Source organism: Eptatretus burgeri, chromosome 16 (genome assembly GCF_056783735.1).
Source record: "Eptatretus burgeri isolate ZD-2024b chromosome 16, Ebu_testis_v1, whole genome shotgun sequence".
In the NCBI taxonomy this organism is placed as follows: Eukaryota; Metazoa; Chordata; class Myxini; order Myxiniformes; family Myxinidae; genus Eptatretus; species Eptatretus burgeri.
The window spans coordinates 198,888-270,976 of record NC_140976.1 but is presented as its reverse complement, the minus strand read 5'-3'; the positions used below and the strand labels follow the sequence as shown (position 1 = coordinate 270,976).

At 45.4% G+C, this 72,089-nt stretch overlaps 3 protein-coding genes across 11 annotated transcripts in view; 1 reads left to right on the top strand and 2 right to left on the bottom strand.

Annotated features, from left to right (window-relative positions):
* LOC147010286 (inosine-uridine preferring nucleoside hydrolase-like) overlaps positions 1-8,056 on the top strand; it is a 21,701-nt gene extending 13,645 nt beyond the window's left edge. For all 4 annotated transcript variants that reach the window (XM_085859973.1, XM_085859974.1, XM_085859975.1 and 1 more), the window contains 4 exons: positions 3,229-3,420; positions 5,083-5,194; positions 7,129-7,265; positions 7,518-8,056. In XM_085859973.1, coding sequence (XP_085716099.1) covers positions 3,229-3,420; positions 5,083-5,194; positions 7,129-7,265; positions 7,518-7,844 — 768 coding nt within the window. In that variant the 3' untranslated portion in view covers positions 7,845-8,056. The remainder of the gene's footprint in view (positions 1-3,228; positions 3,421-5,082; positions 5,195-7,128; positions 7,266-7,517) is intronic.
* A 14,805-nt stretch (positions 8,057-22,861) lies between these two features.
* LOC147010285 (uncharacterized) lies at positions 22,862-30,809 on the bottom strand. Its single transcript, XM_085860634.1, has 2 exons — positions 24,814-30,809; positions 22,862-24,278 (listed from the first exon to the last, which is right to left on the bottom strand). Exon 1 carries the CDS (start codon positions 26,992-26,994, stop codon positions 25,417-25,419), a length of 1,578 nt encoding a protein of 525 aa, XP_085716760.1. The 5' UTR covers positions 26,995-30,809; the 3' UTR covers positions 22,862-24,278; positions 24,814-25,416.
* A 118-nt stretch (positions 30,810-30,927) lies between these two features.
* On the bottom strand, positions 30,928-36,444 carry PDZD11 (PDZ domain containing 11). 6 transcript variants are annotated; one of them, XM_085860637.1, is made up of 7 exons: positions 36,274-36,444; positions 33,565-33,700; positions 32,947-33,030; positions 32,779-32,835; positions 31,516-31,665; positions 31,386-31,446; positions 30,928-31,280 (listed from the first exon to the last, which is right to left on the bottom strand). In XM_085860637.1, exons 2-7 carry the CDS (start codon positions 33,673-33,675, stop codon positions 31,249-31,251), a joined length of 495 nt encoding a protein of 164 aa, XP_085716763.1. In that variant the 5' UTR covers positions 33,676-33,700; positions 36,274-36,444; the 3' UTR covers positions 30,928-31,248. The 6 variants fall into 6 exon arrangements, with proteins under 6 accessions (XP_085716763.1, XP_085716764.1, XP_085716761.1 ...); XM_085860638.1 differs by having other exon boundaries at positions 31,567-31,665; XM_085860635.1 differs by having other exon boundaries at positions 31,386-31,665.
* Between the last annotated feature and the right edge of the window lie 35,645 nt (positions 36,445-72,089).

Genomic DNA, 72,089 nt, shown 5'->3' with positions numbered 1-72,089 from the left:
ATCAATTTGAACCAGGCAATTTGCCGGTTCCATTACCCGCTGTCCCACATCAAAAACACGCACCAGTGTCGGGCGCAACATTGCCCCAACCACCGACCCTCCAGGTCGCAGCAAAACCACTCTAGACTGTAATGCACGTCCATACAGACGGATGGCAGGGTCATCGGTGGCTGAATGTCTCACATTTCCACACAGTAACGAAAACACATTAAGCACCATCTGTGCAGATGTAAACTCCCCTTTACACAAAGCACGTTTCCACATTTTAACAAACAATTCTGCCTGCTCGTCAGTGGCAGGATGGCACAACATTTCAACAAGCAATTCTGCCTGCTTGTCAGTGGCAGGATGGCACAACATTTCAACAAACGATTCTGCCTGCTCGTCAGTGGCAGGATGGCACAACATTTCAACAAACGATTCTGCCTGCTCGTCAGTGGCAGGATGGCACAACATTTCAACAAACGATTCTGGTGCGTCAGGATCACACAACATTTTAACAAACCGTTTAAGGTGTCGAGCACCGCTGCGATGCACCAGAGCATGAAACACATCTGCGAGGAACTGCGGACCATTACCAGAACCCAGCATATCGGGTATGCCTTTATTACCAACACTCATCCGCAGCCTCGTTACAGTAATGCCCGTCGATGCACTCTGCAAAACCACACACTCCGGCCACCCAGAGAACGCATCCATCACAATCAAACCCATTCCGCTCACGCGCGGCTTGTCGGCATTTGCCTGCCCAGCAGCGCAATGCTTAACCACTCGTTCAATGTCTCTCTCCAACCCCGGCCACCACAGCAACGTTGCGAACAACCATAGCTCGGTTGCAGGATGGACGGCTGAAGACGTAGAGATGAACCCTTCTCGTCTCCTCCTCTGCACTGCCTCCTCGTCCCTATAGACCGCGCCCGAGGCGATCACGTGTTGAACGATCGCCTGCATGACATGAGCGCGTGCCGGATAACGAGCCGATCCCACAGTCGAAGGCAGATCGCTCCAATCCCCCGTTGAAATCGCCTGAACGACACGGGCGAGTACTCTGCTCCAATCCCCCGTTGGAATCGCCTGAACGACACGGGCGAGTACTCTGCTCCAATCCCCCGTTGGAATCGCCTGAACAACACGGGCAAGTACTGTATCATGAGCCGACTCCACCGGGACCTGCTTGGCGGTGACCGGCCCACCCTGGACCTGGCTCAGTGCAAACACATCAACCTGGTCGGCTGATTCAGACGAAGTTGGACCCTCCGCGCAAGGCAAGCACGAGGGACCGTCGCAATTGCCATGCTTCCCGTGGCCCTCCGCGCAAGGCAAGTGCAAGGGACCGTCGCAGTCGCATGCTTCCCGTGGCCCTCCACACAAGGCAAGCGCGAGGGACCGTCGCAGTCGGCATGCTTCCCATGGACCTCCGCGCAAGGCAAGCGCGAGGGACCGTCACGGTCGGCATGCTCCCCGTTGCTTCGGAACTGTATATCGTAGTTGTAGGAAGCAAGGAACAGACACCAACTCTGCATCTACGTGGCCCCTGCCCCCTCCTCCCTCAAAAGCTTTGCCTGCACGTCCTCGAGTTGTCCAAGCTCATTGCAAAACAAATCTTGATGCTTTTGAAAAACCTCCTTTGACTGATGCTCTAATCGGCTCGGCACGGGTCGCCCAAGGTGAATGGCCGGCGTCGTCTAGTCTAACCTGATGCGAGTCAGCCAGTCTCGGCCCAGGAGTGCCGGCCCCTCCCCTCATACCACAAACAGCGAGAGCACGGTGCTTTGACCTTGGTAGGTTACAAATACGTCTGCCATTTCAACTGTCGTAATCGCTTCGCTGGTGTACGTGTACAGCGTGAGGTTAGACCTGATAAGGTTGAGACCGTTTAGTCTACGAGCGGTCTGCTCGCCCATGATCGATACAGCCGCCCCAGTATCAATCTGAAAAACGATCGGCATCTTGTTCACCTCGATCTCCACTGTCATTGGTCTTGTCACCGTCGGACCAATTGAAAACAGGCTCATCATCGGCTGCAGGTCCTGCTCTGGCCGTCCGGGTTGCCACGTGCAGGTTGCAGGTTTTCCTCCGGGATGTAAAAGCGTATGTCATGTACAAAACCTCGTTTCGGTTGCAGGTCTTGCTCTGGGTCATCGGGGTGGCCTCGCACAGGTTGCAGGTCTTGTCCCGGGTCATCAGGGTTGTCCCACGCCACGTGGACCTCCGGACCACCTGTGAGGCTCTGGCCGGCAATGGCTTGGACATCTCTCAGCGCCTGTTCGACTGCCGATGCCGTTTCGAATGATGAATTGAACGTAATGTCCTCGTACTCCAGCCGTAGTATCGCCGAAACCATTTCTGAGTCTTGCAATCCAGAAATAAAACGATCTTTGAGCCTGGCCTGCCGTTCACTCGACGTGAATTTGCAGACGACGACCCGATGTTTCACCCACGTGGCGAAACTCGCGATGCGCTCCTCTGGGCTCCTTGCCAGGTGATCGAACTCGTACCGTGCCAGCTGCGATGATTTTTTTCCGGCGCCGTGTGCGCCTGGCAATCCAATTGCTCCGGCAACAACTCAAAGTCATTGCCGATGAAAACATGCACTCTTCCATGAGCAGTGATTCGAAACATCCTCGTCGCTCACTGTAATGTCTGGGGTGCAGTGAGACACGGAGAGAGTGTGAGCGTAGTCGTAACTGTTTATTGCGTGCCCGGATGTACACTACTCCGAGCCTCCAGCAGGTGCGTAAGGATATATGAACCCGCTACTCACGTGACTATCATCATAAGTACGCCACGCCCCTCAGCACTCTATGCACATACACCACAGACACAAGCAAGGGAATGGCTGAATCGGAAAAGACGACAGGGAAGAGGAGGAGATCCTGCAAGTAAGGGTGTGCGAGAATAGAGTCGAGGTGGGTAGTCCAGGTGGATTTTGGAAGTGTAACGAGGAAGGGGCTGGAGCAACGCATACATCCTGAACTTGGTGAGGAGGTTCCATGGACTGAGAAAGCAGAGGGAACTCAACTGGAGTAAAAGCACTAAAAACAAGAGGAACCACCCCTCACCTGGTGTGCAATGTGAAAGATAAACATCTTGTGCTTCAGCTTCATTTGTAGGAGATGAAGTTTTGCATATTTAAACAGAGGTGTGTGTGTGTGTGTGTGTGTGTGTGTGTGTGTGTGTGTGTGTGTGTGTGTGCGTGCGTGTACCACGCATGTACTGTGTGCTCAGGTCCCAGTTTATGGTGGTGCTGAAGCCTCACTGCTGGGTAATGTCATCTCGGCGACACATTTTTTTGGCCTGGATGGACTTGGTGATGTGGCTGTCGTGCCGGGTCAAGAGCCACCGCCATCACAAGATCAGCTGCAACAGGAGCCGGCAGCACTGGCTCTCATTAGGTTGGCGAAGCAGTGGCCTGGAAAGGTGAGATTATGTGTTCACGTCGTTTGGAAGTTGGTTAATAATTATTTTTGATAATAGTAATTATGTTCTTCATTATTAGTTATTTACGAGTGTGTACGGTCATTTCCAGAATCACAAGCAATACATGTAAGGAACCTTGCAAGCAGGTAACTAATTTCACATGGATAGCCGGGTGAAGTGAACCTTGGATGATCTCTGTTCTCATCACTCCTGACTTGGTAAAGGGACTTCCTTGGTTGATGTTTTTTCCCTTCAGCAGTTTTCAATGAACCCAATCGGTCAACGTGGGAGAGACGTCGGAAACACCAACCGCACGTCTCTTGAGGAATAATTTAATAATGCACAGGAGAGAGTGCACAAAATCACAGAGTGTGTCTACAGGACAAGGAGGTGACAATGAAGACAGGATGAATGAACACAATACTTAACAAACAAACTAACCCAGGCTAAGGGCCCACACGCATCATCATGCACACTCAACTGAGCAACATTATTAAAGGGTGGCACTTCGTCCTCAGAGTGACACAACCTGGTTCTCTTCCATGCTGGAGGTCGAAAGGTTCATGACTGGAGCGCCTTTGGAGTGAGGCACACCTCTGTGGATGCTGGAGAGAGGGAGGGAGAGGGAGAAGGAGGTCGAGAGGTCACAGAACCCATGCATAATTTAATTTGCCTCCTCTTCCTCACCCTCCCCAACCCCTATCCCAAACATCCTCTCTTCACCCTCACTAACCTCCCTTCCTCACCCTCCACTCTGCACCCTACTCCATCTGCATCCTCTCCTGACCCCTTCCCTGCCCTCCCCAACCTCCTTCTCTCGACCCATTCCCCATCCTCATGACATTGCTGTCAGCGCTCAGCGCACGCCAGCCATCAGCATGCCATGTCGATGCGTATAAACAGTCTCGGTCAATTGACACCACTGATCCTGACCCAATCAGTGCTGTGACTGCCACGCCAAGCATTACGGGCCAATGACGTGCTGACACTCAGGGACTGGGATGTTAGAAGATCTCTCCATAAACCAATAAACATCAGAGGGCTTGAACTTGTTCCTCTCCCCCCTTCCCCGAATGAGAAGACAGGAACCCTAACCTTAACATGCTGTGCGGGCTTGCGGTAGTACAAACCATGAGTCACAGGATGGCCGCGTCTACGTCAGGGATGCTTGGACTGCTTCCTGCCTCCTTGCCCGCCCGGTCAGTCTCAAAAGACACCGGGAAAGACGATCATTCCCGGGACTGGGCGAAAATCCAGGTTTTCAGTTTTTTTTTAAAATCCTCACAACTTCACAAACACAAACGGTGCTGATGTCTGAAATAATTAGTGTACCCCCACTCACTCCACCCCACTCCCCCCACCCCACCCTACTCCACCCCACCCCACTCCACCTCAACCCACTCCCCCCCCCACACAACTCGTGATCTCATCTTACCCTAACCCTAACTCACCAAGAAATCTCATCCACAAATCCTTGGGGTGTACGCCCCACGTAGGACGATGAACAAGTGATGGAATTTCAAAAGTAGTTTAAAATGTGAATTCATTTCTCCAAGAGGTAACTGCAAAGTTGAAAAATGCCCACAAAACTACATCAGCTGCTGCAACGGGTTGAGTTATAAAAAAATATCTCAACACAACACATTGGTGTGTTCCTTGCAGATCAACCTGGTGGCAGTGGGTCCACTAACCAACCTGGCATTGGCCGTTTCACTCGATTCTTCATTTCCATCCCTCCTGCGGTCTGTTTACATCATGGGTGGCAACATGGAAGGTAATTCACGTAGAATAACAAACACCCGTCATGACGTGACCCTCGTCCTCACCCATCGTGTGGTGCCCTTCGTTCCCATACTCGGTTTCATTCTTCTGACCCATTCACACCACTAACTTTCACTTTCATAATGTTAAACTCATTCGCCAATATTTTGCCCAATCTATAAAGGTATGGAGAATTTGCTGAATGTCATCACCTCCCTCTCTGCTATCTCACTCCCCTCATCTGCAAATTTGATAAACCTACTCTTAACCCCACTGTGCCAATCATTGATGTAAATTATGAATGATGATTAATCTTGTACTGATCCCGAAGGGACCTCAATACTTACATCCTCACACTCACAGCTGGACATCCTCCCACTCACAACCCCTCTTCACTTCGTATCACCAACCCCGTTTCCAATCCAGTCAGTTACTCTACGAGTCACAAACCACTCCACAAGGCTTCACCTCTGGGCCGGATTTTCCAATAGGCAACATAGGCCATTGGCCAAGGGCCCACGAGTAACTGGGGGCCCACCGGGGACTTGTGGGTTCTCTGATCGGTTTCATTGTATGCTTTTTATTATGCATTGTATGCATTGTATTTCATTGTAATTTATTATGCTTCAGTTTCATTGTATTTTCCATTATTCCTACGTGGAAGATGTACATGATATGGAACTTGATTTACTTTGATGTACTTGATATGGAACTAATTTGATTAAAAATTATTGATGTGTTGCATTATGTTGTAATTCTTTTTTTTACATTACAATATTACGATATATATATACTGTATATACATAAATATATATATATATATATATAATATTTGGGGGGGGGGGCACTGATAAGGTTTGGCCTAGGCCCACAAGCAAGTAAATCCGGTCCTGCTTCACCTTATCCATTCGAGCCTCCTTGGTGGGACCTTATTAAATGTCTTGTAATCATATAAATGAACGACATCAACTGTTCTTTCCTCATCCACCCAATGCTTCATCAAACTCCAATAAATTTATTAAAGAGAAACCCAAACACTCGGCACGAGATTCTGCACCGGACTCTCTGCCAGACCCGGCATGAGATTCCTTGAAGTCATTCAATCTGGGATGACGGGCAGCTGCGGGTTGTCACCTGTGCTTTGATCCAAAAGGGAGCGATGTTGTCCGGATGGCGAGCCTTTGTGCAGTCAGGCCTCAGCGATCCACCTGGAGCCCGTCGTGTGTGAGGAAACACTACCCTGCACATCGGAGCCAGAACTAGCTGACACCGCCAAGAGAAAGTGAAGGCCTCACCAGTCCACTTTGCCCATGTCGTTGCTCATGTTTCCTTTGTATTTGTGTGGAGCTAATGAGTGATAAGATCTAATCATAAGGTGTACGACAAAAGTCCGAGCGAAAGGAATTGGACAAAGTCTGTTGTCCTTGGTGTTTATTTTTTTTTCGTTATTTCATCTTCACCCTTTCTTTTTGCCGTGAATAAATGTTTTTATTTGGTTTTATTCTCGCTCTGTAGTGTGACCGACTCATTCCCATTGGTCAATGAGTGGGTAAATTGGGTTTAATCTTGTAACTATGAACGTGAGTTTTTGCTTTCACGCACTTGGAGTGTCAAATTCCCCGGGTCTGTTCGTTTGATCGTCACGTTAACCATCGTGGTAAACAAACCGACACGTCAACATAAATATTGTTGAGTGTAATTACTATCAGTAACATGGTCCCCGATGTGGTCCTTTACATGGTCACCGATGTGGGCCCCGTTAATTTGGTTTTTCCTGATATTCTATATACCCGTGGCTGATCCGCGCCACATGCCGCACACCCGTCCGTACATGACAATATCATTTTTTCTCTTTATATTTTGTACTTGCGCACAAACATTAGGGTGTTGTGTGTGTGTGTGTGTGTGTGTGTGTGTGTGTGTGTGTGTGTTTGTGTGTGCACACAGGAAGAGGAAACGACAGCGTGAGTGCTGAATTTAACTTCTTTGCGGATCCTGAAGCTGCCTTCGCTGTGCTCAACCAGTACAGCTGTCCACTGCATATCGCAAGCTTGGAGTTCTGTTCAAGTCAAGTTCTTCCCTGGGTAACATTTTCACTCATTTTCTTTAAAAACAAACGGCCAATTGAAGAACATGGACTCGTGTATTTTCCTTTACTTAAATGAATCGGTGATATTTAAGCATGCAGAGTCTCATCGCTCGATTGCTCATTTCTATGCAAACTCAAAAAGGGAAATTGATATCCTCATCATTTGACGTAGCGTGGGAAGAGAATGTCTGAGGATAGTCCCGGTGCAAGATCGCCAAACACTGCTGCCTTTTTCCCTGTCTTGCAGGACTTCTTTGAGACGTGCTTTGCATGTGGGAGTGAGAAGGCAACCTTTGTGCAGCGAATCATGGAGTTTTGCTCAACTGTTTCAAAGAGTGAGTTGAACATGGGCTGGGCACCCTGCGACTGTTTCGCGGTGGCTGCCGCCACCGAGCCGGGCTTCATCGAGGCAAGCGAGGAGGTAGCGGCGAGCGTGGAGTTGGCTGGTCACCTGACCCGTGCTCAGATGGTGGTGGACTGGAAGGGTCGTTGGCCCAATAAGCGGAAGATCCGGCTGTTCACGCGCTGTGACGTCACACTTTTAAAAAAACTTCTCACAAACATGATGCGGTGAATAAGGAGAAGTTATTCCACACTTTGTGCATTTCCTCATGAGAAAGCAAATTAATAACGAGATTCACGTGTTTTCTGCCATCCAACTTCAAAATCTTCCTCTGTCGTTTATCCTGTACACTGTAAAGAGAAGAATGCGAATTACAAGCTATATTTTACCATATTGTACAAGCAAATAATTTGTCATTACAGAGACGTTCATTCCCAAACTTTTATGATGTGTGTGGCGTATTTTACTCCGACTTGTATTCCAGGGAACTACGCGGTGCTAAACAATACACATTGACATAAACAATTGTGCTTGCCCCCAGCCCAGGGGCAATAAGATTTAATTTACTCCCGGAACACTCCTGTACACACCACAAGTACATTCAGCGGTTTTCAGCTCATTCCGTCCAGCGGTTTTCGACTCATTCCATCCAGCGGTTTTCAACTCATTCCGTCCAGTGGTTATCAACTCATTCCGTCCAGCAGTTTTAAACTCATTCCGTCCAACGGTTATCAACTCATTCCGTCCAGCGGTTTTAAACTCATTCTGTCCAGTGGTTATCAACTCATTCTGTCCAGTGGTTATCAACTCATTCCGTCCAGCGGTTATCAACTCATTCCATCCAGCGGTAATCAACTCATTCCGTCCAGTGGTTTTCAACTCATTCCATCCAGCGGTGTTCAACTCATTCCATCCAGCAGTTTTCAATTCATTCCCTCCAGCACTTTTCAGCTCTATCCGTCCAGTGGTTTTGAGCTCATTCCGTCCAGCGGTTTTTCAACTCATTCCGTCCAGCGGTTTTCAACTCATTCCATCCAGCAGTGAACTTTTTGACATATCGTGATATATTGTTGCGGAAATGGGCCCTTAGTGGGTTACTAAATATAGGATTAGCCCAGATCCCCCCTTAAATGCATGTTCAGCCAGGTTGTTTGGTAATCGGACGTTACATTTGTGTCGGGAGGTGTAGCAGGCTGTCCAGTATTCATACAGTGGTGGTGTACCGAGAGGCGCCTACTTTTTTCCTTCCCCCCTTCTAACGAGCCCCCACCCAGCGCCCTCAGTCAGTCAGCAAGACGTGCCAGCAACCCATTGGCGGAGAGCTGCTACAATCTCGAACAATGGACCAATCACGGGTCCCCAGGGGTGGTCCGAAGAGCCTGCCCCAAAAGGCAAGGAAGGAACTGTTTGGTCTGTCAGCGATCTGGTTATGAGGATTGGCTTGGCCAGCTGTTCCTCCTCGATCATGTATCCAGCCTGCAGGTCATCCACAGGTTCATCTGAGTCCAGCCACAGGGCCTCTGACTGTCCTTACTCCCTGCGCGGCTGGACTACGTCGTCTTTCATCCCGTCAATACGCCTGCGGAGCCCAACACCCAGATTTGGCCTGGTCTGGTGTACAGGACAGGCCTGGATTCGCATACTGGACTTTGTGACAAACCAGCTGGAACACACCGGATCCTTAGCTCTTGTGCCGTCAACATTACAGGGGCTGGACGCGCCGAGGCTGGTGTGTGAGCGGTGCCGACAGAAGGACGTCGTCGTCGCCATCTTGCCACACGGCATGCGCGAGCGGTGCCGATAGGAGTACGAGCGCCATCTTGCCACGCTGCTTGCTCGAGCTGGGTGCTCGAATCCGACGCCATCGGTTTGTCACGAGCTGCATTCGTGCCTTCGACACTTTTCCTCTCATCCATGAGGCACCACCAAGTACTCCGTGTCTTGTCTGCATGTTGTCCAAACCTAAGGTTTATTTTGGTAGGGTTCCCCTGCGAAACCCTTACCTGTAACTCCCTAGATAAGGATGGGTTATAGATGAATGATAACGTTATCGTGAATGCTTTGCTTGTGTCATGCTCCCGAACGTGTCCCCAATAAATATGGCTGATTTATACGAAATTTGCCGCCCTGAATTTATTCGTGCCGTGCTGAGGAACAATCGCTCGATTTATATTTAAAACCAAACTGGTTATGGACTGTGGCAGACTTCGCTTGGTCCCTGACAAACACAGTCTGTAGCCGGGTCTATATCCCCAACTGGCAAGGCACAGGGGTACTTTAGTATCTTGATCTGAGGAGCGTGACCCGAGACCTGTGCTGAACTAGCCGGCATTATAACCCCTGAGACGGCGGTGCTGTTAAGCGCCGTCGAATCATCAACATCTGGTGTTCAGGAGTCGGATGCGAATCCCTCAACCTCCATCAATTTGCAGGACACCAATTCAACAACATCTGGCGTCATTCGCACTCCTAACATTGGTTATGAGAGGCGCGGGAAAAACAAAACAAAAAAAACCACCCTCGCAATTTCCAAATTCCGTTTGATTTTATTTTGAGCGGATTGGGTGTAAAACTTCGAAATTATAAAGAAAAATGGAGTTGCAAAATGGCGGCGCGGCTCTACCTCAGCGTGACATGAAGTGGGAGAGGATTAGTATGAACAGCGTAACGAGCCGCACAGCACGAAGAAAATGCTGCCACCCACCGGTTCAAACCACGTGGTCACAGCATGCATCATGGCAAACGAAGCAGGACGATGACGCGTACATTCACGAGCTTCATGCACGCTTGGTGATTACTTTGGAGCAGAGGAGGTGTGATGAGAATTATATTGAGGAGTTACAAATTAAATTGGACGAGGCACTACGGCAGGCAGATGAGGTTCGGGAAAATTATGTGCACAGGGAATCACAACAATTGGCCGATGCACGGGAACAAATTAGGTGGCTGGAAAATGACTTAGCCCACACAGTCGAGGAACTACATGGAGAAATGAGGAAAGTAGAGTGGTATACCCGTAGGTTGGAACATGAGAAGAGCGAACTGAACAAAAGAATAGAGGAAGGGCAAATTAGTAATTCCCGGGATAGGAAGAACTTGGAAAAAGAATGGAAAATAAAGCTGGAAAAGGAAAAATGTGAACACGATTTGGAATTGAAACAACTGAAGGAAGAGGTAAGATCAGGCATTCGGAGAAGAGAAAGCCTAGAATAGAAGATAAAAAGAGGAGAGAAATATCTGGAGCAAAGGAAGGAAGAATTGTTGGAAAAGTCAAGACAGTTCGAGGAACTACGGGGAGAAATGAGGAAAGTAGAGTGGAGTACCCATAAGTTTGAACAAGCGAAGAGCGAACTGAACGAAAGAATAGAGGAATATCTGGAACAACTAAAGGAATACGGTAAGAGAATGGACGAAATGAGGAAGGAAGCATGTGAAAGAGGTGCGGAGATGAGAAAGGAATTAGGGGAAAAAACTTCTGAGTTACAGAAACACCAAAACAAAGAGAGGGAATTACAAAACAAGCTGAGGATGTTAAGTGAGGAAAGAGAGAGAACGGAGAATGAAACGTTAAGGAACTACAATGTGCAGATTGAACAGTTAGAAGCCAAAGCAAGATTAAAGAATGAAATGGAAGAAAGAGTCGTGAAAGAACAACGGATGAAGCAGGAAAGGGAAATCAATCAATTGAGAGAAACGACGAGATTGGAGAATGAAGAACAAGAGAGACAGTGGGATAGGAAACAAAAAGAACATTAATTTGAAATTGACCAACTAAAGAAGAGAGCAAGGTTGGAGTACGCGGAGATGGAAAAACTCTGGAAAGATAACGAACAACTAAAAGGGCTCAGAGAGGAAGAACGACTCAAATGGAAAGGAAAATGGAGCCAGGAAGTAGGACAACACAATAACAGGGAGGAATGTTATGGTGCGGGACTTGATCGACATCACTCGTCGGATGAAATAACAATTAGAGCAAACCCTGGTGATGGAGACATTGAGGGGGCATATGGGGTTGTTGACGAATGAAACACATTTTGAGCAGGTCCAGCATGTGGAGCTGACAGCCCCAGAGGAGTGTGGTGAACTGATGATGAGGAACCTGCTGGAGAGACGCGACCGGACCGAGGTGACTCTGGAACAAAGCAGGTATGTGGGCACATGCATACATGGTGCAGACGATGAGCTTAAGGTAGAAATTGGATTTTATGTTAATGAGGAGACTGTCCGATGGGGTGCACGTATGCGTGATCCCTGAATATGTGTGTGGAGTGCCTGGGAATGAATGCTGTGAGCCCACAGTCCAAAGTACAGCACCGGTGTGTGCTGCCAAGGCCGAAACGCGTGTGTGTACTCACGTGGCGGTCGAGAATGTAAACCTGGAATGCGAGGCAGTTAGTCAGTACGCAGGCAAGGTTGAATGTGTGGAATGTGAACACATAACCTTGGAATGTGTGAAGCCTGTTTTGTGTGGGAGTCCTGAGCATGGAATGAGTGGTGACTTAGGAAATAGGTTAGAGGTGCAAGGGAAAATAGAAATGCCACCAGGACAGAACTTGACACGGTGGACGGAAACCATAATGGACAGCTCCGCATGGGTTCTTACAGAGTTAGTGGTGCTGCATCCGGGAGCAGACTTTAGAAATTGGATTTTAATTTCTCTCTCAGCCTCACAGGAACTTTTGGGTAGAGCGTAGATGAGTAGCAAGCGGCACTGGCATGTGTCACATACTCCCCGTTCCCATTTTAGAACAGGAAGCAGCGACACCGTGATGTGTCACTTGGTCTTCAAACCTCTCTGAGTTCACGAGGGGTTCGGCTAGCTGAGTGGGGTTTATCTGTCTTCAGGGAGTTAGAGAGAAGAGGGGGAGGCCGCTCCCCCGATTGGGGTTTACCTGACTTCTGCGAACCCTGGAGAAAAGGAGGGGGTGGAGCACAACCCAAATTGAGACGTGACCCCTTTGATCCGTGGCGGAAAGGCGGCGGGGTCATGTAATAGGTAATGTGGGATTTGTTCCCACACTCCCCTTCCAATGAGCCAAAGAAGCAGGCCATATTGGGATGTAAAAATTTTGATTGAAAATTATATCGAGAATGATTGCAAGTTGAGAGACGGACAGAAGGGATAAGAGTGGCACGAGTGGATTTGGGTTATTATTAATAAAATAAAAATAGTGCATACATCACAGGCAGAGCGTTAAACACACCTGAAACAAGTGGATGAGAAAGAGTGGCTTGTTTGAGGAAAGACTGAAAAGCCTGGTTTAATAGAAACATGCAGAGGTTCATGAGGCTGGTGAAGATATTTTGATGTTTCGTTTAAATGGTTGGAAATAAGCGATTAGGGCAGTATGGAGGAGGCCAGCGGACGACGGACGTAGTGACAAATTAATTGGGGTTTGATGAAAGTGTACCAGTTAAATTTGATGACCAAGTGGTATCTGAGGGACTGGTGTGTTTTTGTTTTCACATGAAAGTGAAAGGTGTTGGATGGTGTTGTGGACTGGGTGTGCGGCACTGTGGAATGAATGACTAAAGTGTTTGGGTGAATGGCGTGATTGTGCAGATGAGGAGAGTGAGTGTGAACAACGTACCCTGTCGGTAGGAGTCTCCCAACCAGGTTTGTGTAGGTTCGGGGGACTTGACATGGATTCTGGCTGCTGTTCCATTGTGCAGGCAGACTGCGAGGGGTAGGTGCAGGCTAAGGTATGGGGATACTGGCTGGTAGTGTGACACAGTATGGGAAGTTGGTGAGTCGGGAAATAGGGCAGCAGGGCTTTGGGGGTTCCTGGCAGGTGAAGGCTGTCAGAGGTGCCAGGGGAGCACAGTGTAGGTGCTATGAGAGCACAGTATGGGTGCTATGAGAGTACAGTGTAGGTGCTATGAAAGCACAGTATGGGTGCTATGGGAGCACAGTGTAGGTGCTATGAGAGTACAGTGTAGGTGCTATGAAAGCACAGTATGGGTGCTATGAGAGCACAGTGTAGGTGCTATGAGAGCACAGTATGGGTGCTATGAGAGCACAGTATAGGTACTATGAGGGCATAGTATGGGGGCTAGAGAGAGCCACCCCTTCGTTAGGAGCTCCAGAAGTACGCTCAGGTGAACCTCGAGGTCGCTGAGTGTCCTCCACCCCCGATTGGAAGCAGGCAAAGAGGCCTGGTAGTAGTCACACTCCCCAGCCAGCGAGTTATGCCTGGCATAACCAAATGGAAAAAGACAAAGAAGGGCCTTGCCCAGGTTTAATAGAATGGAACAGTGTGCCAGGTTGGAAAAAAATGGGTCATTAGGATCATTCTAGCCATAGCAGGGTTTGTCGCATTGTCTAGCGCTAAAAGTAAATGGTTAGGTTCGATGGACTCTCCTCCGCACCATTCATGTGTGACACCTGGTACGAGTAGTGTTGATGGGAGAAATTGTTGGCAAGGGCCAGGCTAGGTCACCCTCTCCAAGTTCCAGAGAGGCCACCAGTGTGTCATGAACACACATTCACGAAGAGAACAGTTGAGTAAGAAACACACCATCCTGTCTGTAAAAGGAAAAAAAAAAGGAAGGAAGAAAAAAAAAAGAGAACTTAACCAAAACAAGTCAGGCAAGGAAGGTTAAGGGTACACTCCATCTCACCTGGTCTGAGGTCATCACACCCATGTGCGTCCTCAAGAACGCCTCCGAACTGCATTTGTTTACCATCGATATCACCGTGCCACCATTGCTGTGTCACCTGCTGTCCAATGCAGGGCTTGGTGCCTGCTGCTGCTTGTGAGTAGGCCATATGGGCCGAAGCATTTTTGTGGGCCCAGTGAGCCGAAGAACTCTTCGTGAGATTAGGCCACTGGGCTGACTGAACTCACCTGGTGAGAGGCCAATAAGGCCGCGAAGAGAGGAAACCCTCAGGGGTGAATGGACAATACTGCTGGGAGGGGGCATGAAGGAGCGAACACGTGAAAGAACTTTGAATGTCCTGCTCCTACGCCAATATTAGTGTTAAATGTAAAATTGAATGCCCTCCCATTCAAATCCATAATTAGAATGTAAAGTAGTGTGCATAGAGTGTGAATTTGTTGTGAGATTGGTGACCCGACACTCTGGGATAGGGACATGCCAATCTTACTGTGACACTTTCATTTTTGGAGTTAAGTGCTTCCCATGTTTTGGGTTAGAGTAAATGGGAGATCTGTGCTGTACGTTAGACAGGGCCATTGCCATAGTCTGCCCCAGATGGAGGCTCGTGAGAGCCTCGGGAGAAAGGTGGGGGTAGTGTTACGGAAATGGCCCTATTGGACTACTAAATATAGGATTAGCTCAGATCCCCCATTAAATGCTTATATAGATCGGTTGTTTGGTAACATGGATGTTATATATGTGTCGGGAGGCGTAAAAGGCTGTTTTGTGTTCGTACAGTGGTGGTGAAACAAGAACTCCCTCGTATTCCTACCCCATCCCAGGATAGGCCCCTCCCAGTCAGCTGAGGGGGGTGTGACCTGCCATGAGAGGAGGTGGAGCAAAGGGGGGGGAAGTGACACGAAGGGGCGGAGCCTTTGGTCGGCAATTGCCGAGAGAGACGTGCTCGTGGAACAAAGAGAAAAACGAGAGGAAAATGATTTCAGTTTGGACGAACGTCGGGTTCTAGAGGCGTGCTCAGAGTCGCTTTGAAGCGAGACACGAAGGCTTCGTGAAAAGGGCTGTGTGTGGAAACAGTCGCTCTCGAGGCGCGACGTGTTTTGGAGGCGAGCGAACGAAGGAAGGACAGTGTGGAATCTGCTGGTCCAAAAACTGCAGTCAGCTTTGAGAAGCTGACGATCGACGATCGACTCATATGGGGAGGTGATCGACAGGTTCGGCCTGCGTCTGGCCGTGGAGCCTCTGTCCTTGTTCACCTCACGGCTGGACACGTTGTCTATCCGCCTGGAGAGCTCGGCACCTCGATTTGGGCCTTGTCTGGTGCACAGGCCAGGCCTGGATTTGTGTGCTGGACCGAGAGAGAGATTGGCTGAGGCCCATCGTTGATCTGGCGGACTGTGCCGTCGACATTGCGTGGGGCCGGAACGCGCTGAGGAGAGCGTGCACATGCGGTGCCTTGAGGGAGCAAGAGTACGACGCCTCCATTTCACCACATGGCACGTTCGAGCGGGAGTTCGAATACGTGGACATTCAGCTGTTGCGAGCGACATTTGTGCTTTTGACACTGTCCTCTCGTCCATGAGACATCACCAAGTACTCTGTCTTGTCTTGCATGCATGCTGTTTGTCTGTCTGTCTTTGTCTGTATGTTGTCTAAGGCATATTTCGGTAGCGATCCCCTCGAAACCTTTAGTCCGTGGTTCCCTAGTTAAGAACAGGTTGAGGATGGTTAAGAAAACCATTGTCAGGAATTTTGCTTGTGTTGTGATCCCCGATGTTCCCCAATAAATCTGGTTAATTCGTATGAAGTTGCCGTAATGGATTAATTTGTGTCGCGTCGATTGGCATATAAAATTAAAATGCTTACAGACTCGCAGAAAACACTCGGCATCTGACACAACCAGTCTGTAACCAGGGGTTCTATTTCCCCAACTGGCAAGGTACAAGGATTACGTTCGTATCGCGATTGAAGGTGCGTGACCCGAGGCCTGTGCTGAGCCGGCCGGCGTTATAAACCCCGGAGACGGCGGTGGTGCGGGTGGCGCCAAGGACCGGGTGAGAATCCCACCACCCTGAAGTCAGGTCAGGTTCGATCTGTGACCTGCTACAGGTACCATGTAAACCTGTACTAACCTGTTCCATGGTCGGGTTGTCGGCGACTAAACCGTCTCCCCCACCAGGTTTTCTGGTGAGGAGGGTGTTTGGATATGGACACCCAGCAGGATTAAAAACAAAACCTGTCAAAGGGCGGAGGAGCTCCTTGTGAGCCAACGGCCATCCATATCTAGTGCCCAACTGTGTCTGCGGACGTCCTCCTGCAGTTGGGTTACTTCTTATTAGGAGGTTGGTGGCAGGATTTGCACTCCGGCCACCGTAAAACCCTTCATTCCGCAAAACGCAAAAACGCAAAAAAATCTGAAAACCCACTCCGTGGGAGTACCTCCTGTGCAGCTTCCCTTCGCAGGGCAGCTCACCGGATGACAGGATTGGGGCAAAGCCTTCGGGACCCCCAATCTTTGATAGGAGGGAAACCACGGGGTAACATCCCTGGGTCAGATTGCGGGAGAGTGTGTCGGAGTGGTGCTGAGGTGTCGTCCACCAGACGGCGGTCTCCTTGGGTTAACCTGAGGCGGTCCCTTCGGGTGGGTGCCTGGAATGTCCTATCCCTAAGAGAGGATGATCACCTGTCTCTGTTATCATCTGAGCTCAAGCGTTTGGACATCGGGATTGCAGCTCTCTCTGAGGTTCGGAGACCGGATTGCGGCGAGATAATGGTGGGTGGTTACACCTACTATTGGTCTGGTCGCTCTGATGGTTACCATACCCAAGGAGTTGCTGTAGCTGTGTCCAATAAGCTGACCCCAATGATAATTGAGGTAACACCGGTCAACGAGCGTATTATGAGATTAAGGATTCGCCACTCCTTAGGTGTCATTTCCCAGGTCTCTATTTATGCTCCGACTGAGGCGAGTGATCTCACCATGAAGGATGCATTCTACGCCACACTCGAGTCTGTGGTTGATCAGTGCCCCAGACGAGATACACTTCTAGTCTTGGGGGATTTCAATGCATCGACTGGAACTGATAGGGATGGTTATGAGGTGTGTGTTGGTCCCCATGGGTCTGGAACTATGAACCAGAATCGCACTAAGTTCCTTGACTTTGCAAGAAGTCATGGACTTAGGGTGGCTGGTTCATGGTTTCAGCGCCCGCAAGCTCATCGCTGGACTTGGTATTCCAACGCTGGCGGTGTGGCAAAGGAGATTGACCATGTCCTCATTGACGGTCGTTGGAGGATGATCCAGAACTGCAGGGTCTACCGGAGTGCTCAGTTCCTCAATACTGACCACAGGCTTGTTGTAGAAACTCTAAAGCTGCACCTTAAATCCTGGAGAATGGTACCATCCCAGCCTAGACTGGATGTTGCCAAGCTCAGGGATGAGAGAGTAGCTGAGGAGTTTGCGAACAGGCTGAGTGGACACTTGGGGGGTCTGGGTGCTTTGGGGGGTCCTGAAGAGTTGTGGAGCACCTTCAAGACCACCGTCCTTGATGTTGCCGGTGGATGCCTTGGAGTTCACCGCAAGGCAAAGAAGAATTTTGTCTCTCAAGGGACACTGGATACCATTGACCAGAGTCGCAGGGCCAGGCTGAATGGCAGAGCTGAGCTGTTCAGGGAGATGAGGCGTAAAACTGTACGTGCACTGAGGGTGGACAAGGAGGCCTAAGTGCGAGGAATCTGTGAGGGGGTAGAGCATCACCTGTGGACAGGTGATTCTCGTCCCGCTTACAGGGGAATTCGCGCATTACGTTCATCCAAGCCCATCCCTCGGAGCACTGCAGTTCGAGCAGAGAGTGGTAGGCTCTTGACAGAGGAGTCTGAAGTGAAGGCCCGCTGGGCCGGTTACTTTGAGCGGTTGTACCAGGCTGATCCCCCAGCTGTCGAGTTGGACGTCAAGGGTGTTTCAATCCCTGTTGCTGACCCTCGAATCAACTGTGGTCCACCATCGCTTGTGGAAACACGGGCTGCGGTGAACCGGATGAAACGGGGCAAAGCTCCAGGGATCTGTGGCATCCATGCTGAACTTCTCAAGGCTGGTGGAAATGCTGCACTCGTGTCGTTGCATGCAGTTTTGTGCTCTGCCTGGAACACAGGCATCATCCCAACTGACTGGAAGAGGGGCCTTGTTGTCCCTCTCTGGAAAGGGAAGGGTGATCGCCAAGACTGCAACAACTACCGAGGGGTGACGCTGCTCTCAGTGCCGGGCAAGGTCTTTGCTCGGATAATTCTTGATAGGGTTCGCCACCATCTGCTTGAGCACCAGCGTCCAGAGCAGTCAGGCTTTACACCAAAGAGGTCAACGATTGACCGTATCCTTGCACTTCGTGTCCTCACCGAACGCAGACGAGAGTTTCGGCAGGGGCTGCTTGCAGCCTATGTTGATCTCTGTAAAGCGTTCGATTCAGTGAATCGGGATGTCCTCTGGAGGATTCTTGGTCTTCGTGGGGTGCCACCGAAACTGATCGATCTGATGTCTGAACTCTACTCTGGTACTGAGAGTGCTGTGAAGTGTGGTGGTACCATCTCTGACTTATTTCCAGTTGTTACTGGAGTCCGTCAGGGATGTGTACTTGCCCCCACACTTTTCAGCACTTGTATGGACTGGATTTTTGGGAGGATGTCGGAGAGATCAAGTTGCGGTGCATCGTTTGGCAATGTCAAGATCTCGGACCTTGATTTTGCAGATGATGCAGTCATCTTTGCGGAGACTTTAGACATCCTCTTGGGGGCCCTCGAGGTGCTGAACGAGGAGTCGGAGCCGTTGGGATTACGGATTTCTTGGGTCAAAACTAAGATCCAGGCTTTCGGTGACATCTTGGATGCTGCTGTCCTGTCTGTGTCTGTTTGTGGTGAGGATGTTGAGGTCGTGGATAGATTCACTTACCTTGGCAGTGATATTCATGTCTCCGCAGGTTGTGAGCCGGAGGTCAATAGACGTCTGGGTCGGGCCTGGGGAGTCATGGATTCACTGGATCATGGGGTGTGGCGCTGCCAGTACCTGTGGGGGAGGACGAAAGTCCGAGTCTTCAGGTCCTTGGTACTTCCAGTCTTGCTCTATGGGTGCGAGACTTGGACTTTGACCAAGGATCTGAGACGGAGACTTAATTCCTTTGGTACCAGGTCTCTTCGGAGAATCCTTGGCTATCGCTGGTCGGATTTTGTGTCCAACGAGCGGTTGCTGAGAGAGACTCGGATGAGATTTGTTACCTGCATAGTCCGTGAGCGTCTGCTGCGGCTGTATGGACATGTGGCTCGTTTTCCTGACGCTGATCCTGCTCACCAGATTCTCTCAGAGAGGGAGTCTCATGAGTGGAGGAGGCCAGTGGGCTGACCACGTGCCTCATGGTTGCAGCAGGTTGACCATCATCTCAAGGAGATGGGGATGGGCCTGGCATCTGCCTGGGGGATGGCCAGACGGAGGCCCCTGGAGTACCGGCGGAAAGTGGACGCAGCGACGCGCTGTTTTGGCACATGCTCCCATACCTGACCTGACGGCGGTGGTGCGGGTGGCGCCAAGGACCGGTGAGAATCCCACCACCCCGGATCCGCAACAATATATATATATATATATATATATATATATATATATATATATATATATATATATATATATATATATATATATATATATATATATATATATATATATATATATATATATATATATATATATATATATATATATATATATATATATTGTTACGAATTTGGGAATTCGATAGCACACAACATACAGGTTACTTTAGTCAGCTATGTCGATAAGTGCTTGTTTCCTAGATAGCTCACCTTTCATTGTTTAAATGTTCAGAAATCGATTAGATGCACTGCGGATCGATTTAATAGTTAGGGAACGAACAATGGAGACATCCCTCCCCCCTCTTCTGTGAAGAGGAAGAACCCTGCCGTCCCGTGACTCATGATGTCAACAACTCCCTCCCACCCATGGCTGAGCGGGGGATAGAGCACGAGGGCATGAGTCATGAGTCACACCGGGAGCGGGGGAAGGGCGGGAGAAGGATAAGAGGAGATCTTTTGTTTTGTTCGTGGGCAGAGTTGGAGAAGGGAGTTGAGAGAGTAGCCGTTCTGCAGACTTTCGGGTCCTGTTTGGCTTGGGTTAGGGTTGAGGTCTTCGGAAGCTTTTTGCTTCAGCTGGGTCAGTGAGCTTCGGCTGAGGCCTGGCTCGGGAGGGGGCTTTTTGGAGGCTTTTTGCTTTGATGGTTCAGTGAGCTTCGGCTTCTGCTTGGCTCGGGAGAGCTTTTTGCTTCGAGCTGCTTCGTTTTGGAAGGAAGTTAAGCCGGTCGCTCGTCTCGAGCTGCGAGTGGTGGCTTTTTCTTGGTTCGTGGAGCTCTTTGTTCTCCATTTTGGTTCCCGGCTTGGTGAGACTCATCGCCCTCTTCCTGGAGGGGGTTCCTTGGGGAAGCGACGCATCGACGGGAAGGATCGGCGCCTCGTCTCACCAGCACATGTTGAGAAGCGCGGGTGGATTCGCGGGAGCTCGGGAAGGATCGCAGCTCACGGCGATTGGATCCAGCTCGCTCTCGCTGGAGCCCGGGTCCAAACAACTTGAAGACCACATGAGGTGGAGAGGTTCGAGAGAGGTTCTGGGTTTCAGCTCACATGTCCTCCGAGCTGGAACTCGTTATTAAATGCCTCTGCCACCATTTCTTGGGTGTGTGTGTGTGTGTGCGTACGTGTGTCCGTGGGCCGTCTAATAAGTCGGAACTGCTGTTAAGTGCAAGTGACTGTACATAATAAGTAGACAGTTGTAGTTCTTTTGTCGTGCTTTTGTTCTTGTATAATTGTATACGTGTTTTGCCTTGTTGAATAGCATACGTGCTTTATTATAATAAATGTCCTTGTGTGAATGTAAACCTGTTCGTTGCGTCCATACCCTCATTGAACTGCCCCATCTTGCACTCGGAATATAGTTGGTTTTTAGATAGCCGGTAAAGTGATCGGGTCCAACGGGACTGCATGATAATACCCCGCTCACTTATCCCAAAAGGAAGCGAGCTGCTTAAGCGGCTCGTTTCCAAGCGGTCCCGTTGAGGTACAATCTCTCAATAACCTACCCGCACGAATAATTAGGTAAATCGAAGATTTGGCGATCGGACCCTGTGGCGCGTGGGTAGAGTGCGGACAAGGTTGTGGTGTGGTTAAAACATACCCGTGGCTGGTTTCCGGCATTGATCCGGAAAGCCGCGACTGGATTGTCCGTTCGGTGGGCGAAGCGACCGCTATTGGTTAGACGCGGTCGTTCGCATGCCGGCGGGCGGGAATTCTACAACAATATATATATATATATATATATCTATTATAATACCAAGCTTGCACACTAAAAACTCGGCTCGCCTTCACACGATCCCTATGAAATTGCTGTGGCACTTCACAGACATGCCGACAATGTTTGGGAAGTCTTGGCGTTCCATAGTACCACTTGCATTTTGCACAATGCGTATTTTTGTCATTCCCCGTGTACGGTCTGTCGTCTGCTACCAGCTATGTTGTACTGTTATCCCGTGCATGTGCACGGGTATCGCTCGTATGTATATGTATATATATATATATATATATATATATATATATATATATATATATATATATATATGTATGTATATATATATATATATATGTATATGTATGTATATATATATATATATATATATATATATATATATATGTATGTATATATATATATATGTATATATATATATATATGTATGTATATATATATGTATATATGTATATATATATGTATATATATATATGTATGTATATATATATATGTATATATATATATGTATATATATATATGTATATATATATATATATATATATATATGTATATATATATATATATATATATATATATATATATATATGTATATATATATATGTATATATATATATATATATATATATATATATATATATATATATATATATATATATATATATATATATATATATATATATATATATATATATATATATATATATATATATATATATATATATATATGTATATATGTATATATATATGTATATATATATATGTATGTATATATATATATGTATATATATATATATATGTATATATATATATGTATATATATATACCGGGCGTAGTGGCGTGCGCCTGTAATCCGGCAACTCGGAGGCTTGGGTTGGAGGATCACTTGAGGACAGGTGCTCTGCACTGGGCCGCGCTCTGAGAGGGTGTAGGGCAGCCCGGAATCATGGCGAAACCCAATTGTTATCCCTGTGTCGTAAGCGGCGACCAGGGTTACGTCAGGAAGGGCATCCGGCGTAAAACCTATGCCAAATGATCCGCTGTGGCGACCCTTAACGGGAGCAGCCGAAAGACAAACAACTATATATATATATATATATATATATATATATATATATATATATATATATATATATATATATATATATATATATATATATATATATATATATATATATATATATATATATATATATATATATATATATATATATATATATATATATATATATATATATATAGTGACGTCCACGGGACTTGAACAGTCCCGCTAACGTAGAATGAGCCGAAACGATGGAGGCGGTTTATTTATTTATAACCCAAAGATGGCGGTTCTAATCGCTCTACCGCAAACGGGACGAGGAAGGTGGCACAAGTCGCTTTTCACTGAGTTGATAACGTTTATTCCTCTAACCAGAAATAACAAGACTCGGCAAGAAGAGGGATTCGGGGCGATTCGACGGGATGGTGTGGGATCGTATGTGGGGAAAACACAGACAATTCCAATGAATATACAAATCTCAAACCCTCTAAGGCGCCAGGTACACACACACACACACACACACACACACACACACACACACACACACACACACACACACACACACACACACACACACACACACACACACACACAACGTAGCTATTCCTGGTGGTCAGGCTGGACCGTGGTGTGGACGCAACAGTCCCTGGATTGGCGTAGGATGAGCTGGCCTTGCTCTCGTCAGGGGGGCAGGAGACACCGTGGTGCTGTCGACCTCCTGGTCCTGGCCCAAGTCCGCTCACAGCCGCCAGGGAACCAGTTCTGGCGCCAAGTTGCGAGCAGGAGAGGGAGGCAGGTCCGCCCGCCGTTCGACCCCGTACCCCCGTCGCCAACCAAGGTGAGGCACGAGGTTCAGGAAGGCCTCGAGACACGGTGAAAACCAGGATCGAAAACAGCCCAACAAAAAGCACGCTCTCAGCACAACAACCTCCACCCCAAAAAAACGGTCTTTCTGTCCCGATCTTCTTCCTCTTCCTTTTCGACCCCGAACAGAACCTTTTTATCCTCCCGTCCTCGTCACTTCCAATCGAGCCGTTTTATTGGCCCTGCGCCATCGCCTTCCGCCAATCGTGATCACGGGGCGGAGCCATCCGCAGCACTGTCCTGTGACGTCACGGCAAGCCTCCAGAGAATACTAAAAGGGGTTTACGCAGACGCACTTACCCTATCCCGTATCCCTATCTAATTATGTGACAATTATCATTTCCCCCTTGAAGAAATGGACATTTACTAGACAACTTATCACCACTGAATTGCTACTTATTACATCGAGATCCTGGTACACTCGAACAGCATGGCATACCTAATTAAACATCCTAATTACCCTTTGAATGCATACCCCCCCTCATACGTAACACTGCCCCCTCCTCTGGTACCGCAGCTCCTGCAAGGTATATCACAGGCGCTACCGTACCAGCCTTAACACTTACTGACTCACACCTATTTAACCTAATGAAATAAAGTAGGAGGGGCAATGGGCAGCGAGCCGCAGCTAACTTACCTATCCTGCTTAATGTACTACCCCCTTATGGCCTTATCCTCGCCTACACAATCATTCATTTTTTTATTTTTTTATTTTATCACATGAGAGCACTGAGCGAAGTTGCACTTCATCCTCTGGATCATCGCTCTTGCCCAACACTCTTCCAGCGATCTGGGGAGGGGAAACAAAAAGGTTCCACAAAAAAAACACAACACTTATACTTTGCATTCCTACTCTAAGCCTTAACGACACTATTCACGGGATATTTACACTTGACCGCCTCCCCCAGTGGATGCTAATAGACCCAGCGTTACCTGGGGAGCCAATTTTCAAATTTGCTTGCCCCAAAATTATGCGGACATCATGCCCTTGCTGCACATGTCAAGTTGTGCGGGATCGAGTGGGACTCACACATCTTCACAACACTCACACCATGGTCATCATCACATTTCTAGGTCATGGTCCCCATTTTAATGATGCAGGCTGAATCCTGTCATGGCCGTGGGGTGGGTTACCACAAGATGATGGGGGCATCTCAGGTGCAACCATGCCCACAGGTAAGCTTTAGTCCAACCCGGACGTTTCTCCGCCCCGCTCCCTTTGATTCCCACCCCCCTGGTAGCCATCAGCTCTAACCCCGTACAACACACTGGAAGGGGTCTCACTGGCTCCTCTGGCCTTCCTGGGTCGCCAAGGTCCTACCCACCTTGGTCGCCCAACCAGACCCTCTCCCAGTTGCCTCCAGACACTGTCACCATTAGCCACCAGGGGTGAATCTCCTTGAAGGGGGTCGCAATTCCCGCTCACCGTGAGCTTCAGCAATCCCTGTGGACAAACACATCATCCCCACCCACAAAACCCACATGACTCCCCCACCCCATCGGCCTTACATGTGACACCTGCATTTCTAACACTTCACCGACCATGACCTTCCCTGTTACCATACCATGTCCAATAAAAAAATCAATGTGTGCACCATACATTTCACTTCTTAACTTGAAACAAGTCACACAGCACTTCTCCTCACCCGATCCACGCACCAGCCATTGGACAGCCACTCGTGCCCGCTTTGTTACCAATTACCCACTGTCCCTATTGTCACTCTAAAACCCAGCTGAACTTACAAACCCATGCCAATTTTCCCACAATTCACTATTTTCACAAAAGGAGGCACTTCGCCACAATCTCACCAGCCGAGCATGGCCCGATATGCTCAGCCCAATCTAGTCTCCCCGACCCCCGACAGTGATCTCCGGACTCGACCTATGAAAGGGCACCTCGGATAGACCTGGCGGTTCAGGAGGAGGAATCATCCTCTGAAGCATTTGGGTAATGCCAATTTCTCCCTGCCCCCCTCCCTGATCCCGAATCTCCGCCTGTCGGATCGTGACCGATGGCCTCTCGGGCACCGACCCGGCCGACTCCACGAGGCCAGCCTGGCTGCGCACTCGGCCGCTCGGTGCACGGTGGGTGGATCCTGTAGCTCCACTAGCGCTCGGACCTCAGGGTCAGGAAGAGCAGCTAAAAATTTCTCTTGTGCCAGTCTGTCCCATGCCTCCACTGTAAGGTCCCGATACGCGATCCGAACTGATTGGTAAATGTCCTGTACCAGCTCCTGCACTGTCTCACCCGGCTTTAATCTGCGGTGCTGGAGCTGGGCCCGCACCAGATCACAGTTCGCTGCAAACCCAAACCGACGGCTCAACGCCTCGCAAATGTGGGAGCTGGTCAACATCCCCTCCGCGATCACGTTTAACACATCTGCGGCTGGTCCCCGCAACGTTGCCACCAAATTCCCTGTACGTTCCCGCTCATTCCACCCGTTTAGTCGGGAAATACACTCGAATTGCGTCAGAAAAGCTTCAAGGCTCCCTGACCCGTCAAAATTTACCAGGGGGATCACTTTTACGGTGGCCCGCTTCTCAGTTTCTCCCTTGTCCGAATCCAGCCCAGGGATCAAACACCCTTGTGGCTGCGTATCCAATTTCGGAGCCCACTGTGACCAAAGATGTTTTGTGGTGAGGGTCTCATGGGTCAATTTTGCCTCCTGTTCCAAACGTTGAATGGACCGATTCACCTCTTCACACAGGATCTTCTGGGCCCGCACAACCTCCTCCAAGGCTCCGTCGCGAGTTTGTAGCTGCTCCTCAACCAACCCGGACACTCTACTTACACAAGACGGCTCTACCAGGCCTTTACCCAAGACTTCATCTTGGCTCATAATTTTATCTTGTTCGTCCAAACGAGCCTCCAATCCTTTTACCTCCTCCGCCAAATTCATCCCTTGCTTCCTCAGCTCTCCCCACTCTTCAACTTGCAGCTGCATACGAGCATCCACACAGGCACGATGACATTCCAGGCTTTCATCCACTTTATCAACCCGAATGTTCGTTGCATCAATTTTATCTACCAATTTTTTCCGTATATTTTCCCCCTCCAATGTAATTTCTACCTTTGTTTCCTCCAATCTATCCTCGAATTTGCTTTGTATTCCTCCCAATTTAATATCCACACACTCCTGCATCTCAGTTTTCATTTTCTCCATCTTTTCGCCCAATTCATCCCTCATTAAATCAATCCGTGCACCCAACAGTTCCCCCACTACCCCCAATTGATCTGTCATTTCTGCCCCCTGTGCCGTCATTTCTGCCCTCTGTGTCACGAATTGATTTGCCATTTGTACCGTCATGTCCGCTATTAAACGTTCCACCAGTGTCTGGATCGCCATCGCACCGGTTTCCGGCGCTGCCGGCCCCATTACGGGCGATGAAGCACGGTCCACGTTCGGAATGGGGGAGGTTCCAACCCTACCCCCGTCTCTCCCTTCTTCCCCCGACTCGCTGCCAGACACGTGGCCTTCCTCCTCAAACATCTGCACATCCGCCATGGTGCAGAAGTCCCGTTTGCCGCCAATTAATTTAAATTTGAAAAATCCCGCCAAAATTTTCCCGCGCTCGCGCGGTTTTCTGTAGTAATTTTATATTCCAATTCGTGGCGAGATTTTAATCTTGGTATATTCTCCCGATACCAAATATAATTTAGAGGGGTTCGAACATCCAACACCCTGACACCAATGTGACGTCCACGGGACTTGAACAGTCCCGCTAACGTCGAATGAGCCGAAACGATGGAGGCGGTTTATTTATTTATAACCCAAAGATGGCGGTTCTAATCGCTCGACCGCAAACGGGACGAGGAAGGTGGCACAAGTCGCTTTTCACTGAGTTGATAACGTTTATTCCTCTAACCAGAAATAACAAGACTCGGCAAGAAGAGGGATCCGGGCGATTCGACGGGATGGTATGGGATCGGGTGTGGGGAAAACACAGACAATTCCAATGAATATACAAATCTCAAACCCTCTAAGGCGCCAGGTACACACACACACACACACACACACACACACACACACACACACACACACACACACACACACACACACACACACACACACACACACACACACAAAACGTAGCTATTCCTGGTGGTCAGGCTGGACCGTGGTGTGGACGCAACAGTCCCTGGATTGGCGTTGGACAAGCTGGCCTTGCTCTCGTCAGGGGGGCAGGAGACACCGTGGTGCTGTCGACCTCCTGGTCCTGGCCCAAGTCCGCTCACAGCCGCCAGGGAACCAGTTCTGGCGCCAAGTTGCGAGCAGGAGAGGGAGGCAGGTCCACCCGCCGTTCGACCCCGTACCCCCGCCGCCAACCAAGGTGAGGCACGAGGTTCAGGAAGGCCTCGAGACACGGTGAAAACCAGAATCGAAAACAGCCCAACAAAAAGCACGCTCTCAGCACAACAACCTCCACCCCCAAAAAACGGTCTTTCTGTCCCGATCTTCTTCCTCTTCCTTTTCGACCCCGAACAGAACCTTTTTATCCTCCCGTCCTCGTCACTTCCAATCGAGCCGTTTTATTGGCCCTGCGCCGTCGCCTTCCGCCAATCGTGATCACGGGGCGGAGCCATCCGCAGCACTGTCCTGTGACGTCACGGCAAGCCTCCAGAGAATACTAAAAGGGGTTTACGCAGACGCACTTACCCTATCCCGTATCCCTATCTAATTACGTGACAATTATCATTTCCCCCTTGAAGAATTGGACATTTACTAGACAACTTATCACCACTGAATTGCTACTTATTACATCGAGATCCTGGTACACTCGAACAGCATGGCATACCTAATTAAACATCCTAATTACCCTTTGAATGCATACCCCCCCTCATACGTAACACTGCCCCCTCCTCTGGTACCGCAGCTCCTGCAAGGTATATCACAGGCGCTACCGTACCAGCCTTAACACTTACTGACTCACACCTATTTAACCTAATGAAATAAAGTAGGAGGGGCAATGGGCAGCGAGCCGCAGCTAACTTACCTATCCTGCTTAATGTACTACCCCCTTATGGCCTTATCCTCGCCTACACAATCATTCATTTTTTATTTATTTATTTTATCACATGAGAGCACTGAGCGAAGTTGCACTCCATCCTCTGGATCATCGCTCTTGCCCAACACTCTTCCAGTGATCTGGGGAGGGGAAACAAAAGGTTCCACAAAAAAAAACACAACACTTATACTTTACATTCCTACTCTAAGCCTTAACGACACTATTCACGGGATATTTACACTTGACCGCCTCCCCCAGTGGATGCTAATAGACCCAGCGTTACCTGAGGAGCCAATTTTCAAATTTGCTTGCCCCAAAATTATGCGGACATCATGCCCTTGCTGCACATGTCAAGTTGTGCGGGATCGAGTGGGACTCACACATCTTCACAACACTCACACCATGGTCATCATCACATTTCTAGGTCATGGTCCCCATTTTAATGATGCAGGCTGAATCCCGTCATGGCCGTGGGGTGGGTTAGCACAAGATGATGGGGGCATCTCAGGTGCAACCATGCCCACAGGTCAGCTTTAGTCCAACCCGGACGTTTCTCCGCTCCGCTCCCTTTGATTCCCACCCCCCTGGTAGCCATCAGCTCTAACCCCGTACAACAAACTGGAAGGGGTCTCACTGGCTCCTCTGGCCTTCCTGGGTCGCCAAGGTCCTACCCACCTTGGTCGCCCAACCAGACCCTCTCCCAGTTGCCTCCAAACACTGTCACCATTAGCCACCAGGGGTGAATCTCCTTGAAGGGGGTCGCAATTCCCGCTCACCGTGAGCTTCAGCAATCCCTGTGGACAAACACATCATCCCCACCCACAAAACCCACATGACTCCCCCACCCCATCGGCCTTACATGTGACACCTGCATTTCTAACACTTCACCGACCATGACCTTCCCTGTTACCATACCATGTCCAATAAAAAAAATCAATGTGTGCACCATACATTTCACTTCTTAACTTGAAACAAGTCACACAGCACTTCTCCTCACCCGATCCACGCACCAGCCATTGGACAGCCACTCGTGCCCGCTTTGTTACCAATTACCCACTGTCCCTATTGTCACTCTAAAACCCAGCTGAACTTACAAACGCATGCCAATTTTCCCACAATTCACTATTTTCACCAAAGGAGGCACTTCGCCACAATCTCACCAGCCGAGCATGGCCCGATATGCTCAGCCCAATCTAGTCTCCCCGACCCCCGACAGTGATCTCCGGACTCGACCTATGAAAGGGCACCTCGGATAGACCTGGCGGTTCAGGAGGAGGAATCATCTTCTGAAGCATTTGGGTAATGCCAATTTCTCCCTGCCCCCCTCCCTGATCCCGAATCTCCGCCTGTCGGATCGTGACCGATGGCCTCTCGGGCACCGACCCGGCCGACTCCACGAGGCCAGCCTGGCTGCGCACTCGGCCGCTCGGTGCACGGTGGGTGGATCCTGTAGCTCCACTAGCGCTCGGACCTCAGGGTCAGGAAGAGCAGCTAAAAATTTCTCTTGTGCCAGTCTGTCCCATGCCTCCACTGTAAGGTCCCGATACGCGATCCGAACTGATTGGTAAATGTCCTGTGCCAGCTCCTGCACTGTCTCACCCGGCTTTAATCTGCGGTGCTGGAGCTGGGCCCGCACCAGATCACAGTTCGCTGCAAACCCAAACCGACGGCTCAACGCCTCGCAAATGTGGGAGCTGGTCAACATCCCCTCCGCGATCACGTTTAACACATCTGCGGCTGTCACTTCCAATCGAGCCGTTTTATTGGCCCTGCGCCGTCGCCTTCCGCCAATCGTGATCATGGGGCGGAGCCATCCGCAGCACTGTCATGTGACGTCACGGCAAGCCTCCAGAGAATACTAAAAGGGGTTTACGCAGACACACTTACCCCCTCCCGTATCCCTATCTAATTACGTGACAATTATCATTTCCCCCTTGAAGAAATGGGCATTTACTAGACAACTTATCACCACTGAATTGCTACTTATTACATCGAGATCCTGGTACACTCGAACAGCATGGCATACCTAATTAAACATCCTAATTACCCTTTGAATGCATACCCCCCCTCAAACGTAACAATATATACATATTATATATATATATATATATATATATATATATATATATATATATATATATATATATATGTCATGGGTCACATATGCGATGAAAGCCTGGTTGTATCAAAGCAGGGTGTTTTGGTGCCCGGTTCGAACTGCCCGCAGTTATAAAGTGGCACGTCTCGTTATGACTTTATGATTGGTTTGTGTTTTGTGCAAAAATTGCGAATTTGGAAAATGGTATGGTTGGACAAAATCGTTACTAAATGCTTTATTTATTTATTTATTTATTTATTTATTTATTTAAATGCTTTTATAAGGCCCCTTCAACTCACCCCGCAAAAAGTTCACACACACTGGTACTCGTGAATAGCTTACACATCATGCTTTATGACCATTCAATGCATGTTACCAGCCTGGTAACTGTTACACGATTTATTCACTCTCAACACAGCTCAATATCATTTCAAAATGCATGTCGAACAAGAATGATTAAAAAGTTCAACTTAATGGTCTAGTTTCGTTTCCAACTTCAATATGCAGTTCAATTTAACTTGTTTGTGGTTCACGAGGAATCTTCCACATGTTACACCAAAGGCATGAGGAAGGAGGGTCAGCAATGATTTTTGTGCGGTCATGTTGTTTGCACGTATCCGCCACACTCTCCAAGTTTACGATCAGCTTGATAAGTTCATGCATTTCTCTCCAGTTGTTTCCTGAACCCTGATGGAGATTGAAGAGGTGTTAGATGGGGAGGCACGCGGCTCAGTGTTTTGGCACGGGAAAGCACCATAGTGCAGGCACAAAGATATCCAAAATCTCTCTCACCGTATGGGAAGTATCGAACTTTCATGGTGATATCTGTCGCTGACTTGAGGATCTGCACAGCCTGCAACAAACTGAAGATATTGAAACTACTCCACGCTGTTTTCCTGTATTTAATTACCGATCTCTTTACCTTGATGCTCCTTGGCTCTCCCAAGCTGTTTTCTTCCTTTCTAAGCTGTACCTTTGCATGGTCGATATCCTGGAAATCGGTGCCGTTAACGACCAAGACCTGGTCCCCTTCCTTTAAACCAACCCGCTCGGAGTCGGATCCACGTAGTACCTACAAGCACACAATTCCATCACACTCGAAACCTTCATGTTTTTGTTTCATTCTTAAATCAAGCTCTGCTATGAGCCTTCTTATTGTGAGTGCAATGACTTCGACTAAAAGACACTGGACTTGCAGCTCAGAGGTTGCAAGTTCAATTCTAACAGTAAAAGCAAACTGACATTTTGGTGAACACTCACTAACTTTTATCATCAAGAAATATTTGACATCTTGTATTTAAAAAAAAAACATGCCGTGAAGCAGGAAGTTCATGTGAATTTCCCCGCAATTCCAGTGAATGGCATCAATGCTTCTTTGCCAGTCAAGAACCACAGGTGCTGAAAGAATGTCGCCGCATGAATTGCTGGAAAATGCATGCAAGTTGCCTTTCCCATTCAATTGTGCTTTGTTATTGATTTTCCAAGCATATGATGTGGAATACAAACTTTGATGCTCTGCAGCAATTATGTTGTGAAACGAGTGCAGCTTCCCTTTCGGAATTTTCATTCTAAACTTCAGGAACAAGCTCATCTCGTGTGAATTACTCTGCTGCTCTCACATGTCAGTAAAAATTTACCCGATTCCAAACCAATGCGGTCTCAACGAGGTGCCAGTCCACACTTCCTTGTTGCCTCTTAAATTCCTCAAGGGAACTTGGGATGTATATCAAATTGCAGTGCCAAACCACACCCCCAAAACTAACAAACAAAAAATTGATGCTGCATCTCCATGGTAACTCGTATTGATTTCCTTAACCATTTCACATCATGCCATGACTGTAAAAAGGAAATGGAAATTGATCAGAGTTCAGTCAGACAGGCTGGCACAGAGGTCTCACACTCAGCTTTGAGCTGTCTTGCCTGGGTTTGATTCGCCGCTCGACTTTCAATTGTTCGATGGGCGCTTCGCGGGAAGGATGCTGCACCACAACGTGCATGTAATGCCTTGGTCTCAGAGGAACAGTGTGACAGTTTTGAGTCGGTTTGGGAATCGAACCCAGATTCAAAAGCTCAAAGGCAAGTCTACCTCCTCAGAGTTAACCTGTCAGCCTTTGTTACATCAACCACAAACTGGCCCTTTGTACAAATCTTTGTTTTTAGTTAAAATACTTAGATTTCCCTTCACCTTGGACACGTAAATTCCAAGCTGCGACGCACGACCTCCTCTGATGTTAAACCCCAACTGCATGATGAAAAGTCATTCGGATGGAGGGAACAGAGACAAGGAAAGGAATGAAGCAAATTTATTGCTCAACTGCATTCATGTTCTGCATCAGTGTTGCAATGGACATACTTGACCACTTGGTGGCTTGTGTAGGTGGACCGTTCGTGGGAGGAAGCGGTTGAGGTCATTGTTGTAGTCTGGATGCCTCAGCCTCTGATCAGATACCGGCAGGTGTAAGGGTACAAAAGTGGTACATTTGTTAATTTATTCAATGTGACAATTTTTTTGAGCGCTTGTTCGGCCACATCCACAATTGAGTGCTTGGGATGAACAAAAATATATGAGCCACAATCATTCTTTGAAAGAGATATCTGAACAAATGACCTCAGGAGCATCTTAAATGTGAGTTTTGTTTCGTGCACCATTTAAAATTTCAACGTTGCATCATTTCAGGGTCGAATTGACGAGTCTTTCATCCCGTCCAGTTCTGGTTCATACAACTGAGTGGTTGGTTTATGATCATTTCCAGTATGAACAGTCTCCACATGGTTACCTGGTACAGAAGAATAAATTCTCTCTCGTGTGTTTGATTCACCTGAGATCAAATCAACCTAGCAAGGCTTGGAGGATGTTGACTAGAAGCAAAGATAACAACAGTAGCTGAACATCTTTAACAATTTATTTTTTTAATTCAGTGGAAATGAGAATGATTAGCCTTGATTGAACAGTGCAGAATGAGTGGCAAACCTCCCGTTTTGGGATCCAGGGTGGGGGAAGTTCATATCGCGGAAGTTGTACTACGCAACCCTCATAGGAGATCTCGGAAGCTGAACGACCAAGGCTGGGTTGAATGGCCATAGGAAGACAACGGCCAGCTGACAAACTGAAAAGGAAGGGTGGGGGAGGAGGGGGTTAAAAACGATGAAAGGTTCAAGTTTCAAAACACGTGTTTTGGTGTTTACGGCGTGGGGATTTTGAGGAGTGTAATCATCGATGTCTGCACAGGTGCGGGGTTGCACGCTGCGTGTAATCAGTGGCAACCAAATATCTGGCAGCACTGCGATCAGTAATGCAACGATAACATGATCGGACTCGCCAAATTTGATGAGAGCCACACAAATTCGGCAAATCAATGTTTGAGAGGTTAACACAAATTTACCTGTGTGGGCACAAACACTGCCATCTCTCTTCAGGACTAGTCTCTCAAATCTACTGCCCCTGATGTTAACTCATCCCAGGAATTCTTCAACAGAAACTCTCTCTCTCTCATCCCGTCTCGTCTTCAATTATATCCTCCGCCTCTTCCCACCCATGGTACACTGAATGTGCCTGGTGTTGGCTTAATGGTTAGGGTGGTGAGCTTTGGATCGAAGGATCCTGAGTTCAAATCCCATTCGACTGTTTAATTAATACCAGGTGGGGTTGACTCTGCCTGTCATCCTTTCCAGGTTGGCAAAATGAGTGCCAGCTTGCTGGTATCCTGTGTCGGAGGGGTGACCTGTCCAGGATTGTGCCCAATCGCCAAGGAGACTGCTTGGGAAGCACCAACGCTCTGCGCAGAGTATGGTCCCAATGGATGGATGTACACTGACTCCTGTGGTGAGGCAGTTGCTCTGAAACAACTTGTCTTCTCCACCTGGATGGCAAATCTGACCGAAGGCAATCAGTGTATTTTTTTTTTTTTGTATACCTTGTCGAGGCTTGTATGAGAGCTAACACACAACACACAGCAAGGGGGCATGAGACAAGAGGGGCTGGAGTGGGAGGGACAAAACAGTGGGGAACAGACACGTTAGGAGATCTGTGGAAGGGAGAGGAATGGGAAGGGGAACATGGGGAAGAGAAGATGGACATTCCAATTACTTTCAGGAAGGAAAGCAGGGGCATTGAAGGAAGTGGGCTGGGTGGATTATCGGGGGTAGAAAAGGTCGAGGATTTAGATGGGGGATGATAAGAGGTGGTGGTGAACAGCTGTTTTGAAAGCCTGGAGGGAAGAATGGGAAAGAATAGAGTGGGGAAGTTTATTCCAAAGGTGGGAAAAAAAGAGGAATGAAAGAGTGAAGGTGAGCAGTGATTCGTGATTTTGGTAGTTTTACCAGAAGGGGGTTGTTGGCGGACCTTGAGTGCCCTGTGGAAATGCGGTGGGGACAAATCGCAGAGAGAGCGGGGGAGGGGGGGGCAAGGCTGGAGAGGAGACGGTAGAAGACAGAAAGACCACCGACCAACCTGCGGTGATTGAGTAAGAGGCCCAAAGACTCAGCTTCATTGTAGGAGATGCTGATGATCCTAAATATGATGAACGTCACCCGTTTGCGCTTATTCCAAAAAGTCCACAACAATTATGTGTGCACTCTTAGGAGAACCAGAAAACAAGATCTGTCCAACCTGAAGATTGAACTTTCAAACTTGTCTCCCTCCTCTCAAACCTGGTGGTGCTTCATTAAATGTGTCTCTGGTGTCTGCTCCCCTTCCATTCCTTCCCTCTCTTCAAATGTAACCACAGCAGACTCTGCTTGTGAGAAGGCTGAATACCTCAATTCTGTGTTTGCCTCCAAATTTTGTCCCCCAACCCCCCTCATTCTCAGTATTCTCCATTTCCTGTTGTGCCCAACTGCTCCTGGATTCTGTCTTTTGCACCGATGACCGATGTGACCATGGATTTCAGGGACACACCCTGTTGCTACTCTTAGTATATAGGGACTCTCGAAGGGGGTTACAGGCAGAGCAGCCATTACAGGGTAGTGGGAGGAAGTAGGTGTTGCAGGGTGGGGGTGGGGGGGTTGGTGTTTCAGGATAATGGGGGAGTAGGGGGTTACAGAGTGAGAGCGAGTCAGGGTTGCAGGATGAGGGGGGGGGAGGAGGGAGAGTTGGGGTTACAGGATGGGAGGAGGGGGAAAGTAGGGGCAACAATATGGGGGTAGGAAGTAGAGGTTACAGGATGGGGGAGTAGGGAGTTGGGGTTTTGAGTGAGTCGGGGAGTTGGAGTTAGAGTGGGGGGGGAGTAGGGGCCACAGGATGCGAGGGTAGGGGTTCCAGGATGCAGGGGGACAGCAGGGGTTACAGAGTGGAGGGGGGGAGGGGTTAAAGGGTTGTGGGTTGTGTGTGCATTAAAGGACCTGCAAAAAGCCATTCCGTCATCAATCTGCTCGTGGCTCTCGCGCCTTAAATGGATTCATTCAAAAACAAAACCAGGCACAACAAAGGGCACGTTATTGTTTGGAACAGCACACCGAGTTATTAAAACTATTTCAACGATTGATGGAAACTTTCCCAATATGTTTACAAAGGTCGCTCTTATTGGAATGTAAAAATAAACATCGTCTCGCCGGCGGAACATCATCATAATCATGAATAAGAGGACACGCGCGGTATTCACGTTCATGTATCATTGGGACCGGAAATCATGAAAACATCGACGCGGAAGGAAAACTGCGAAACAACCTTCACTTCACGAACCTCGAACTACGGATGAAACCTTCCCGACACTCCTCGTGCTCTCCCTCCCTCTCTCTCTCGAAATTCCCAACAAAAATGGAATCCCCACAGATGAAGGATTCTCCCGAGTGAACAGAGAAACAAAATGAAAACTCCTGAAACGTCACATTACGTCACATCCGCTCATTTCGTTCTGGATGACAAAACATCCTTTTACAGCCGTGGCTTTCACATCAATTAAATCCGCGTTTTTTGAGTCCTTGAACTTGTGCTGTGACAACAATGACTTCGATTCATCGAACATAGAGTTTTAGGGTGCGAGTTTACCTGTGCGCTTTAATAAGGTGATTTATTCAAAAAAACGTCTTCTCTCTGAGAGAACTTCACTTTCCTTGGGAGAGCGAAGCCCCTCCCCTCCTCCTCCCAGCCGAGCTTCGCTCCTCCCAGCCGACCTTCGCCCTCCCCTCCCCCACCATGGTGAGATTCGCCCCTCCCCCAACGACCTTCGCCCTCCCCTCCCCCACCATGGCGAGATTCGCCTCTCCCCCTCCCCAGCGAGCTCCCCCCCCTCCTCGAAAGGGCGGGGCTGAGGGCAGGGCCCAGATTCTTGCGAGGCGTGATTGGCACAGTTTTTCTTCACGTTGGTTGGCACCCGATCCCTCCCTGTATGACTCGATTGGGATCGGTGAATGAACTTGCACATCGTCACAAAGAATAATATGAAACCTCGTGGGGTCGGAATGAACCACGTGACCCCGTCACGAAAACTCTTCACATCGTCAAATTGACGTTCGTGTTGGACACGACGCGCAAGTTCGATCATTTTAAAAACATTAAATCCATTTCGTTTCGATTTTAAAACTCTCTTTTATATTAAACTTCCAAAGGAACGGTGAACAGTCGAGCCGAGTGGTCCACAAGGTGTTGTTTGGATCATCAGAATCCCCGGACATGCTGACGGACTTTCATCGCACAAATGTAACCTGTGTGACTGAATCTGACTGTGTGACTCACTGTGTATGGCTGTGTGACTCTGTGCGTGACTATGTGTTACTGAGTCTCACTGTGTATGGCTGTGTGACTCACTGTGCTTGACTATGTGTGACTGAGTCTCACTGTGCGTGACTATGTGTGACTGAGTCTCACTGTGCGTGACTATGTGTGACTGAGTCTCACTGTGCGTGACTATGTGTGACTGAGTCTCACTGTGCGTGACTATGTGTGACTGAGTCTCACTGTGCGTGACTATGTGTGACTGAGTCTCACTGTGCGTGACTATGTGTGACTGAGTCTCACTGTGCGTGACTATGTGAGTAGGGTGGATATACTGGTTCTGGCTCACTTTTCCCCATGTAAATGAATGGGGGATTTTCAGCGATTCCCTTTTTTTTTCCCTAAAAATAAACCCCCTTTTTATCCGTTTTTCCCTGCTGTGCAGAGGTTTGGCTTTTTGTGAGGCAATGTTTTATGGCCGGATGCCCTTCCTGACGCCAACCCTGGTCGCCTCTTACGACACACAGGGATATGGTACACCTATTCTAACCGGGGCATACACCGGCACCAGTACACTGGCACTCATTTCGCCGACCTCGGAAGGATGACAGGCTGAGTCAACCCCCTGGTGTTAATTCAGCAGCCAACGGGGCTTAAACTCAGGACACTGGGATCCCAAGCCGCCACCCTAACCACTAAGCCAACACCAGGCTTAGCCAACACCAGGCTTTGTAGGTATATATATTATATATATATATATATATATATATATATATATAACTTGTATGTATGTATATATATATATATATATATATAACTTGTATGTATGTATATATATATATATATATATATATATATATATATATATATATATATATATATATATATATATATACGCGAGTGCGTGGAGCCACGTGTGCGAAAGGGGTAATGGCATGCGTGGGTGAACGGCCGAGTGCAAGGGAGACCGTGTGTGTGAGAGAGCGGTATGTAAGGGAGATGTCGGTGGGCATGCGGGAGCACGCAGCCGCGTCTACCGGGGTGAATGTGATGGAATGGACTGTGAGCGTCGTAACACGCAGGTGTGCGTGGGTCGAATGGCGACGACGGCGACATGTGAGGAAGGAAAGCCGAGTAGCGGCTGTAGTTGTTTCGGGGACCGTGCCGGGTTCACCCAGCAGTGAGCACGAGGTCCGTGCTGTGCAACGCACGAGACCGTCACGTGCTCGCTTGCGAGAGTGAAGTCCCGGTCCGGAAACGCACGCGGTGGATTTGCCGATCCCGCGGACGGACAAAGTTTAGGCAGGATAATGGATTTGGACCGGACGGGTTCTCCACGCGATCGTGTGTGTTAAGCTCCAACGGGCAAAGCACATGTGTTCACGTGGGGAACCCCTCGAGACGTGGGGCTTGTGTTTTTTTTTATGCGCACGGTGACGCCATGGCTGCACGTGGGGTTGGAATCCGGCAGGAGGGGTATCCCTGCCGGATGGTACCGTCCAAGGAGGGACGAGGAACACGTGCAGCTGCATGACGTCACGGGCAGGGGCGCGAGCTGCGAGTTGCCGCGCTGGTGCTGCGCATGAAAAAAGGAAACAGCAAGCCTCACTTTCGGGTGCACAGGATTCCTGGGCAAAGGGTGGAAGACCCCCTTCCCGGGGCACAGGATGGAAACTAGTTAGGGGGAAGGGTTAGCTTAGTTAGACCGACTTCATGGGGCAGGGGTAAGTCCTCATGGAGTCCGTGGAATGGATTAGGTAGAGGGATTTAGTGAGCTTTAGGTTGGGTAAATAATTAATAGGATTATTAGGAGACAGTGACAGACAGTGAATGTGTAGTGGGGACGTAGTTTCGCTACGTAGTGTTAAAAGGAACGTGCTGTAGTTTAAGGGATGACGTGGGAGCACGAGTTAGTTAGGGGAGGTAGTTAGGAGGATGGCAGAGTTCAGCGGTGTGTGTGTTGAAGAGTTGTGGGTTGTGAGGTGAGTACGTGTACATGTTGAGTGAGTGAGGCCAGCGGGTCTGTGTGTATGGAGCGAATGGGGAATGCATGGTGCGATGAGTGATTGGGGGGAGGAGTGACTCCCGCCCAAGGGACCCCGGGGTCAGAGTAAAGTGAGTTAGCTGGGTTAGTCAAATTGAAAAATGGAGGTCGTTTTGTTGTTGGTAGGAGTGTAGGCTCGAAACCCGTTTGGAGGGGTGCAGGAGCCCTGTTGACGGGCTTGGGAGCGTGGCTGCGAAAGGTGAGTATCGCTGAGTGGGTACCCCGGGCACCAGGCTAGTCGGCCGTGGTAGGCCAAGGGCCCATGGGGGGCCGGGATAGCGTAGTGGGCACGGGTGCGCCTGCTTGGTGCGGGGGCCCGGGGCGCCATTGGCCGCGTGGGCAGTGTTGTGGGCACGGGTGACCCTCGGAAAGGGGCCTGGGAAGCCAGCCTGCCACGTGTGCGTTTCAGGGGAGGTGCCATGGGGGCACTCCCCGGTGTTAGGGAGCTGGTAGGCTCGGAGGCAGTGTAGTGCCCGGGGGTGCCATAGCGGGAGAATCGGCAGAGGGTCGTGCCTGCCAAAGGGAGCCACGTGTCCCAGCCAGGAGACCGTGTGAGGGCACGGAGAGAAAATTGGGGGGCGAGGCCCGAAATTGTGAGGACACCAACACAGGCGACGGGAATCTGGGTTGTTAGTGTTATGACTCTCCACTCGGCCGAGTAAGATGACAGAGTCAGATGAGGATCCTCGAATTACACGTTTTATTTCCGAAGACCACACGCATGCGGAATGTGACTCAGTGACCCTTCAGTCAGGCTCCCCTGAATCACATTAAGAATATGCTTCAAAACCATCACATATATAATCACACAAAGCAAAACTGGGTGTGGACTAAAAGTGTAAAGGCAAAACTGGGTGTGGACTAAAAGTGTATGCTAAGGGATAAAGAAACAAAGAAATAAAAGAAATAAATGTGGCAGTGGGCTTCTTTCCCCCCTCCCTCGGGCCCTAGGGGAAGTTGAATCGGTCAATTCTCAGATATGCAACCACAGTTTCCAAGCCACCTACACAACTCTCAGATATGCAAGTCTTGCAAACTAATAACTTTCCAAGCTTCCTACACTCCTTCACCAGCACCTGCTGATAACAAAGGCAAAGCTTTGGTGATCACTGAGAATTGGAATGTGTGGGCAGCATACACTGAAGGAACAGTTCCACAGTTCTCTCCAAGGTCGCACTAAGGGCACACCACCACAGAGCAACAGGAAGGGTGATAAGGGCTTAGTTTCCAAGAAACAGGAACAGCTGGGCGCTGTCCAAAAACAGTGGGGTGCATGGAACATTGGTAGCCTGAAACATTTAAAGCAACATTTTAAAGCAAGGTTTGAATAATGCACAGTTACAAGCAAGGTTAGAATCCTGACAGCTGATTAACACACAGCTAATGGTCCAAAATATGACCACCTAGCATATCATCATAACAGTTTCCCTCCTTGGTCATATTTTGACCATACCCAGCCACACCTGAGACTCACCAACCGAGTGGACCCCTATTTGGTTGCTGTAGCAGCTACCCCTAGGCCCCCGCGCCTGCCAAACGGGATTTACGAATGCCGTGGATAGCCATCAACATTCTCCAAATGAGAAGTCCCCAACTGCCGGTGGTTCAGGTTAGCTTCTGTTACCATTGTCTTCCCCCTTTTGTCCTACCCACTGCCACATGCCTCCCGTTCAAGCTGCAGTGTATGAATTCAATGCTAAGTCCACACCATATTAACATGTAATACTGTTCTATGTTAGCAGCAGTGGTAATACTATTGTTTAAACAATTATGCATAAGCAAGTAGCAAAAGTAGTACTCAAGGCACGGGTGTAAGCTCGTCCAGCGCAGGAGTCACATCTTGCACTGGAAGGTAAAACGACACGCACTCTCTCCTGGGTTAGTTATCTGCTTCAACAAGGAGGAATGGTTGTAAACCTTGGCCTAGGTCCACGTGTATGACGTCCCCCTAAAGGCCCTGGTCGTCCCCCTCCCCCTCACTGGCCAAGTCGTCCTCAACAGAGAGTTCGCTGTTAATTATTATAATGGCCTGGGTGAGGGGTGACGCTGCGCAGCACTTCTTCAAACAAATGGTAATGAGAAGTTTGATTAGAAACACCCCAAAAATTACCACCACAATGATTAAAAGTACTGACCCTATTAGTCGCAACAACCAACCTCCCCAGCCCTGGAAGATCGACTTCCACCATGCATAACCTTCCTCACGTTCCACTCGATTGCTTGTGAGAACTTCCACCACCTTTTTAATTCGGGCCACCGCACGATTAGTTATGTCCTTCGGGTCCGGAATCCAGACGCAACATTCTCCTTCAATCATCCCGCATACCCCTCCTTGCTCTGCTAGAAGCATGTCTAGAGCTACTCTGTTCTGCATTACCATAGCGCGCATTGATACTAACATATCTGTTAATTCTGTATAGTAAGCCATGGTTACATTACCTAAATATTCCAAAACTTGCGAAAGCTCATCTAACCTAATGCTATTAATAGTAGTACCGGCATGTGGCATGAAAAAGCCAAGAGCCTTCTCCCACCAGGTGCCTTTGATCACCCCTAAGCGCTCTGATACACCGGCCCATCCCTCTGGATCCCCTGTCTCTGATGCGCTGTGTCGATGCCGTGGTGGTGCAGGGGTAGGGTAAAAAGTGGTCTTAATCCTGCTGTCCGGAAATACTGAAGCTAAATAACAACTCCCTTCCCACCCTTTCGGTAGGTAGGGGTAAGCCTTGTCCCCGCAGACCAAGTGAATGCCTTTTGGCGGGATCATTCCGTTGTCATGGTGTAAGGCTGCTTTTATTGTGAATGTTACTTGCTCCTCTACCTGGGTGTCCGGGTTAACAGCGATGACTTCCTGGTCAGTTGATTTCGGGAGGGGAAGTTGAATCTCACATTCTGACTTTCCCATCCTGTTTGCTCCCTGTCCTGTAAAACAGACCGCTCCCCTGGTGTTTTCTACCCATAGGGGAGATGGCACCACCATTTTCAAAATCAGCCGCCTCGAGAAATTCTCGTACATTGCTCCGACAAGCAGGCACGTTCACAGCAGGGTGTTAATTGCACTTTCAAGTTTGACAAAGCGCGCTGGGCCCATGCGTGATTACGTCATCACGCACTCACATGAGCAATACGTCTTATCAGCGCGTTGGTTTTTACGATCAAACTCACGTAACAAATATTTGACGACATCTCAAATACGTTCGTTTTAAATCGGAATTTTTACAGAATCTTAAGAAGGGCGTCCCCATCTTGTAAAATGTGCTAATCCATTTCGTAAACCCTCACGATAAGCTGTCCTTCGACGCGACGATTTCGTGCTTTCGTTGCGCCTGTTAAATCCTACGCACGTCACGTGACTCGCAAAACCCCATAAAATAAGTTTTTTTCCCAGATTTACGAAAATCAAGTATAAAACATGCTTAATGACCCCAACAATGAAACCAGAATTGAAACTGACGTTAAAACGAACCCGTAACGTCGATCAGCCTTTCGAAACATGCAAAGTGGAAACAGAACTGAATTTGAATTTGAAATCAAAATGATGCTCCGTGGAGACCATCCATTTATCACGTACAGTGTTCAAAGCCAAAACAGCATACAGAGTTTATCGGACCATGAGAAAACCCGAACGTTGGTCCATTTGACATCCCATTTGACAAACTGTCTGCTGAAGTGGTTTTAATTATTCAATTCCCCATCCAGTTCACACAAACACACACACACACACACACACACACACACACACACACACACACACACACACACACACACACACACACACACACACACACACACACACACACACACACACACACACACACTCTCTCTCAATGACATTTGCCCATCACTGAATTAACAACACGTGCAGAATCGGTCATCATCGTCCTTCCTCCGGATTTGGTGTGCGCAATTCACCTCGTCCAAAGTCTTCACATTAACGATGACGACCCATCATTATCTCCATACAAACATACAAGTTGTTCCACACATACAAGTTCCAGGTTGGAACACTCAACTTACGTCTAACACAAAACTCAACCTTCCCCACCACATTGTATTCACAAATACATCCAAATAGGTAACTCTACAAACAGCCCTTCTCCTGGCTCATTAACTTTGTGTTCTTTTCCCGTTGGTTCAAGATTCCCTCTGAATCGAATCGCTTACGTCCTGTCTCACTTTGTGACTCTGTTAGCCACGCTGCAAACGCTCTCCAGTGTTTTCCACTTTCACCGATAACTTTAAGTGTTGTTCCTTTGGGTAACTCTATGTTCTTTGCAGAGTTATTCCCCATTCTTTTGTTCTTATCTTACCAACCGCCTAATAGCTGTAAATCGTTTCTCCTTTTACACCGGGACCGAGGTCCCTTTCAATCAGCCACCTAATAGCTGTAAATCGTTTCTCCTTTTACACCGGGACCGAGATCCCTTTCAATCAGCCGCCTAATAGCTGTAAATCGTTTCTCCTTTTACACCGGGACCGAGATCCCTTTCGACCCGCCGCCTAATAGCCTCAAACCCAATGAAGGCCTCTAACCTTCCCTCTCTTGGTACAGGATTCCAACCTGTTTCCTCCTTATTTCACACGGATACCTTTATCCTCGACCCTTACCGGTTCTAACATACGGCCTGCCAGCCCTCTTTGTGCCCTTCAAACAAACCGCATTCGAATCACCTCATATGTTTTACCGTTACAGTTCTTGATCCGAGCAGATCCTGGAGCTGCGTCCAGCGGGGCACTGCCCACCAAGTGTACAGTTTTCACCTAACTAGGGCTCCCTGTCTTAGGTGCCCTATACGTGCAATTTCCACGTACCTTTAGCTGAACCCTTGCGATCGCTGTACACCAAGTGGAGTCCCGCCGTCCACACCGCCAGCATCAGTCGCATCCCATCCTCGTCGCCAATTGTTATGACTCTCCACTCGGCCGAGTAAGATGACAGAGTCAGATGAGGATCCTCGAATTACACGTTTTATTTCCGAAGACCACACGCATGCGGAATGTGACTCAGTGACCCTTCAGTCAGGCTCCCCTGAATCACATTAAGAATATGCTTCAAAACCATCACATATATAATCACACAAAGCAAAACTGGGTGTGGACTAAAAGTGTAAAGGCAAAACTGGGTGTGGACTAAAAGTGTATGCTAAGGGATAAAGAAACAAAGAAATAAAAGAAATAAATGTGGCAGTGGGCTTCTTTCCCCCCTCCCTCGGGCCCTAGGGGAAGTTGAATCGGTCAATTCTCAGATATGCAACCACAGTTTCCAAGCCACCTACACAACTCTCAGATATGCAAGTCTTGCAAACTAATAACTTTCCAAGCTTCCTACACTCCTTCACCAGCACCTGCTGATAACAAAGGCAAAGCTTTGGTGATCACTGAGAATTGGAATGTGTGGGCAGCATACACTGAAGGAACAGTTCCACAGTTCTCTCCAAGGTCGCACTAAGGGCACACCACCACAGAGCAACAGGAAGGGTGATAAGGGCTTAGTTTCCAAGAAACAGGGCTTAGTTTCCAAGAAACAGGAACAGCTGGGCGCTGTCCAAAAACAGTGGGGTGCATGGAACATTGGTAGCCTGAAACATTTAAAGCAACATTTTAAAGCAAGGTTTGAATAATGCACAGTTACAAGCAAGGTTAGAATCCTGACAGCTGATTAACACACAGCTAATGGTCCAAAATATGACCACCTAGCATATCATCATAACAGTTAGAACCAATAGTTTAAGCGAGAGGCGCTTGTTGAAAGCCCCGGGGTAGTTTAACAGTTAAATGGTTAGGGTAGATTAGGAGATGTACCCCTCCGCACCATCCATCCCCTCGCTGTCGTTGTGGGCCGCTGGACCCACTTGGTGTTAAGATCGCCGAACTCTGGGGAGGCCATTCTGAGGCTTGAGTTGGGCCTCGACACAGGACGTTAGCTCTCCCTTGTTCCCCTCCGGGAAGGGAACGTAGGGGCTGGGAGTAGGCTAGGTGACAGGATAGGTTAGCCGAACAAAGACGATAAAGGGGGTTAGGGGACGATTTATAGTGGGGGAGTAAAAATAAAAACAACAAAAAAATAAGTTGGGGCTAAATTGGCGTTTGACAAATTAAGGGAGTGGGTATGTACAGTGACAGGCAAAGGCGATAGGTTGGGAGGGAGACAGGTAGGTAGGTCCGAGCCCGCCTTCCAAGTGGCCAGCACCACCGCACTCCCTCCACCAACCTCCACGGAACGGCGGAGGCCGGCCATCTTCATCGGCAGCTGTTGTTTTGCTGCAAGGCCTGTGCCATCGGCTGGCCGTGTTTTGCTTCAAAGCCTGTGCCGGCCCACTTCATCCGCAGCTGTTGTTTTGCTGCAAGGCCTGTGCCGGTTGGATCGGCTGCAGCTGCTGTGCTTCAAGGCCTGTGCCGGCCAGTTCATCTGCCGGCTGTGTTTGCCTGCAGCGGCCTTCTTCTGCGGGCTGTGTTTGCCTGCTGCCTTTGCCATGCCATGCCCACTGCCCATGTTCACCAGCCCCGTTCAATTTTTGCTCTGCCCCCCCCCCCCTGTTCATTTCCATGTGCGCCAGGATCCGCAAGGCAACAGTTTGCAAGCTGCGAGAACTGCCCTGTTGGCAGCTACAACACGGGCCTGCAGTGGCGGCCCGTGCACCGTGTTTGTGTCCATCCATCCATCCGTTGTGTTCATTGCGTGTGCCACTTGAGCTGGCACGGAGACTACGTTTGTGCAGCCCGTGCACCGTTGTGGTTCACTGCGTTCAGTTCAAAAGGGAAGGCCTTGGACTGCGTGTGAGCAGCCAGCCACGTTCCCTGTCACCTGCATTGTTTTGAGCCAGAGACTGCATGCGAGCAGCCTGGCTCCCTGCTAACTGCTTTTCTTTTGCAGAGTTCATTGATCCTGGGCCATGGTTTAGTGTAAAATTTGTAAGTTAAGGTTAAGATGTACTGTAAATATGAGTGCGCCCCCGGCATGTCTGTCCTAGCGCCGGCAATTTTATTTAAGTCGTCCGTGTGAGTGAGTTTGTTTAGGTAGTTACGCAGCCCTCAGGTTATTTATTTTGGGGACACGAATACCATGAATGTCGCACTCAGGGATCCGTAGGTAAAATGTACTAGGGGAAAACTACACATGATGGCACACGAAAATTTGACGACTCGGGACGAGTCTGTAAAAAGGGGAGGGGGTAGTGTTGTGGTTGACCAAATTCGCAAACCACCATTCAGGTCCCTTAGGTGAGATATCTCGGTAAGTATATGTGTAGTTAGGCCCAAACCCGTTGTCTGGAGGGAATAAATGTCATCATGCGTGCTGCGACTCTTCAGGATAGCCGTTTTTCTTTTACTATCTTTATTTTGGACCAACCGCCATTATTACCACCACCAACCACGTCTCAACAGTCATCACAACATCAACCACCCACCACAACGCCGCTTCACCACAACAGCCACGACCTTTACCGTCACACCTCGCAACCGTCGCATCGCCACCGTTCTTGCGCCGCTTGTGGGTACCGGTATTGGACTCGTGCAGGGCGCGCACCGAACAGCGTGTACAAAACCACGGACTTTCCGCAGAAAAACGGATCAAAAACGACTCACGCCCACTTTTGTTCCGTCCAATCGGTGAGCGAGGGGCGATTTGGCCCCGCCTCCAGGGCGTTGGAGGGCGGTCGCTATATGCAAATTCATGGATCAAAAAGCATTCACGCCCACTTTTTCTCGGGCCAATGGGGAGCGAGGTGAAAGGTCGAAGGCAGGGGGTCAAAGGCGAAGCCACGGGGCTTATATAAGCGGCTGCGTTCGTCAGAAAGGTGGTGTGCGTTGGAGGCAGTGCAGTTGGGAGTTCGCGGAGTCGGAGTGAAGAGGACGGAGCTGTGGAGAGGCGGCGGCGGCGAAGGCAGACGAGGGGGTGCTCGCGTCGGTGCCGGGAGCTGCACACCAGAGAGGCCAGCAACGCGACCGAGGTGGAGGAGGAGACGCTCGCCGCGGGACCCGAGATAGGGTTATATCCTCCTTTCCCCGAGCATCAGCAACCCCCTCCTGTTTCCCCCCCGCGCTGAGATAGTGCGACAAAAGGGGGCCCCCTTCCCACCCCCTGCCGGACACTGTCCGCGAGGCCCGCGGAGTTGAGGCACCACCGCCGCTCCGCGTCTCATCATCAGACGGGTAGGCCCGACACGGTCTCGGCCCCAGGCCCGCCTACCCCCTCATCCTGGAGGGTGGTTCTCTTTTGTTTTGCTTTGGGAATGTGTGTTGTCGGCGCCGTCTGTGAAGTAAAATTGTATAAGTGTTGCCGTGTGCTCGCGTAGTCGGTATTAGATCTGCATTGTCGCATTTGCTTTTTGTCTTCTTCTTTTCTATGCGCTTTTGGTGGAATTGTATATGTGTGCTTTCCGTTCATCGTGAATAAATGTGCTTTATGTTGAACTGTTTTCCCGCTTCGCTTCGTCATTTCTTTCATTGAATCCTCATCTTGCTTCACGTAAAGGGTTGGTAGTGGGCTGAATACGCCCGATAATTAATCGAACCATCGAGGCCGACGATAACACCGCTCGGTTATCCCGATAGTAAGGAACGGGTCGCTTAAGTGGCCCGTGTCCGAAGTCGACCTGCGGCGAGGTGCGATCGCCCGGTCTACCCTCCGTGTGGGTACTTAGGTAGGTCGAATTTGGCGAGCAACCCTATCCCACGCGGGGGCCGATTGGCTCGATCGCGGTGAGACCGAAAGGTCCACCCGTGACTGGTTCCCGGCGTTAGTCCGAGAGGGTCACGACTGGATTGTCCGTCCGGTGGGCGACGTGCCGCGATTCGAGTTACGTGGCCGTCAGCACGCCGGCGGGCGCGAATCCGTAACAATATATTCATCAGGATTTCTTGTTATTCCTGTATCCAAAATAATTTTTTTTACAACAGGAAACCAATAAAATTTCTTTTGAATTTCTAAAAGAGCCTTACCTTTTCTTAACTTTATAATTTTTTCATTATTTAACATTCTAATTAAATCTAAAGTTGTCGGTTTATCAACATCAGCATAATGCCAATCTTTTATTGAAAATACCTCATTCTTATGTTGTAGAACATATTTATTAAAATACCGAATACCCTTTTCTTGAAGGTATGCTTGGACACAGAAATGATAATTTTCTTGAAGCCTTCTTGCTGTCATTTATGTATTAGAAATATATGTTAGAATAATATTATGGCACGAAACACCTCCCCATCTTCCCATAGTTAAATCATTTTGTATTTCCTTACTTATTATATATAATCCTGTTTTTTCTGTTTTCATGAGATAAACAAGGGCAAAACCTTATTATATTTACCCTTATTAAATTCTTTTATTTGTTGTTTACTAATCGTGGCTCCACAAAACTCATTCTCGATACCAAGTGGATAATATTCTTCCTTACGAGACTGATTTAATTGTTCCAGGTCTTCGAGGTTAATTTTAAATGACCAATTATACCCTAAATCATTCATATCATACCCCCATTGTTCTATTCTCATACAAACGATACGCCCTTCTTTATAAAAAATTATTTTAATTCGAACTGTGAATTCTGTATGACCTGGAGATAATATCAACACTTCTGTATCTTTGGAATACACGGCCGTTTTATTTAAGGATATATATTGTGATAAATCGCTTAATCTCACCAAGTCATTCGCGTCAGTCGGGCTTGGATAATTTTTTAATTTATAAGCATTTTTCATGTTAATATTTTTGGTTATATTATATTTATGTCGTTCAGCCTGTGCCTTTGAGTAATAATTTGATAAATCAATATCCAGTTCTTGAGATACACCAAAGATAGAACCATCTTTACCAACATGTCATTTATATTAGATTAAAAATAATATCATAAAATTTTTTATTTTGTTGAGTTGAAATAACACATAGACATAATTGACCACAACACTTGGAATTTAATTCTTGGACTTGAAATGTTTGATAAACACCATTCTGTAAGAATTTTATGACTTCAACAGGTGGTGGAAGACCAAAACTATCAAAATAATATTTGTCTTGACTATTAAAAATACAAACCCAATGAGAACCGTTCCCATTATTATCTTCTAAGGTCATAATAATATTCTTTGTATGTTTCGGCACATTTGTTAATTCATCTCTCATACAAATAACCACATTATGAATTTTTAATTTCTTACAATATTTGACAAGTTGTAAATTTGATGTTGTATTCTTTCCAAATTCTTTCAACCACTCATCAATGCTCATTTATTTATTAGAAAGATATAATCCATTACCTCTTTTCGTTAATTTTACACCTGCTTGTACTATAGAAGAAAGCATATCTCCAACTAACAATCTCGCTTTATCAGGCAGACCTTCAAGTTTTTCAGCAAAATCTACAATTACACCACTTCCACTAATTTGTTTCTCCAACTCTTTGTTATGTCTTTCCAATTCTTTTTGAGCCTGGAGTTGAGCCTTCCTTTCGTTGGCAGTTTTCACCGCTGTTGAAATACCACCCGTCAATGCTCCAACCGCACTTAAACCAGCAAATAAAGGAATTAGAAATGGGAGAAATCCTCCACTCGTCTCTCTTATTAAATATTTTTTCAACATTGGTTTTGTCATTTTAATTTTAAGTGAGCCAGTGTCATTCAAGATTTTAACCTGTTCTCTTGTGAGCAAAACAACAATTCTTACTGCTCCTTTTCTCTGAATTGTATTAACGTTAATCGTACAAGGCTTTTGATTTTGAACACAAGATGATAGTTTATGAAGATTGATTTGATTAACATATACCCCAGTTGGTACTTTGCCACTCATTTATTTAACAAAAAATTATGTGAGACTAATCATCACACCATTATCTGTATTAATCTGCAATTCTGTTTCTTCCAAAAGCAAACAATATGTATCAACTTCTTCACTCTCTCCTCTTTCAATGTAAAGGGAAGTATCCACTCGATTAGACTTTATAGTTTCCTTTTGAGCACTCAGGTCAAACGCATAGATTGTATGCAAACTTTTAAATGCTGTCATTTCCAAAATAGGTTCTTTATTTCCATTACTTTCACACACCTTTTGGTAAGACTTGTATGCTTCAGCAAAATCATTTTTTTTCCAATTAATTTCCAATCTATCTCGTGGATAAAATGTTCCATCGAGAGAAACGCGAAGTTGTTTCACCTTAGCATTATCACTCAATGCATTATTCTTATCAGTCGCAGTATCACCATCTGGCTTTTTAAAAATGATCCACAGATATCGTGGCTTTCCTTCCAGAACACCCAAATTCCACGTGTAAGTAGTTTGGTTGAGTTTAACGTGTTGACATCTTCTTTTGAGGTATGATACACTGAGTGGTTTCTTTGAGTTAAGTCTTCGATTCAACATCTCTTCTGTTTTAAGATTAGGAGTATATTCACTGATATACCAACTCATCTCCTCAATTACAAATTTATTCTGATCACTAAAAGCATTACCAACACCAAAAAGCAATTGATTTTCATTATCATTCCTTTGTAGTTGAAATCTAATTTTAAGACCATACAGAACTTTATCATCATCACAAAATCCAAATATACCTTTAAGAGGAACTGCCACAGTAAAACTATTTTCTGCTTTTGTATCATCATTATACATTCCTTTCCTTTGAGTATATCCAGGGTCTGTGTTTGTTCCCGTTGACATATCAGGAATAAAACCTTCGACAGACCCCTTTCCCATTCTATCACTGAATGTATAGAGTGTAAATTTCATCATTTCAGATACAGCAGAGACATAATCAACCGCTTCAACTTCTTGTGTTCCAATATACAAACGCACACTATCAAACATTTTCCAGAAGAAATCATTTACAAGTGTAGCGTTGGTGTTATTCCCAGCTTTATTGAATTTAAATTTACACAACAAGAAACTTTCGGAGAGATTCAAATAGGTTTGTTGATTATTTATTTCAAAACTTTTTGTACCATTCGTATTCCAGTCTGTTCCAGTTATTGCATTTACCTTGAAGTAATCTTCTTTTTTAGTGGAGTTTGAGATAATAATAGTATCATCCAAATCATAGATACTATCAATTGCTTCCATACTTGTATTTATTTAGGAAAAAAGATGTTAAAACTTTTGAAACCCTGATCCAAGTATTTGAATTATTTTCTGTCGTTCTTGGGGGGACAACTGAGTTTTGCCTTTCTTAATTTCTTTTATTGCTTGTAATTTATGAGATTCCTTCTGGGCATCTTTTATGCTCTTTACAGCACCTGCTACATTTCCCACAGCAGAAGCAGTTGAACCAATTAGATCTTTATGTTTAAGAATAGTTGAACCAATACCCATTAGAGTATCAATTATACCATCTCCTCTAAATTGATGTCCAACACCCCTTTGTCTCTTAGGTTTATAGTATCCTCTACCAAAATACATACCTTCACCCTTGTAGTATGGGGAAAGGAACATCCCATCCCCTGTAATTATTTTATATTTTCCCAACTCGTGTTTCCTCACAATAACCATCGTATTTATTTATTGGAAAACTTCACGTAGGTGAATTCTGATGGATATAACTTCTCCATTAAAAGAAATCACACGATTATCTTGGTCGGTTATCCTAAAATTTACTCTGTGTATGGTTTTTCCTGACACAGGGAGATAAACCAAATTTTTAGGTTCCATAATGAATTTATAACCAATTGGGGTTGAGTATGCGCTGAATGAAAATATTGTATTTGTTTTTTTTCCATCAATATAAGCACCATCAATCAAATCACAGTGAATTAACACCGAATTTATTCCTGAGGATATTTGAATGACATTATCACTGTAAAACGTCCCATTAGTTTCAATCTTTTTTGAGGAGAAACCCAATAACTCTCTAAATGAATTATCAATTGTGAAATCAACCTTGTAGTTATTTTTAACTTTAATCGTTGATTTTGAAGTATGTTTTTGAATGTCTATAACAATATTTTTTGGTTCATCACCCTGTTCTTTCATAAGACGAGCAATTTCGGAAGATATTTGAGAAATCTCATATGCTCCGGGTGAGACTGTTATCGTTTTGTATCCACTTCCCGGATTATAACTAAACTTGTCATTTTTCTCGCTTATATTAAATAAGGTATTATAAGTTTCCATGGACAATAAAGATGCCTCATATTCTTTTGTTGTGTCAAGTAGTAGTGGGTATGGGAATGAAGATGTGTGGTCGCTTGTTGTGAAATTGAAACTCAGGATTGTGCTTCTCATCTTATTTAATATGAGATAAAATGTCTTTATATTCATATTTATTAATTATTTTCATGTTCATCAACTGGTCTAAAATGGCTGATGCTTCATTAAAACAATTGTTATTTCCAGCCTTCTTACTACCTCACAACAATAACAGTCTATTAACTAATTGCGATGGGTCATTTGGAAGAAAACTAACACCTGAACCAAGGATACTTAAAGCCTGAATAATGTGTTGCTCATTCTCATTCTTCTTTTTTTTTTTACCAGAAAGACTAACCCTATAAGTAACAGTGTTCAGCAGATCAATATATACTCTATCATCATTATTTTCCATATCAAATGGTTTATCATTATACTTTGATTCATCCCTCACAGTTGAACCTTGTCTTCCATCTTTTGTGAGATGAAACATTAATCTCGGAGTTAGTTTAACAGGGGGTTGAGCAGAACCCAAGAACCTTAATTCATCATTAAATATCAATACCTTTTCTTGAACAAGATGAAATATTGCTGGTTGTTGTGTTGGAATGAGTCCTGCTTTGGTTTTTGAATCCGCTGAATATTCATTGTTTTGAACAGCATTCACAATATAATCAGGGGGTTGATTAATCTCTTCCAGTTGTTGAAATAAACCTTCATCATCATATTCTAATTCTCCTAAATGCTCTAATTCTTCCTCCGTCATTTGATCAAAATCTTTTAACATTTGAAGTTTTTTAGGAGTATATTCTATTGTGGGAACTGTGGAAACATCTTTCATTTTTTCTTGGGAAGTTTTTAAAAGTGGTTTAAAAAATTTCTCTTGTTTTCTTTCAAATGCTTCTTCGCCCGTTAGTTTCTGTCTGCGTTTCTTCTTTATGTCTTCCTGTTGTTTTACAACTTTTGAAACCAACTCTTGATGTTCCTTAAATCTTCTTGCTCTTTCTTTTGCATCCATTTATTTATTGTAAAATATAATTTAATGAATTGTAAAGATCAACAGGGAAATTTTCCTTTTCTTCATCATTCAAGTAGATGTGTTCAAATAAATCCTTTTCTTTAAATATTTCATCAAATTCTTTATTAACATTAATGCGAGTTGTAATTTCTTCTTCACTAATACTTGCATCTCTGCTTTTCATACGTTTGCGTTGAGTTTCTTCATCAACATCAAAACCGAATGATAAAATCTTCACTCCGCTCAGATGTTTAATAATTTGTCTCGTTCCTTCTGGATTAGTTTCTAATATCCCAACACCACCAGATTTTAGTTTCCTTAACTCACTCTTACAATGTGAATATTTTGTTGTACCAAGAGAAACCTCCTCAAACATTTGACCTTCATTCCTCAATCGCATATGTTCCTCCACTGAAATATAGTGATAATCTTCACCTTTTACTTCTCCAGGTCTTATTGCTCTAGTTGTTGTTGATACAATGCGTATCACGGGGTGTTTTTAAAGTAAATTTACAATATTCTCATTTGTACTACACAAGAACCTTGATTTATGAAAGTTTTTTCCAGAAGCAGATTTACCCACAAGATTTATAATAATAGTTGTCATTTATATATGTAATTGTTTATAAAACAAAAAATATATCCCTTAATATCTCATCTTGTTTCACAACAATATATTTATATTTTTCAGTCGTGTGCTTCATGTAATCCTCAAATTTCTTTTTACTACATAATGTAGAACAATTATCTCTCCAAAAATTATTGATATCTATTGAATTTAACTTGAATAAAATAAAAGTATTAGCATTGTTTCTGATGGAACGACGAGGAAGTTGAAAGTACGATTGACTAAGATAAATACAATTACAAGAAGAATGTCTCCCTCTTGTGTAGTAGCTGTCCATTACCATTTGGTTTCTCTCATTAACACAATCATCAAAGATAACGAGGTTCTTTTTTGATTTATCCAAATCTTGGGGAGACGGTATATCATCCGTATTATCACTAAGAATACAAGTTATAGGATTTGATTTCTTTTTACATCTCTGTGTATCACAAAATAGTTGAATTATATCTTCAATGTTATAATCATTTAGGTTTTTTTGACGTTTAAATAAACCGATTATATCTTCTTTTTGAAGACCAGCATTAAAACCTTGTGAGAGTAGTTGATACTCTGGTTGAAAACTTGACTTTGTGAAAATTATTAAATTATCATAATCTAAAAAGTTGGGAGTGAGGAGCATTTTTAAAAGTAAGCAGGTTTTTCCACATCCACTTGCACCAACTATGAGACATCTTAATGAATTTGGGAGATTTTTATGGTTGTTAAATTTTATCTTATTTTCCCAAATGGGTAAAAAATCATTCATTTATATATTTGGAAAACAGGTTATTTAATTTATTATTGGCTTTTTTAGAAACTATATTTTATCCTAAGTTCAGGTTTAATTTCAAGATAATCCATTATTTTATTTATACAATATCTTGTGTTGATATTTCCCTGAAAATTACATCCATGAATAATATATAACAACAATCCTTTGAACATTTCTCTTATACGTTCAGTTTCTTCCCTTGTAAGGAAAGGTGTGTTATCACCCTCATACTTTACATTCATTTCTCGAATCAATCTTGTAAAGTAATTCATTTTTGGTGTAAATCGAAAAGAATTATTTTCCTTTTTATATTTTTTATTATCATTAATTAGAAGATAATCACAGAATATACATTGTTTATAAGCTTTTGACTCTGTGTTTAATCCCCGTCTTTCACACGCAGGACAATTCTCAAATTTGTCAGATGGAGAATCAGGAAAGTCTAGCATATTTATAAAGTAAAACTTTACTTAAACTGAAATTCATCTATACTTTCAGTTGTATATTGGCTCATATTTAATAATATTACCATCGATATCGATATACTTTTTTTCATTATCAGATTCAACGACAACATTTTTTATATTAATGGTAATTTTAAAATGATCGTTAACTACTATTGAACGAAATGTCATTTCACCTGATATATTAACATCCTTTATTTCATCAGGATTTACATCTTTAGGGTTGTTGAAAAAAATACAAATTTCTCCTTGCATATTACAGATGGTCTTATCTTTTCTTTCTAAAGCTTCATCCATAAGGTTTTTGTTTTTTGATACTTTTTCTTGTTTCATTGCTTTTTCTAGTTTTGAATATATTACCAGAAGGAGAGGAGAAACTTTTGTTGGAGATACTTTAATTGATGTTCTACCAGGTATACTATAAGCCCTTCCACTGAAGGAAATTGAAGAACTCATATTATTTACCATAATTGTTTTTATCCAATAGTTGTTATATTTATCTTTGTTCAATTTTACATCCTTGACATATTTCTCAGTATCTTTAACAAATGAAGAGATTGATTGAAACTTGTCTTTTGTGTCTTGAAACATTGTATTTATTAAGTGAAAAAGTTGGAGGATAAAATGGTTTTAAGCACAGATTCACCTATAAATTAAACGAAATTTTCATCAAGACAATTTTAGTATATAAATATGGTGAATACAACGTACTGCGATGTTTGTAATCACAAATATAAACATTATAGAAAACACCTCCGAACCAACAAACACACATTTAATCTGTTTCATCAAATATCTCCTCTTGAGTTGGAAAGAAAACATTGTGATATCTGTTCAAACGATGTTTTGAAGAGTAGTTATAATAGACATCTTCAATCACAAAAACACAAGAAAAATGAGTTTAAAGTAAAGGGAGACTATTATATTGAAAACACTGATGGGGCATTTAAAGGGCATATAAAAATAAGGATTTTTCAATTTGGAGAACCCGGTCCATCATCAATAGCTGAATCAATTGAAATAGTGAAACCCGATGTTGAAAAATTTCTTAAAAAGACATTAAAAGAAATGAAAACTTTAAAGTTTTATATGGGAGTGAAAATGAATATGAAAAGACAAGATGAAGAACATACTCCTTATATGAGAACAGATCTTCATTTTATAACATCATTTCAAGATTTTTTGAATAGTGGGGTTTATGAAGAACTATCAAGACAAGAGGAGGATGTTGATAATACAGTGGTAGGAAGTGGATTCAATATTTAAAAAATCATCTTTTTAGATATACACATTCTAAAATCAAACCCTCTTAAAGCTTCTTCTTATATTGAATTACCAAAAGAAATAAAACTAAAGAAGGCAGTTGTTAATGTTAAGAACAATGATAATAAATGTTTTCTCTGGTCTGTTCTTGCTCACTTACATCCACCAAAATGTAATTCAGAAAGAGTAAAACAATATATGAAATATGAGAATACCTTGGACATTAAAGATTTTAAATTCCCAATGCCACTAACAGATATTCCTAAATTTGAGAAAAAGAATAATCTTTCTATTAATGTATATGGATTAACGGATACAAACAAAGTTCAAATATTAAAAATTTCAAACAACTATAAAAATGAAGAAACACACATTGATCTTTTATATTTTAGTGTTGGAAAGAATTCACATTACACATACATCAATAATTTATCAAGATTAATCTCTTCTCAGGTATTCAGAACAGCAAACAAAATATATCCTTGTAAGCGATGTCTTAATTCATTTCATACAAAAGAACGATTAGAACAACATTCAAAATATTGTAGTAATCATAAATCAGCTGTAATTACAATGCCTAAACCTGGTGAAAAGATTTCTTTTGAAGATTAAAATAAATCTATCATGCACCCATTTGTGATATACGCTGATTTTGAGTGTATCCTTAAAAAGATTAATACTGCTTCTCCTAATCCAAAAGAATCATATACAAATAAATATCAAAAACATATTCCTTGTGGTTTCTGTTATTATATCAAATCATCTGTTGGAGAAAAGTATAACAAACTTAAACATTATCATGGAAAAAAAGCTTCACAAGAGTTTGTAAAACGATTAGAAAAGGATTGTATAAGACTCACTAAATTAATGAAAGAAACAAATGAACCGATGAAATTAACCAAAGAAGAAAAATTAGAATTTAGAAAGAACAATATCTATCATATTTGTGAGGGGGAAATTAAGGAGTCTAAAGTTAGGGATCATTGTCATCTTACTGGTAAATATAGAGGTCCCGCTCATTCCTGTTGTAATCTTAATTATAAATTACCTTCTTTTATTCCAGTCTTTCTTCACAACAGCGCCAACTATGATACACATCTATTTATAAATGAACTTTCAAAAACACCAGGGAATATTTCTGCCATAACAAACACAAGTCAAAAGTATATTTCATTTACAAAAATGATATTCACAAAATCTTTAACTCGTATTAGGTTTCTAGATTCTTACAAGTTTATGGGAACACCACTAGCCTACCTCGCATCAAATCTAAGCTCCACGGACTCTTTTCCAAATCTTAATTCATTCTTTCCAAAAGAGGAAATTCTCACTAAAGAGGAAATTCAGATTAAAGAGAGAATTCAAAGTAAAGAGGAAATTCTAATTAATGAGGAAATTAATGAAGAAATTCTAACTGAAGATGAAATTCTAATTATAAAGGAAATTCTAACTAAAGAGGAAATTCTGATTAAAGATGAAATTCTGATTAAAGAAGGAATTCTTACGAGAGAGGAAATTCAAACAAGGAATGAAATTCAAAGTAAAGAGAAAATTCTTACAAGTAAGGGAATATATCCTTATGATTATATGGATTCATTTATGAGATTTAAAGAAACACAACTTCCATCAAAAGAAAGTTTCTATAATAACCTTTATGAAGAAGAGATAAGTGATAAGGAATATAAACACGCACAAGAAATATGGAAAATATTTAAGATAAAGAACCTTGGAGAATATCATGATTTATATCTAAAAACAGATGTTTTATTGTTAGCTGATGTGTTTGAAGCTTTTAGATCACTCTGTCATAATAAAAATTGTTATGGATTAGATCCTGCCCACTATTTCACAGCTCCTGGTTTAGTTTGAATGTTGTGCAATGTTGAAAATGACAAAACAAGATATAGATTTAATCAGTGATGTTGATATGCTTTTGATGATTGAGAAGTCCAAGAGAGGTGGAATATCACAAGTATGTTCAAAAAGATATGCTAAAGCAAATTATAAATATCTTCCAAATTATGATAGTGAAAAAGATAGTAATTATTTGATATATTTTGATGCTAATAATTTGTATGGATGGGCAATGTCTCAATCTCTGCCTTATGGTAAATTAGAGTGGGAGGAAGAAAAGGATTATGAAAAGGCTTTGATGAATATTGTTATTTCTTCTCAAGAGGAATTGAATGATGAAGAAGAAGGTTATTATTTTGAAGTTGATTTGAGGTACCCGAGTGATCTTCATAATAAGCATAAAGATCTTCCTTTTGCATGTGAGAAAGAAACCCCAAAGAAAGAATGGTCAAGTGATTATCATAAAAGTTTTAATATTAAAGGTAAATCAACAGAAAAGTTATTAACAACATTCTATGATAAAGAGGGATATGTTTTGCATCAGAGAAGCTTAAAACAGTTTTTGAGAGAAGGATTGAGAGTCGCTAAAATTCATAGAGTTTTAAAACTTAAACAAAGTCCATGGGTGAAAAAGTATATTCAATTCAATACAGATATGAGAGCAAATACAAAAGTAAAATTTGAAGGGGACTTTTATAAATTAATGAATAATGCTGTATTTGGAAAGACTATGGAAAATGTTAGAAACAGGCAAAACATTAGATTCGCAACATCTTGGAAAGAAGCTTCGAGATTGATAAATAAACCAAGTTTTGAGAGAGAAGAGGTTTTTTCAGAGAACTTTTCTGCAATTCATATGAAAAAGGAAAGTATTGTAATGGATAAACCAATTTATATTGGAACAGCAGTTCTTGATTTATCAAAGATATTGATGTCTGATTATTTATTTGTATAATGACTTAAAGAAAGAGTATGGTGAAAATGTTTCATTGTTGTATATGGACACTGATAGTTTTATCTTAGATATAAAAACTGATGATGTTTATGAAGATATGAAGAAAAATATTGGAGTATATGATACAAGTAATTTCAGCAAGAAGAGTGAGTTATTTTCCAAAAAGAATGAAAAGGTTATTGGTAAGTTTAAGGATGAGTTGGGTGGAAAAGTAATGAGTGAGTTTATTGGATTGAGAGCAAAGGCATATGCTTATAAGTATGGTGATCAGATTGATAAGAGGTTAAAGGGAATAAAGAAATATGTAATAAAGAAATCAATAACTTTTAGAAATTATTATAATTGTTTGATGAATAAGAAAGAAGAATATAGGAAAATGAATACAATAAGAAGTTATAAACATAACATATATAGTGAAGAAGTAAATAAAAAGGCATTAGGAGCCTTTGATGATAAGAGATTTATTTTAGATAATGGAATAGATTGTGTTCCATATGGATATTGTATGATAGAGTGAATAGAATAGATTGTGTTTTAACGATGGGAAGATGGGTTAGGGTTTTTTAAGGGCTACCGCCGCGTTTTTTTTTGCAATATATAAATGGTCAAACCAAGTATTCATCAAACTAAAGAGTGGAGAAAATCTCAGTCTTGGTATATAAATGGAAAACATAATGAATGTGAAAAATATCAAATAAGTCTTATTGAAAAAATAACTAAAACAAAGGTAAATAAAACAAATAAGCGAATCAATTTAAAAAGTGGTAAGTTAGAGGATGTAAAGAAAAAAATGAATATCCTTGAATGGACTGAAAACTTTGATGGTTATCAATTGAACAATGAAAAAACAATTTACTATAATCTCAAAATGATATGTGGCTCAGGAGGTGGTCAAACAAGAGCATTAAGAGAAGTTTATCATTTCGTAATGGCACAAAAGGGGTATCTTAAAAAAATATAAAGATTCAAATGTTTTGTTTGTCAATATTTTAGATGGGGATTATTGTGCAAAGAAAATTAAACTATTGAAGGAATTTGAGAATGAACAAATCTTTATAGGTTCAATGAGTGAGCTGTTCAACCCCCAGGTGTTCAATTCAATGAGGTTCAACCTCCAGGTTAAAAGGGGAGACAAATAAATATACCTTGGGATAGCCTGGTTATATATATATATAAAATATAATAACTTGTGTATATATATATAAAATATAATAACTTGTGTATGTATATATATATATATATATATATATATATATATATATATATATATATATATATATATATATATATATATATATATATATATATATATATACCTACAAAGCCTGGTGTTGGCGAAGCCTGGTGTTGGCTTAGTGGTTAGGGTGGCGGCTTGGGATTCCAGTGTCCTGAGTTCAAGCCCCGTTGGCTGCTGAATTAACACCAGGGGGTTGACTCAGCCTGTCATCCTTCCGAGGTCGGTGAAATGAGTGCCAGTGTACTGGTCCCGGTGTATGCCCCGGTTAGAATAGGTGTACCATATCCCTGTGTGTCGTAAGAGGTGACCAGGGTTGGCGTCAGGAAGGGCATCCGGCCATAAAACATTGCCTCACAAAAAGCCAAACCCCTGCACAGCAGGGAAAAACGGATAAAAAGGGGGTTTATTTTTAGGGGAAAAAAAAGGGAATCGCTGAAAATCCCCCATTCATTTACATGGGGAAAAGTGAGCCAGAACCAGTATATCCACCCTACTTATGTGTTCCTGAGTCTCACTGTGTATGGCTGTGTGACTCACTGTGCTTGACTATGTGTGACTGAGTCTCACCCGTGCGTGACTATGTGACTGAGTCTCACTGTGCGTGACTATGTGACTGAGTCTCACTGTGCGTGACTATGTGACTGAGTCTCACTGTGCGTGACTATGTGTGACTGAATCTCACTGTGCGTGACTATGTGTGACTGAGTCTCACTGTGCGTGACTATGTGTGACTGAGTCTCACTGTGCGTGACTATGTGTGACTGAGTCTCACTGTGCGTGACTATGTGTGACTGAGTCTCACTGTGCGTGACTATGTGTGACTGAGTCTCACTGTGCGTGACTATGTGTGACTGAGTCTCACTGTGCGTGACTATGTGTGACTGAGTCTCACTGTGCGTGACTATGTGTGACTATGTGTGACTGAGTCTCACTGTGCGTGACTATGTGTGACTGAGTCTCACTGTGCGTGACTATGTGTGACTGAGTCTCACTGTGCGTGACTATGTGTGACTGAGTCTCACTGTGCGTGACTATGTGTGACTGAGTCTCACTGTGCGTGACTATGTGTGACTGAGTCTCACTGTGCGTGACTATGTGTGACTATGTGTGACTGAGTCTCACTGTGCGTGACTATGTGTGTCTATGTGTGACTGAGTCTCACTGTGCGTGACTATGTGTGACTGAGTGTCTGTTCCTGTCTGTGTGTTTTTTTTCCTTTCTGTCGTTACCACCATTTGACTGTCCTTTGTAGAGTCAGAACATGGTTGAGGAGCATCAGGAGGAGCTCGTGTCTGCACTTCTCACAAGTCCCTTTGAAGGACAACTTGAAAAACCGGTCTGGATGTTATTGTCCTTTCCATTTGCAGTAAAACCTCAGCTATTGCACGTGACGTGCTCGAGACGCACGTCGACCAATGAGATCACTGTTCAATGGAACACATAAAGAACTTCCTGCACGTTGTTTGTAATGTCCTTGAGTGGGTGTGTCACATTTGTGGAGCTGAGTAATTTAGTGACTTCCTCCATGTTGTTTGTAATGTCCTTGAGTGGGTGTGTTATATTGTGGAGCTGAGTAATAACGACGTTCTCCATGTTGTTTGTAACGTCCTTGAGTGGGTGTGTCATTAGGTGGAGCGGAGTAATGACAAATTCCTCAACGTTGATTGTAACATCTTTGAGCAGGTGTGTCACAAGGTGGAGCTGAGTAATGTTGAACTTTTGGTCTATGATGTTGACCTCAAAAATAATTGGTGATTGAATTCAGTGAGCTGATATAAAAATTCTGTTCAAATTTAATGTCGATCAGATGAAAATTGACAATTTTAAAAATTTCAGCCGATGTTGACCTTTTGGTCAATGTTAACCTAAAAATAGTTGGTGGATGAATTTAGTCACTTGATTTATTTTTTATATTTTTTTATTTTTTCTATGTCGAGGCTCATTGTGTCGAGCTAATATACAGAAGCATCTAACAAGGCAGGAGACAAGAGGGATGGGACAGGGAAACACAAAATAGTGGGGAATAGAGACATGAGATCTGTGGAAGGGAGAGGGATGGGGTGGAGTACGTGGGGAAACAACATGGTACTATCGGGACTTTCAGGAAGGAAAACAGGAAATTTGAAGGAAGTGGGTTTGGGGTGGATTAACGGGCATAGTAAAGATCAAGATTTTGAATGGGGGAAGATATGAGATGGCGGTGAACAGCTGTTTTGAAGACCTGGAGGGAGGAGTGGGATTGAAGTGTGTGTGTGGGTGTGTGTGTGTGTGGGTGTGTGTGTGTGTGTGTGTGTGTGTGTGTGTGTGTGTGTGTGTGTGTGTGTGTGTGTGTGTGTGTGTGTGTGTGTGTGTGTGTGTGAGTTTGTTCCAGAGGTGGGAATGAAAGAGTGAAGGTGAGCAGTGACTCTTCATTTTGGTAGTTTCACTGGAAGAGGTTTTTTGTTTTGTCCTTGTCAGGTCAGGTTCTTGTCCTTGTCAGGTCAGGTTCGATCTGTGACCTGCTACAGGTACCATGTAAACCTGTACTAACCTGTTCCATGGTCGGGTTGTCGGCGACTAAACCGTCTCCCCCACCAGGTTTTCTGGTGAGGAGGGTGTTTGGATATGGACACCCAGCAGGATTAAAAACAAAACCTGTCAAAGGGCGGAGGAGCTCCTTGTGAGCCAACGGCCATCCATATCTAGTGCCCAACTGTGTCTGCGGACGTCCTCCTGCAGTTGGGTTACTTCTTATTAGGAGGTTGGTGGCAGGATTTGCACTCCAGCCACCGTAAAACGCTTCATTCCGCAAAACGCAAAAACGCAAAAAAATCTGAAAACCCACTCAGTGGGAGTACCTCCTGTGCAGCTTCCCTTCGCAGGGCAGCTCACGGGATGATGGGATTGGGGCAAAGCCTTCGGGACCCCCAATCTTTGATAGGAGGGAAACCACGGGGTAACATCCCTGGGTCAGATTGCGGGAGAGTGTGTCGGAGTGGTGCTGAGGTGTCGTCCACCAGACGGCGGTCTCCTTGGGTTAACCTGAGGCGGTCCCTTCGGGTGGGTGCCTGGAATGTCCTATCCCTAAGAGAGGATGATCACCTGTCTCTGTTATCATCTGAGCTCAAGCGTTTGGACATCGGGATTGCAGCTCTCTCTGAGGTTCGGAGACCGGATTGCGGTGAGATAATGGTGGGTGGTTACACCTACTATTGGTCTGGTCGCTCTGATGGTTACCATACCCAAGGAGTTGCTGTAGCTGTGTCCAATAAGCTGACCCCAATGATAATTGAGGTAACACCGGTCAACGAGCGTATTATGAGATTAAGGATTCGTCACTCCTTAGGTGTCATTTCCCTGGTCTCTATTTATGCTCCGACTGAGGCGAGTGATCTTACCGTGAAGGATGCATTCTACGCCACACTCGAGTCTGTGGTTGATCAGTGCCCCAGACGAGATACACTTCTAGTCTTGGGGGATTTCAATGCATCGACTGGAACTGATAGGGATGGTTATGAGGTGTGTGTTGGTCCCCATGGGTCAGGAACTATGAACCAGAATAGCACTAAGTTCCTTGACTTTGCAAGAAGTCATGGACTTAGGGTGGCTGGTTCATGGTTTCAGCGCCCGCAAGCTCATCGCTGGACTTGGTATTCCAACGCTGGCGGTGTGGCAAAGGAGATTGACCATGTCCTCATTGACGGTCGTTGGAGGATGATCCAGAACTGCAGGGTCTACCGGAGTGCTCAGTTCCTCAATAATGACCACAGGCTTGTTGTAGCAACTCTAAAGCTGCACCTTAAATCCTGGAGAATGGTACCATCCCAGCCTAGGCTGGATGTTGCCAAGCTCAGGGATGAGAGAGTAGCTGAGGAGTTTGCGAACAGGCTGAGTGGACACTTGGGGGTCTGGGTGCTTTGGGGGTCCTGAAGAGTTGTGGAGCACCTTCAAGACCACCGTCCTTGATGTTGCCGGTGGATGCCTTGGAGTTCACCGCAGGGCAAAGAAGAATTTTGTCTCTCAAGGGACACTGGATACCATTGACCAGAGTCGCAGGGCCAGGCTGAATGGCAGAGCTGAGCTGTTCAGGGAGCTGAGGCGTAAAACTGTACGTGCACTGAGGGTGGACAAGGAGGCCTATGTGCGAGGAATCTGTGAGGGGGTAGAGCATCACCTGTGGACAGGTGATTCTCGTCCCGCTTACAGGGGAATTCGCGCATTACGTTCATCCAAGCCCATCCCTCGGAGCACTGCAGTTCGAGCAGAGAGTGGTAGGCTCTTGACAGAGGAGTCTGAAGTGAAGGCCCGCTGGGCCGGTTACTTTGAGCGGTTGTACCAGGCTGATCCCCCAGCTGTCGAGTTGGACGTCAAGGGTGTTACAATCCCTGTTGCTGACCCTCGAATCAACTGTGGTCCACCATCGCTTGTGGAAACACGGGCTGCGGTGAACCAGTTGAAACGGGGCAAAGCTCCAGGGATCTGTGGCATCCATGCTGAACTTCTCAAGGCTGGTGGAAATGCTGCACTCGCGTCGTTGCATGCAGTTCTGTGCTCTGCCTGGAACACAGGCATCATCCCAACTGACTGGAAGAGGGGCCTTGTTGTCCCTCTCTGGAAAGGGAAGGGTGATCGCCAAGACTGCAACAACTACCGAGGGGTGACGCTGCTCTCAGTGCCGGGCAAGGTCTTTGCTCGGATAATTCTTGATAGGGTTCGCCACCATCTGCTTGAGCACCAGCGTCCAGAGCAGTCAGGCTTTACACCAAAGAGGTCAACGATTGACCGTATCCTTGCTCTTCGTGTCCTCACTGAACGCAGACGAGAGTTTCGGCAGGGGCTGCTTGCAGCCTATGTTGATCTCTGTAAAGCGTTCGATTCAGTGAATCGGGATGTCCTCTGGAGGAATCTTGGTCTTCGTGGGGTGCCACCGAAACTGATCGATCTGATGTCTGAACTCTACTCTGGTACTGAGAGTGCTGTGAAGTGTGGTGGTACCGCCTCTGACTTATTTCCAGTTGTTACTGGAGTTCGTAAGGGATGTGTACTTGCCCCCACACTTTTCAACACTTGTATGGACTGGATTTTTGGGAGGATGTCGGAGAGATCAAGTTGCGGTGCATCGTTTGGCAATGTCAAGATCTCGGACCTTGATTTTGCAGATGATGCAGTCATCTTTGCGGAGACTTTAGACATCCTCTTGGGGGCCCTCGAGGTGCTGAATGAGGAGTCGGAGCCGTTGGGATTACGGATTTCTTGGGTCAAAACAAAGATCCAGGCTTTCGGTGACATCTTGGATGCTGCTGTCCTGTCTGTGTCTGTTTGTGGTGAGGATGTTGAGGTCGTGGATAGATTCACTTACCTTGGCAGTGATATTCATGTCTCCGCAGGTTGTGAGCCGGAGGTCAATAGACGTCTGGGTCGGGCCTGGGGAGTCATGGATTCACTGGATCATGGGGTGTGGCGCTGCCGGTACCTGTGCGGGAGGACGAAAGTCCGAGTCTTCAGGTCCTTGGTACTTCCAGTCTTGCTCTATGGGTGCGAGACTTGGACTTTGACCAAGGATCTGAGACGGAGACTTAATTCCTTTGGTACCAGGTCTCTTCGGAGAATCCTTGGCTATCGCTGGTCGGATTTTGTGTCCAACGAGCGGTTGCTGAGAGAGACTCGGATGAGATTTGTTACCTGCATAGTCCGTGAGCGTCAGCTGCGGCTGTATGGACATGTGGCTCGTTTTCCTGACGCTGATCCTGCTCACCAGATTCTCTCAGCGAGGGAGTCTCATGAGTGGAGGAGGCCAGTGGGCCGACCACGTGCCTCATGGTTGCAGCAGGTTGACCATCATCTCAAGGAGATGGGGATGGGCCTGGCATCTGCCTGGGGGATGGCCAGACGGAGGCCCCTGGAGTACCGGCGGAAAGTGGACGCAGCGACGCGCTGTTCTGGCACATGCTCCCATACCTGACCTGAGGTTTTTTGGCAGACCTTGAGTGCCCTGAGGAAATATAGGGGGGACAGATCAGAGACAGAGCAGTGGGAGGGAGGGGGGAGGGTCAAGGCCAGAGAGAGGATACGGTAGAAGACAGAATGACCACCGACTGGCCTGCATTGAGAGATTGAGACCTAAAGACTCAGCTTTGTCGTGGGAGATACCAATGATCCTAAAAGCCTTGGTTTCCACAGCGTGAAGCTGAGCTAGGTGTGACCAGGAGCACCAGCCCAGAGAGGGGAGAAGTACTCCACCAGACTGCGGATGAAAGCTTTGTAAGGGCATAGAAGCCCAGGTGTGAAGAGGAGATGAGAGAGAGCCATTAAGAGCCACACATTGATTGTGACAGGAGAGGAAGTCTGTGTGCCGTGAATGCAGATTGCTTTGGATATCATAAGAAGAGAGTTTGGTGAGCAGTGCGCGTGGTACCAGACTGTATCGAAAGCACGCAATATGTCGAGGCAGATGGCTCTGATCTCATGTTTGGCATATAAGAATTTTTTTTTGGTCCATTGGTGGGAGAGCAGAAGCAGCATGTCCAAGATTGAGTGACCTGGTCTGAATCCAAATTGGTGATTGGAAATCAGGCCATTGGAGAAGAGGAAGGATTTGATGTCAGAAGCGATGATGGATTCCATAACCTTGCTGATGATTGGGAGAAGGCTGATTGGTCTGTAGTTGCAGGGATCTGTTTTTGCACCTTTTTTATGCAGGGTGGTAATGTTTGCTGATTTCCAAACAGATGGCAGATGACCTTGAGCAAGTGAGAGGGTGAATAGAACAGAGAGTGGGTGAGCAAGAGCAGAGGTGCAGGTTTTTAGGACATGTGGTCTGATGCTGTTTGGACCGGTTGCAAAATCTGAGTCGAGGTTTCACAGCAAGCTCTCCATCTTGTCGGGAGAAAAGGACACAGAGTCCAGGGACAGTTGGGTGTGACTGGGTAAGGTGGGTACAGAAAGCGATGAGGTTGGGACACACAATTTCGATGCAAAAACAGAGTTTAGGCATTCAGCCTTTTCACGTGTGATAGCAGCAGTGCGGCCATTTGAGGTAAGGGAGGGGATGGAGGTGGAACATACACCAGAAACAGATTTGATTAGATGCCACCAGGATTTGAAGGAGGGAGAGAGGTTTCAAAGTTCAGACTTGAGCTTAGAAAGACGACGTTTTCTGGCTCCCCTGAGGGTAGATACGCCCTTGTTCCAAGCTTTATGGAAGGAATTGAGATTACCCTCATTGGGGTTTGCTTTCCATGAGGCAAAGGCAAGTTGTTTCAGGACAACTGCCTCGCCACAAGCTTCAGTGAGCCATGGGAGGGAGGAAGGGTAGGACAACTGAAGACGAGAGGGGATAAATCTGCATGAGGGAGAGCAACTTTCTTTGAAAGAATTCTCAGGATGAGTTGATGTTGGAGAAAGTAGCTATGGGAGACCAGTCTATAAGTTTGATGGCTGCTTGGAAACCCTGGTAGTCGGTTTGAGTGAAATGCCAGACTCTGGCGCTGAGGTGGTTCTCTGATAACAGCCAGAGAGATGGTATATAGCCAGAGACGATAACAGCCAGAGAGACAATATAAAGCACGATATCTCAAAAAGTTATTTACGGATTCCACAGAAACTTGGTGGACAGGTTGGGTATGTGACAAGGACTAATTGATTCAGTTTTGGTGAAGATCCAAATCCACATCCAGATAACAGAATTTTTCAAGTTTTTAAAGTGATTCTTCACCATTGAGAGATGGAGCCAAAAACTATATATATATATATATATATATATATATATATATATATATATATATATATATATATATATATATATATATATATATATATATATATATGATAATTTGAAAATTTATTGTGCCCGATATGGTCCACTGGATCAGGCATTGAATGGTGGATGTATGCGCTCTACCGAGTGCCCATCTAGTTTCGTGTGATTTCTCCTGTAGAGTTTCTTTGGAGAGTCGTTCAATGTTTGGACAGTATTCTGTTGTTTTCATTTTCAAGTCGGACTTTAAACTCACCTCGTTCAATTGGTTTCTCAGTGTCCTTTTTATGAAATTCATAGTTGAAAACACTTGCTCGCACAGATAAGTCAATCCGAAGATGGACAGAATGCCAAATTCATATCTCTCCATGTTACACAATTTGGTCTTGTTTTTTAAGATCATGCATTTCGGTCTATCTGTGTTGAAGTGCCAGTGTAGATCTGTGCCTTTTTAGATTTTCCTTGTCACTGAGCCTCTGAATTTAGAACTCCACATGTCCTTGTTTTACAAATCGGCCAGTTCAAGTCCTAGTTCTGCTCGGTCTACTCCTGTAAATGCTGAAAAGTTGAGTGCAGAAGTGTCTGCTTCAAGGGGTTTCAACACAAATGATAAAGTTGCATTTTCCTTTCTAAATTCCTGAAATCGCCCTGTGAAGGCTTCTTGCATTTCCAATATCACATTTTTTAGGTTCTCTGTGTGAAGTTCATAGTTTGTCTCCTGTTTGAATTGTTTCAGTGATGGGAAATGAGCCGGCAAACCTATCTCCATGTCTCTCACAAACAATGTTAGTTATCGCTCAAATGATAGCACCTCTTCTAAAATCAAGTGAGCTGTGTTTCCCTTTCCTTGCAGCTTTCTGTTAAGGTCATTTAAAAGTGAGGTGATGTCCACCATAAAGTGAAATCCCTGTACACACACACACACACACACACACACACACACACACACACACACACACACACACACACACACACACACACACACACACACACACACACACACACACACACACACACACACTTTCTTGGATGTGACAATCTCATTCCGAATCCCTCTTGAACACCCCTCATAACTTGCAAGTGAAGTCTCCAAGCCAAAATCAAAAATAATTACCAAAACAAAATAATGAACAAAAATTCACCATTTTAACAAATGTAAATACAATGATGCAGTGCACGTGTAGTTTTGTTTTGTTTGTTGGTACTCTAAGATGGCGGACAGCAAACGTGGTGACGTCACATGTACGTGCACCCTCTATTGAAGGGGGAGTTATCAAAACAACATCTAGTTTGTCATTTGCATACAAGTCGTTCATTACGGGATTTTTGCTTACCTGCCCAGTGAGGATCAGGGTGTCGATAACTTTTTAGAAGGGGGGTTTGAATGGTAAACTGAGGCTGCGAAACAGGTTGAAGCAATAATATTGCCGACAAGATGGCGAAAATAACCGCGTCATGGAGAGCAGGCTTTGCGCGGAGCACAACGTGTAAGTCTTGCTCATAGAATTCTCCGGTAATCGGATGTATTTTCATGTTTATCACTGTCAACGTTCTCAAGTGTTATTTTATCCTTTCACAATGCTCACAAAGGTTTTTCTTAAAATTAATTAATAATGAGAAAAAGGGGGATTTTATCGATCGGGCTTGGGAGCCACACTTAAGTCCTTAAAGAGCTGCAGGTTGCCGACCCCCGCCCTATACCATCAAACCATCCATTGGGACCATACTCTGTACAGAGTGTTGGTGCTGCCCAAGCACTCTCCTTGGCTATTGGGCACAATTCTGGACAGGTCGCCGCTCTGACACAGGATAGCAGCAAGCTGGCACTCATTTTGCCGACCTCAGAAGGATGACAGGCAGAGTCAACCCCACCTGGTATTAATTCAACAGTGAATGGGGCTCAAACTCAGGACCCTAAAATCCCAAGCCAGCCACCCCAGCCGCAAAGCCAACACCAGGCTTGGTAACCCTGTAAAGGATTGATTCTAACCAATAAACATTTTTTGACGAGTCGTGATATGCCCTGGGGTATCCCTGTGTTGTAAGAGGCGACCAGGGTTGCGTCAGGGAGGGCATCCGGCGTAAAACATGTGCCAAATCACTATGCGGATCACACGGATGATCCGCTGTGGCGACCCCTAACGGGAGCAGCTGAAAGAAGAAGAAGAGAGAGATATGCCCTGGGGATTTATAGAGTACTAGACGACCCGTGAACCCGTTGGGTTCCCGTTATGAAGGCCCTCTCACACCTTGACGATTTAGCCAGCGTATGCCTGACGTATGCAAAATTTGGCTAAAACGCTGGCACACGTCGAATACGTCATGGGTAAGTTTGTATACGTTAAGAGCATGCTGGCATACGTCGTAGTACGCCGGAAAACGTCTTTGTATGCTGGCATACGTCGTAGTATGCTGAGGTGTTAGACAAATTTTCCATGCTTGAAATTTTTCGACGTATGCCAGCGTATGACTCACACGTTCCACATAATGCTGGCCATAAGTTGTAGGCACGTTACGTGATCATTGACACACGTCGACACACGTTACTTGTAAGTTACTCATAAGTCGAAACACGTCAATGTAATGGTTAAGGCCCGGTCACACCTTGACGTTTTAGCCAGCGATGGCAACGTATTAAAATTTATGTAAAACGCTGGCTTACGTTGGACTTTTGATGTTTTTTTTAAAGATTCGGACGTATTCATAGCGACTTGGTCTTATGTATAACGCATTGGTAACGGACACAGAACGTTTCGTTGTGTTATAGATAACTTATACCAACGAATGCTGAACCTGTTGTCGGCCTACACAACCTATGCCCAACGATAGTCTAACTTAGGCATAGCGCGTTGCATGCATCGCCAACGATGTCGTGACGTAGCCTATTAAAAGGCTGACGCACAACGATTCGAATCATAACTGCCGTAGAAATGGAAGTGTCAACATCGCGGTCACACCTTGGCGATCTTGCCAGCGTATGCCGACCTAAGAAAAATGGGTCTAAAACGTTGGGGCACGTCAAATACGGTATGAGTAAGTTTGGTATACGTGAGTAGAACGCTAAAGTACGCTATCATACGTCGTAGTAAGTAGAGTACGTCAAGAAATTTTAAACATGTTTAAATTTTACGACGTACTCGGTGTATGACACACGTTCCGCATGCGATGGGGATAAGTTTTACACACGATATGTGGACGCTTACACACGTCCACAAAGGCTACTTATAAGCTACTCATAAGTCGAAACACGTCGCGGTAATGTCTTTTTTACGCGAAACTTATTTCTAACTTATGTTTGACGTGCTTTGAACCAATTCTTTAGATAGTCCCAACACACATCGACGTATGTAGACGTATTCCAATGACGTCTTCCGGTCGACAAAAAAAAATAAATTAACGTGTTTCTCGCTTACAACTGCCATATAAAGACGTGTTCCCAGTGGTTTTGGGAATTGGTATATAAAAATGCTGCTCATAAAAGGGGAACCCAATAGTGTTTTCGAGTCCTTTTTGAGTCAATGTCCATGTCAGCAGTAACAGTATCAGTATCAGTATCAGTATCAGTATTAGTATTAGTAGTAGTTTGTTCATGTTGGCAGTAGTAGGTGAGTGTGAGGGGGAGGGTGTGGGTTATGATGGATCGTCCTTGCGTTTAACGATTTAACGATTTAAATGATAAACTCAACGATTTAAATGGCTGCATCTCCACTATTGAAAGTAGATGCTTGCGCTCAACAATTGGATTTTTTTTTACACTCGACGACTTTTAAACTGTATCACT

Coding starts and splice junctions, on each gene's coding strand:
- PDZD11 (XM_085860635.1), bottom strand. CDS start 33,675: ATGGCCATTCAACCCAGCCTTGGTCGTTCAGCTTCCGAGATCTCCTAT. Junction 32,836..32,946: donor ACAAGCCACCAAGTGGTCAA/GTATGTCCATTG, acceptor TTCATCATGCAG/TTGGGGTTTAACATCAGAGG. Junction 31,666..32,778: donor TTGGAATTTACGTGTCCAAG/GTGAAGGGAAAT, acceptor GTGTGCTTGTAG/GTACTACGTGGATCCGACTC.
- LOC147010285 (XM_085860634.1), bottom strand. CDS start 26,994: ATGGCGGATGTGCAGATGTTTGAGGAGGAAGGCCACGTGTCTGGCAGC.